Below are 72,089 nucleotides of genomic sequence, written 5' to 3' on the forward strand. Positions count from 1 at the left end.
TGACCACGAGCCCTTGGTGTCGCTGTTGGGTCACATGGCAATCGACGCTATGCCGCCAAGAATTCAACGTTTTCGTCTGCTCCTGATGCGATACAGTTTTTCTGTATTATATGTACCAGGCAAATCGCTAACCACTGCTGATACTCTTTCACGTTCGCCGTTAGCTCGTACGAAAGTGGAAAGCTGTTTAACTGTCTCAGAGGTAACCGCTTACTCGAAAGCTTGTTTACTGGGTTTAGAAACAGGCGACGATTTCTTGAAAAGCGTAAAAGAAGGTCAAGCAAAAGACGAAGTGTGTCGAAGCTTGCGCACAGTGCAAAAAAGGGTGGCCCAGGAAACAAAATGTTCCCTGTTATCTTCTGCCATACTGGCAGGAACGTGCATGCATTACTTTGGTGAACGGGTTTCTGCTCAAAGGTATGAGGCTTATCATTCCTCAGACCCTTCGCAAGGAAGCGCTAAGCAAACTGCATGACGGTCACCAAGGCATCTCGCGATGCCGCAGTGTGGCTAAAGGTTCTGTCTGGTGGTCGGGACTTAGCACTCAGATAGCGTCATTCGTGAAACAATGCAGCGTTTGCGCGATGCATGCGCCGGAACAGATCGAATCGATGATTGCATCGCCAACGCTCTCTTTTCCTTGGGAGAGAGTAGGGGTCGATCTGTTTCAAATTCGGGGTCGGCAATATCTTGTCGTAGTAAACTATCTTTCGCGATACCCAGAGATCGCCATTCTTCCGCCAACAAAGTCTGCTACCGTGATAAGCCGAATGAAAAGCATTTTCGCGAGACATGGCATCCCCGAGTGTGTGGTGACCGACAATGGTCCCCAATTTGTCAGTGCCGAGTTCGAGAAATTTGCAAAACTGTATGGCTTCCGTCATGTCACCTCGAGTCCGAGGCAACCCCAGGGAAACGGGGAAGTCGAACGTATGGTAAAGACGGTTAAGAATCTCATTCTAAAATCGGACGACCCTTACTTAGCCTTGCTGGCTTATAGGGCCACGCCTGGTGTTTTGAACGTCAGCCCAGCGGAGATACTGATGGGTAGAAGGCTTAGGATGAGAGTCCCAATGCTGCCTTCGCACCGCAATCCGGGACAATGCTGTCTGCAAGAAGCTGCAGCCAAGGACCGTAAAGCCAGAAAGGAGCAAAGCCGCCACTTCGACCGACGTCACCGGTCTAAAAATCTCCCAAAGCTGGAAGCAGGTAATGTGGTGTGGTTGACTGATCTCCGTACCAAAGGTACAGTGCTCGGAGCAGCACCACAGCCGCGTTCATACCGTGTTCAAACGAAAAATGGGGTTGAAGTCCGTCGAAAGAGGAGAATGCTTAACCGTCTCCCAAAAGACCGGGTAGATAGCGGGAACTACGAGTTTCCGGATAGTCAGGAACAGCCCAGCAGGGCCGGATTGGTAACTGGAGTAGACAACCAATTTGACGAAGCTCCGGAAGCTTTGGTGCCTCTAACTCAGACGGAGACTGACGGTGGCAATTCTAAAGCTAGGATTGTAACTACGACCAGATTTGGCAGAGTTGTTCGCAAACCCATAAGGCTGGGCGTGGACGACTGATGCTTGGAGTGACTGTGTTCTGTCTTGTTTTCTTGGGTGTGTTCCAATGTTATTTTGAAGTGCATGCATGTAAAGTTAATAGTGCTTGAAAAGGGAGATGTGCTGTTATCATCTGTTTTGGTTTGGCTTGGCTTGGCTTGGCTGGCAGCTGCGACTGCGATAGTGGATCTGTGGCGCAAGTGTATAAAAGCGGAATGCGAGAATAAACGGGGGTCATTTTTCGTCGCTTGGGAGCGCGGTGTCTGGGCTGCTTTCTCGGACAGCGTTCCGGCGCGGGTGCGGCTGCGCCCCCCCTGCTTGGGCTAACACGACAACCCCCGCCGTAAGGGAAAGGAGAAAGGTGGGAGTGGTCGCGGAAACAAAGAAATAGGTGCCTTAGTAGAGGAGAACGGGTTAATTTTGATCACCTGCAAATATTTAACGTGCGCTGACATCGCACAGCACACGGATGTATCTCCGCTTGGCCTCCATTAAACCAGAGCCGCCCCGCCGCGATGGTGTAGTGGTTAAGATATCCGACTCCTGTGCCCGACCGCCGGCGGCTGCATTTCGATGCAGGCAGAGTGGCGTCCGTGTGCTGTGCGATGTCAGTGCACGCCCAATCCTATCTATGCTGTTTCAAATAGCCTGAGTCGTCTTGAGACGTTAAACCCTACAAATCAGATTTTTCTCTATCTCTTTATTTTAACTCTCATCTGTCCACACGAGAAAGCCAGTTGGTAGGCCTGTACATTTTTTTTTTTCATTCCTACAGTCACACCAAAATTCTTTAGAGCAAGTATTTTTCGCCTACCATCACAGGTTTGCCTCTGGACACAATTATGTCATGCACATATTTTCTCACGAAAGCGCTGACCACATGGAAAGCAACTAAGGAGCATCAGCGGGGTGGGAAACCCATTTGTGCAGCGTTTGAACATGTCGGATCGACACTCCCAAGCTTGACCGAACCCAGATGTAACGTTGTAATTACGCGTCCGACGGAACTCGCAATTTTCACACACATGCGCCCGCTGCCTTCTGACAATACCTATATGCGGACAAATTTTAAATTTCTAAACAAATACTATAGCTTATGTTAAGTAAGCAGTGCAGACACAGATTATGTCCTGCATGCACAGTCTGCTGCTCAACACATTCTTACGCTAACTACACCGACTGCACAAACGTAATAAAATTCCCGGTTATCATGTAAACGTTTCGTACTGTACGACAAAGAGGCACAGCACGAAAGGCACAACCACAAGGGTGATCTGGGTGAGGGGCGAGTCCGGGAACCAGCCGCTCTGTTGCAGCACAGTCACGTATGTCTCGAACAGGTACTCCTGGTACACAATGACCACTATCTCCCACAGAACTTCCAGAACAAGATCCACGAGGCGCTGTCCGTTCCCTGGATAAAATGAAAAAACAGTACATATTAAGCGCGGGCTCATGTTTATAACCTTTCAGCGGAATTTCAAAGATGCATATCAAGGCACGCGTTTCCAGCATTTTAGAACACGCGCTGATTAGAGTTCTGAACTGTGTTATCCTGAGCTCATTCATAAATAAAAGCCTTGGTCTGAACCTCTGAGCACCTGTGAACAAACTATGAACTGCTGAAGTTTATTCAGGTCTACGGCGAGCCAACTCACGGTCGCAAATCAGCTATTTATATGCGAATGACACATTGCATTGTGAAGTCCCCTTACAGAGTCGCATATGTCAGCATGCAACCTTCACCTATAGTAAGTGCACCACTGTATAGTGTCGCTGCTGCAATCAGAAGAGCAGGAGATTCGCTGCAGGTCACGTGGCTCGGTTGATGAGGCCCTTCTCTGAGGCACTAGCGTTCGAGCTGTGCTCCTACTTCAGCCTCTTCGTCTGCTGCGCGATTATGAATAGACAATCGCGCAGCGCCGCTACATAACCTCGCCCCTCCCCCCCCCCCCCCCCTCCCCCCCTCCTCCCCCCCCCCCCCCGTAAATGTGAATAAATGTGAATTTCAAAGTTGGAGAGCACCTTATAACGCACGGGCGCTGTCATGGAACAATTTTTATATTTCGCGGCCTTTCTTCAAACGGCCATTTCATAGATACGTTGATAGAAAAAACTGGTTCTGTTGTTTCCGAACCCCCTTCACAACTTGATGAAACCCTCTTGTCCTTAAAGTGAATAATAAATATTTTGCAAACGTCATCTTAATTAACTAATTGATCCAAATGTAAAAATACTCTGAAGAGCACTACATGACCGAAAATTATATGCCTTTGGTTTCACCGAAGTTCGCTACACCGTATTTTTTTTCATCCTTCAAGTTATTTGAAACACTCATATATGTTCGTGCGTGCGTGCGTGCGTGCGTGTGTGCTGTGTGCCCCGGTGCAGCCGGGCACCCGCCTAATTCCAATGGATACAAGATTTCCCTGGCCTGGTGCTCGGCTCTTCTGAGGTAAAATGCTTGGAAAAAGGGGCCACGGACCAAAAATGTTCGTTCAAGGGAAAAAAAATTACAATTGTCCAACGCTGCTGAACCAAATATTGAGCGAAAGCATTAGCTTCAGGTGACCGAGCGTTCTTCTCTTTTTCTTCTTCCTCAGCCCACATATGAAGCCCCGCTTTAACCCAGCCGTATGAACGTGCCTTAGTTTTAGGGGTAACGTGAATATTAGAGTGCTAGCAGGCTGATTCTGACATAACCGTACCATGTGAAACGAGAGACCCATGTTCGCAGCTCCTGCCAACTGAGCCGCTGCTCCGACCGCACCACGCCGACCGCTTCAGTTGGGAGCCCATCTCTCGCTATTGTGTCACGTGGGGTGTGACGTCACAGCGTCACGTGGGTAAGACGTACGTGGCTACCGCCACGCTACGCTGAAGGCTCGAAACCTAGAGTAGTATTGCTTTCGCAATAAAAGGGCCACACAATGGGCTTTTCTTGCGCGAGGCGCACTTATTGTTGTCCGATGGCGGAACGCATCACTGTCTCATCGGCGCAACTATTTGGGACCTATGACCCCTTTCCCAAGCATTTCACCCCAAAGAGCCAAGCACCAGGCCAGCGCGCGCGTGTGTGTGTGTGTGTGTGTGTGTGTGTGTGTGTGTGTGTGTGTGTGTGTGTGTGTGTGTGTGTGTGTGTGTGTGTGTGTGTGTGTGTGTGTGTGTGTGTGTGTGTGTGTGTGTGTGTGTGTGTGTGTGTGTGTGTGTGTGTGTGTGTGTGTGTGTGTGTGTGTGTGTGTGTGTGTGTGTGTGTGTGTGTGTGTGTATGTGCGCGTGTGTGTGTATGTGTGTGTGTGTGCGTGCGCGTGAGTGTGTGTAAGAGAGACAGGCAGAAAGAGAGAGAGAGAGTCAGGCGGTAAAGTCAACTGACACTCCTTTTCCTGTTCTTGATGTTGGTGGCCTTATGAGAAATGGAGATATTTTCACGTGCTGGGCCAACGTCGGTTCTCAGAGAGAAGGTCTACACGTACTTGCGTGAGGTCGCAGCAGTCGACCTCTTTTCGAGCGTTGTATGGGCGATGTAGACGCGTTTCTCATGTGATCAAATTTTACCCCGGCAATTAGACAACAGCCGGCCTAAACTGCACGCCGCCTGTTGCCTTGCCAGTAAGGTCTACACGTACTTGCGTGAGGTCGCAGCAGTCGACCTCTTTTCGAGCGTTGTATGGGCGATGTAGACGCGTTTCTCATGTGATCAAATTTTACCCCGGCAATTAGACAACAGCCGGCCTAAACTGCACGCCGCCTGTTGCCTTGCCAGTTTAAACCGTACTCATCCTCTATTTTCCATCTTCCGCCTTCCTCGTTCTTAATCTGCCTCTCCCTCTTCCACCTTTAATTCTCGCCTTCCTGAAATGAATTCCTTCGCTCCCTCCATACCCCCAAAGCCACTGAGTCCCCTCTCACCCCCTGTTCCTCGTCAATATCCCTTAAATTTCCACTTTTCTACTCTGCCGCTTGTCACGCTGCGCTCTGCCACGGCTGAGAGGCGATCGGCTACGCCCACTTCTACGGCGACGACGTGAAATCTGAAAAGGGCACCCAACAGCCACGCACTGAACAAAGAAAATGCACGGACGACTCATGACATTTATACCGCGTATAAGCGTAAGCTTTTACACTAAGCCACATGAATATGTCCTCGTCTATGTAAAGACATGTTAAAGAGCAACTCCGGAGCAAACGCCTGAGAAAGCGCTTCCTTGTTGTATCCAAACGGCCGCCGTGCGCCGCTTTCGCTTCACGCCTTCCCTTCTCACTGGCCACCACGCTTTAGCCCTCTCTCTTCCCCGTTCCTACCTATCTCAAAATCGCACCCGTCGCCCGCGCTCTCCTCCGCTTCCTTTCCTATTTTAATAAAAAGAATAATTTTCATTCGACCATCATGTCGTACATGATGACAGGAGGCCCGGAGTAAAAGCTGCCTGCTGAGAGCCCCCTACGCTTTCTTGGCAGCAGAGAATGAACATCAGAATGAACACTTGTCGAGGAAAAGAAAGCACAAGGGCAATACAAGTGATCATGCAGTAGCAATCCGAGGTGAAAGGTACACCATAAATAGAGAGAAAGAAAAAATCCAAAGCGTGTAGAAATGGCAGTTTTTTGACATCCTTAGATTATGGGACAATGGAGTAAGCAAAACAAAAGAAATAGCACTATCACAAAATATGCATTTAAATGGAGCAAGGGTGTGCTCGCGCATGAGCAACAAGGCTAGACAAGAAATATAAGAGCAACAAGAAAAGGCTATGTGTGCGACATGAACAGTTCCGCTAAACGTTCGTACGAGATAGCACTCAAATTTATATCCTGTTCTAGAAGTGCGTTTAAGTAATCGAGGCAGCCTATTTTTTATCGTATGTAGACCATAGGAAGTTTGATATCTTCAACTTTCCATTGTCTTCTTGTTGGCTATATCGGAGTTCGGGTTTCTAATCCGCCTACTGTTTGAAGAAGACGTGTGTGATTAGATCATTCTTGCTGAAGAGCTCGACAGAAACGATATGAAAACATGTTTGGTATGGAAATAATTTTATACTTCAAAAATGTTCAATGGTGTGAAGTGACCGCGGCACGTTTTCGAGAAGGCGCACAAAGCACTTTTGTATTACATGCAACTTATGCAAGTTTTTTCTGATTTGTGGAACCCCAGACCAAACCATAGTAACTAAGTCGAGAATTAAATATGTTTGAAAGATAAATAAAGAGCATCGCAGATTTTGGGAGTACCAGACGATTACGGTAGAGAAGCGGTAGAATTTGATATAATATTCTGGTTATGTTCAATATGTGTGTGTCCCAAGATATGCTTTCAAAAAATATAACACCTAATGTTTTGAACTCTGCTACTACTTGTAAGGAACTGGACCTTAAAGATATAGCTTTGCTTAAGTGAACTGGCTTGTTTTTAGAACGATATTTAACCACTTTCGTCTTTTTAGTATTAATTTTAATGCATTTCTTATGTCCCATTCATCTAATTGCTCTAGCACGCGGTTTGATTTATCTGCTAGCTCATCTAAGTCATCCTCAGATATAAATGCACTTGTGTCATCCGCATAAATAACAAATTCTGTAAGTGATGCAGCATAAACAATGTCATTAATGTAAATGTTAAAAGGAAACGAGCTTAGGGGAACACCAGAAAAGACAGGCTGAATTTCAGATGTGTACCCCTGTAATGTAACTTGCTGACTGCGAAACTGTAGATATGATTTGATCAAGGAGACTGCGTGCCCACAAAAGTCGCATTGTTCAAGCTTACGGAGTAGCAAGTTGTGGTTTATTAGATCGAACGCTTTCATAAAATAAATATAGATTCCAAGATTGCTGAAGCTCCTTCAATATGTTTTTGGTCTAGTAAAGCAGATTCAGTGGATAAGTTTTTTCTGAAGCCATATATTACCATCTCGTAAATATATTTTATTAGATTCAAAAGAAAGAAATTGTTCATATATAATTTTTACAAGTAATTTGGAAAATGTTGGTAGTATTGATATTGGCCTGTAAATATTCACTTCATTTCTATCCCTTTTTTTTTGTAAAAGACTGAAACACGTGCACATGCATACCACTAGGAAAGACCCAATTTGAGATACATAGATTCATAATGTGCGTAACACAAGACAAAACAGGGTCAAAAATAAACCGGATTGGCTTCATTTGCGTCCCGTTTACATCACAAGCCGTAGTGCAGTTTATTGCATGAAGTACCTCAGCTTCATCAACAGGTTTAAGAAATATTGACTTAAGTCGTCATCAATAGGAACAGCGCTGGAGACACAAAATGCTTATTAAATGTTTCTGCTAAATCCTGCCCGGAAATTTCAACACCATTTATTTTAATCGAGGATATGACATTTTGGGCAGCGTTAGGCGATAATAAATTATTCATCTCTTTCCATATGAGCGGCCATTAGTTAAAGCAGATTCGTTGGCATAACATTCATCGTTGTGTTGTTTCCAGCATTGATGTACTTTTATATTTTGTGCCCACCATGCGAAGGTCATGTAAAAGATCGAAGTATCAATAAATAAAAATATAAATTTCTTCTCTTCTTTAGTTCTTTGTCGAGGCGATTTCGATAATTTTTGAATACCCTGAAGTCGTTGGTTTCTCTTGTTCTAACAAAATTGTGATAGAGCCTATTTTTGAAACGTAATTTCTTATTAAGCTTGGGAGTCAGCCGTGGTTTACGAAAGATCCGGTTCTGCTTCACAGTTTTCATAGGAATATTTGCTTTGTATATTGGCTTTAAAATGCGCACGAACTCATCGTAAGCTTTGTTTGGATCACTCAGTGAAAAGAGGCATTCCAAAATAGTATTTTCTTTTTTATGCCGAAACGTGGATATGTTATAATCAGTTATAGCTTGGAAACAGTATGTATGTCTGTTGCGCTTCGCGTAAAGGTTTTAAAAGCAGAATACAGGCATGTGGTCGCTTATGTCATGTGCAATGACAACAAATTTAGCTAGGTTACGGTCAACGTTAGTAATGAAAAGAACACGTAATGACATTGACCTAGTCGTAACACGTGTTGGGTGCTCGATTACATTAGGAAGTCCATTTGAATGCATTAATTCTTCTAAAGTCGTCTTATCCGCGTCTATACTCAAAATATTAATATTTAGATCTCCGCCCAATACAAGCATTAGGCATTCATCACAAGCAAAAGAAAACAAGGATTCTAAGAAATTAAAAAACATTTCAATTTTTGACTATGGGGGGTGACAACACACAACGAAAAGAGTAAAATCAAGTAACAGAGATAATACTTCGTAGTCAGGAGCACACTCTGTGAACGATGGTAGTAGGTCAGACTGCCAGTTCTTCCTGACCAATATACAAACGCCACCACCTGGTCCACTATCACGGTTTAGATAAAAGGTCTGATACTCTGGAAGACGGAAAACATTGAAATCACTCGTACACCACGTTTCTGTGATCACGATAATGTCGAATGGCGTACCAATATTATTAAAGAGGCATGTGAGTTTGCATCTTTATTTCTAACAGATCGAGCATGAAGATGTACACACTTAAATGTTTTTCTACACTCTGCACCTAAATAGCCTACAAGTTGGTTCGGATTTATGAAGGATGCATTGCTAATGTTTGCCATGACGAAGCACAAAGTGAAAATTACGAAGCAAAGGTATACCGTGCGCGAACCTAAGACAGTTCGTCAAGCATGCTGATTTGAGACACAACAATCGCCGCCGCGCCGTTGGTTTTCCGAAAAGAATTTTTCCATTGGAGTGCCAGACAAATTAGTAGCCCGTAGTATTCACCCATTCTTTGACTACCGCAAGTAGAGAACGGCTACGCGTAGTCAGATTTTCGAACAGGTCATTGTTGGCATCGAAATATTGTGTCGGTTCGACCACCACAAGTCCCTGATGGTGTGCTTCGTGAAGCCACAGATAATGCCAGGTTTTTTGTCACGGCTAGCTGGCAAATGGTGAATTGCTGCCACATCAGCATCACATTCTCTCCCCTTCACCGCTTATCTTCTTCCAGCTGCGAGGTCTAAACAGAACATACGCTGACGGGGGACAGTTGTTTGTTTCTGCAGTGGGACCTCTGACGCATTAAAATAGGTTAGAGGAAGTCAAAAGCCTAGTAACTGTCTTTTCTCGTTACACACGTCAACTGCGCCATGCGTAGGGAAAGAGGTAAGAGTGGAAGAAGGCAGAAATAGGTGCTGTAGTGGCGGGCTCAAGGAATAGTCTCCACTACCTAGGATCTTTATGTGATTGACGAGATTAACCACAGACACACTCGTCGTCGAGTCTACCGCCAGCATTCAGTCCTGCTGCCACAAAGAACTAACTGTGCGTACTTGGCAGGCGTGCTCAGACTGTCGTCTTCTTTTGTGCCGAGACCACGATGGCATGGCACTGGGCCCCTGCTCTAGCGATGAAGCCATGAGCGAAGGTGAATGGCGAAAAGCGGACGCGTGGGTGCGATATGCCCAGGCTGACATGTAGCGCTGCACCGAGTGCCGAGAATATGGCAGACATCCAGAAGAGCTCCCCCATGAAGGCTGGTATGGAAAGCAAGGCCCGAAGTGCTCTTGGAAGGGGTTCAGTATCGTCCGCTTCCGTCATCTTGACGGCAAAAAAGGATCCGACGACGAAAAGACTGCTTCCGAAAGGGGCACCACACGAAGCCGTATCTGTATATTGATTCGGCCGTGGCATGAACATCATGGTGGCGGTTCCAAGTAGCGGCCCGAGGCTGCGTTTTAAAAGAAGTAACTAGCACAGGTTGGCAGAGTCGTCATCATCCAGCTACTGGAAGCGGTTCTTAGCCCATATGGCCACGGCCAAAGTAGCAGCGTAGAAGGCCACGAGAACCACAATCGCCGGTGTGTTCCGTGGACCATCCGTTGTGGAGGTCACTGCTGGACCCGCCGCTGAGCCAGCCGGGAAGAGGATAGCGAACCACCGGCATTCAGTCCTGCTGCCATGAAGAACGAACTATGCCTGCTTTGCAGGCGTGCTGAGTCTGTCGTCTTCTATTTCGGCGGCACAATGATGGCATATCACATGCTTATCGGGATGGAAAGATCGCGAGGGACGGGACATAAGGAGCGAAAGAGTGGAAGAGACCCCAAACTCCCTCTTCTAGTCTTTATACGTACTGGCATCGCACAGCACACGGGCGCCTTTAGCACTTCGACTCCACAGAAAAGCGGCCACAGGGCCAGGTTCGAACCGGCATACTACTTCTCAGTGGTCGAGTGCCCTAAACATTGGTCCGCCGAGGCTGGCTTTAAGATAGCTTTGACATCTGAAATAACAGGTTTGATAGAAGAGGAAGAAAGCCAGTCTCATCTCGTGGCAGAGGGCAGAGTTCAAGGATGGAGTCAACGGTTCAGCAATCCCGATTGTACATTTCATCCTGGACATCCCTGGACATTTTCTCAGTCATAAAGTGTGCAAGCAAGTGTAGCGGGCGTCCGTTTTTTCTGCGTGTTCACTTTACTAATGGCCATTCGATCCTCTTATTTTTACGGCCAAGGGGGTGAGGTTCTTCTTTGTGTGAGTGTCCGTGCGCGCGAGGGGCCCGAGCCAGTGTTGCCAATTCCGAGGAAGCGACCTTGGCTCGGACTCAAGACAGCTCCCACCCCGACGTTTCTTGGAAGAGGACATTTGCACGTGTGCGTACTTTCTCTCTGTTTCTGTGTTTTCGGGGCGTGTTTGTGTTTCAACTTTCAAGTGCGAGACTGTCAACTTTGACAAAGAGCAGAGCACCCTCTTTGTGCTAAGAGAGGAGCGCGGAAATACGGGCGAAACAGACAGTGTTACCGAGCGTGTGCGTGAGCGGTTCGTTGTGCGAAATCATGCCTATTATTTTGCCCTTTATATTGCGTGTATTTATATATTAAACTTCATTAACTGTAACTTGTAGTCCTTGCTTTCCTTTTGTACATTCATTTCCGCGTTACCAACTCTAAAGCTAACAAGTGGGAACCGTCCGCGTCGCCCTTCCTTTATGATCTGCAGTGGCTAGTCTGGCACTGCCCTGGGCTTTTACCACTGTACGCATGGCTCCTTCAATCCTCCTTCTTTCCCGGCGTCTGATACGTACTCAAATCGCTTTTCCGTACAATTATATTTGATTCGCTTTTAAACTAATTCTGAAGAAGTTTACTTAGAAACTTTGCTAATCCCCTGACGTAATTATGTTCGATTCTACCTTGCGTATTCTCATATAGCTGTCGGGGCACTACGGCCTCCCACTTCACCACCTACTGAGCCCTATAAAGACCGCTTCGCGCTTTTTGCCATATCTGGTATAATATTCAACAAGCATGTAGACTTTCTAACCTAATAAACTCTCAGCTTGCTTTCTGCTCGCGGTTCAGGTGCCCCTCTATTTTACGACTGCAAACTTAAACACGTAACACTAATGAAATTCGTTTTGGAAGCGATAGCTTCACTACGCGAGGTAACGCGAAAGGCACCGTGTGCTTCCGATGACCTACAAACAGCTTCGAAGTTGGAACTTACGGCATATCCACTTTGGGTAGCTATGTTCCAACCAAAGGTCAAAGTCAAGGGTCAAAGGTCAACTGACATGGGAAGTAAGTTGACGCGTGAGCAGACGCGTGGCGCGACACGTGATCGCTGACGTCAATCTCGAGTGTAATAGAGGCGCGCCTCGGCCGGAGCAGCGCCATGGAGGAAGAGCAACTGAGCCGCCGTGCTCGTTACGGTCGTCGGTTGGCTGCATCTGACGATCCGGAGGACATTGCGTTGCGAGCTGAAAGTTTTCGAAAAGGGGGCTAAAGCCAAAAGAATGGCTGAAACCCCAGAACAACGTGAGGAGCCTCCTGCGAAGAGCCGCCGCGACGATGCAGCAAAGCGTGAGCGAAGAGCAGCACAGATGGCCGCCAGCGGCGGAAAGACTTCTGCTCGTTGCCAGGGACTTCAATAAGGATCCGAAGCGGCATCACTACACAGTGGCGAGCGTGTATAGTCTTGGTATTACAGCGAGAAAATTTGCAGTCGAAACTAAGAATAAGTCAAGTTCTAACCAAGACGAACTTCTTTACGGATCATAGCCATAACCAAAGAAAAACCTTCTGCTGAATACCGTGTGTAACATGTATGCTTCACCTATCACTTCACCGAAGGCCTTGTTCGCCGAAGGCCTTGTTTGTTTTTCATGTTTCAGCCCACTTTACTTGATTATAAGGTCACATGTGCCATCTGTCTTTAAAAGCCCCTGTTTTTTCAATAAACGTTTCAGTTGCCAGTACCGCCCTGTGTTGTCTCTAGCCTCCGTCCTGTGTCTGCTGCGGTTTTATTTTCCTTATTTAACCGAAACTAAACCCCAACCAATTTGTTCTCGTATGGCGCTTAGCAGTTTCGTCTTCCATACTCATTCGGATTGATAGCTCGAATGGTCGGATCTAGCGTGTTAATCTTTTCTGTGCGTCGGGTTTCTCATCACCCGCAACTCGCTTAGCTTTGTTGCTGCAAGCCTCAGCAGGAACGCGAGCATTGAACGTGGCCGCCAATTGCGAAAGCGAATACTTTCACAAACAGGGACTAATTCTAAGCCATGGTTGATGGAATATGCTGCAAAAACTTATTACTTTTACTTTGTCTATTAACTAAGGCTCGCTAATAGTTTAATTAACAGAGTGAGGTGGTTAGTTCCAAAAGCGAGTTTGAACTCGCGAGCTATCCATAGGTCCAATGGCATATCAGGAATTAAAACTGATTTGCTGAAGCCCTGCAGCGTGAGAAATTAGACGCCTTTTCCCGAAAAAAAAACAAACACAAAGCTGTTCGCATTAGACGCGCGGTAATCTCGGTGTAAAATGCTGATGAAGTGCTGCAGAGAAAGCAGTGTAAAATTCGAACACCCTGACCTATACTGTGCTTTCAAAAATAAACACCATGCAGTTGGCAATGGCTGCTTTTTCCCGTGCACCGAGTCGTGAATGTAAACAGTATGTATGTACCGTCTTTGCCAAAAGTAACCAGGCTACACGTTTTGCTTCTCGCTTGTATTGTAAAGCCACATGGCTTTCCAGACGATAACTTGTTAATAAGTGAGTACAGGAGCTCGCCTTTACTTTGCACATACCTGCCGCTTCAGAAGTGGTAGAAATTCTCTACTACCTTACTGAGAAGCGAAACTAGCAGCCTGGTTACCTTTGGCAAAGCCGACTTGCGTAGACAGTGCATGCAGTTTGTATAGTGCAAGTCACAGCTACTGACGCATGTCATCATCGAACGTCTCGTTCCTATGCAATAACGAGAGTTTGATCTGACGATGCTTACAAGGCGGGGAAATGGTGTCCGTGTCAAGCGCCTCTGCGGTTCCTCTCCGCTTCTCGGAGGGAGTACCGTCGACTGGCTTCTCGGAGGCGCTGGCATCATGGTCCTGGCCGCTGGCGTCGGTTTCCACCGCTGTGGCATCATGATAAGCCGAGCCGGCACTCCAATCGCTGCGGACAAATCATGTTTAGTGCAAGTGAGTTTTATCACCTTCGTTATCAGGTCACCTGCGTTCATTGCAAAATAAAGGTCGAACTCTTTCATTGACCTCCAATCTGCCCGATCCTGCGCCAGTTGTGGCCATTGTATTCCCACATATTTCCCTATCTCAATCATCTGTCCAACTGTCTCTATGCTCACAGCCTCTGATGGAATTCATTGGTTACCTTGTGAGACCGTCTACTGTATTCCCTCCACAGTCCATCCATGCATATTTCCTTTTCTGTTGGCCGCTCAAGAGGGACAAAAATGACAGGCTAACGTGTGCGGCTTCGCAAAAAGAAAAAAGAAAACTTAAAAGCGGAAGAAACACTCGTTCGACATGCCGTAACTCACGTACCAGCCGGTTAGGATGACGCTGAGGACAACGGCTGCGCTGAGCAGAATCGCTGGCATGGCGCATCGAGAACCAACCGTCTTCTTCTTTTCTGGCGCCTAATCTCGCCTCGATTTCTTTCACAGCGATACCCCCTGCAATGCCTACGTGTCCTCGCGTGTAGGTGGGACGCTAAATAACCCTGCCTGCCCGTTAACCCATGGTGGCTCGGGTAAGGGTGGAAAGCATTATAAAAAACATACCTAGTATTCTATGTTCAGGGCTTCAACGAGGAGAAGCGGAGAGTGAGAGACAGAAGATAAGGATACCGAAATGTAGGTGAGTTGAATGAAAAAGAAAAAAATATTTTTAATGTAGCTAAACTGATTTAGCTCGTGTTAGCAGTAATCAAAGCCGATCGCACTTACAGTGGCTTATCTCGGTTATGCCAGGATATACGGAGAAGTACGTTTCCGTGGCTCAGCTTGTTGCGGTCATTCTATGTTCAGCAATTAGAGACATTGAGTATCTTTTATCCATTTTGCTTGACAGAGACCAAGACTGCCCGTCAGCCGTCTCCGCTGCTCTTCTTACGCTCATTCTCTGTTTTCTGAGTAGCCAAGCGCCAGCGCGACAACCTCAGGATCGGAAGAGTTAACCTTCTCTTGTCTATGCCGCCGTTTAGCAGCGGCTGGAGTCTCCTTCTCTGCATCCATGTCAAACGTTGTAATACAACCGCCTAATTAATATCCGCCATTTATACACAATGTCACGTACGCGGTTCGGGCATTTGAGCGGCGAGGCGGCGACGAAGTGTGCGGTGCACCTGTAGGGTCTCTCTTGTTACCACAGTATCGGCGCATGCGCACAACAGGCCTCTTCCCGTCACAGTGAAATTGACGACTGGTAGTCCAGTGTAACTCTCGCTACAAAATTACTAAGGTCAGTTGTGAGTATACTGTCAAAGATGGAGTTATGGTCAGCCATGATGGTTAATGGTTAGTCATTGTAAGTCATTGAGTACTCGTGGTGTATCGTGCATGTCTTGGCTCAACTTTCAAATTCACTGTTGCTTTACCAAGCTTCCAGGTCTTTTCAAAGGCGAGGAACACACAAACCTATGTTCGTATTTAGCATCTCGTGGAGTAGCGCACAATACCACGGACGATTAAGCAAGCTTTGTCCAAAGGCGAAATAGGCGCGCTACCAGTTTTAGTCGACGCGAAGACCAGTCTTTTTTAAGGTTTGTTGAACCTGCAAGTATACGCTTCTGAATAGCGAGACGGAGAGAGAGGGGAGGGAGGGATGCGTGCACGAACAAAGCAAACCGCGCTGAGAAGGGGCCAATCTTCAGTACAATGTACACAACGGAGCGCGGAAACAGACAAAGCCCGGAGAACTCAGTGAGCGGGGGTCTTAGTGCTTCCGCATTGAAAAGAAATCTTGTTGGCAATTTGTAATTCTCTGCTTCGTATAAATAACTGCTATGGATCGAATCATGTCTCAGCTTTCTCTTTTATTTTCCTGCCTGTTATTACTGTGTAAGTTCGTAACGCAGCTTCCTTGCATCTCCATAACTTCAAGAAGCTCACAGCATCACCAGGCGACACGAAAAAGAATTCTAATTATTTAGCAGTGTGAATATGTATATAATACACAGGAAATAAAAGCAGGTGTAGACATAAAATCCTTTCGATACAAATAATGATGAGACGTCGGCATCAGATGGATCGCATAGAATTAAAAATATTTAGGGTCACAACATGAATTGAGCACCGAAATAAAGGTTAGGTGAGTTCTAGAGTGACGTCACCAGAAAACAATGTCGCTTTCGGCTAACTCCCTCGCCATCATACATGTCACGTTACCTGTGAATCGAATGCAGTTCGAATATAACCGCTCCGCGAAGTTCAAACGATAACTTCAATTTTACGGTCATTAGGGAGTTTTAGAATAGGGGGCCCCAAGCTTTGGGGCCCCCAAGGAGCTTGGGGCGTCGAAATGCGCATGCGCAGAACGTAAGGCGCGCTTGGGGTCTTGGGTTAACGCTTGGGGCGGCCCCTATTTTTCCAAAATAGCGTTCGCCCCAAGCCGCCGTTGGGTCGCTTGGGTTACGGCAACATGGCAGCGCTCGGCCAAGCGGCGGCCGCTCGCCTCGGCACACATTCGTCGTCACCGCTCCATGGTGTCACGCGTTCATGGAAAACGAAAGGCCAACGAAGCTTATGCTATGTCTCGTGATGCCCGCACAACCAAATTTTAGCGATAAAACGTGCTATATTTTCAGATTGCTTCCGGATTTACCGAGCTGTTAGGCTTAGCGAGTTCGCCTCCTTTGGTTGCCATGGGGACGAGACGGCGGAAAGCGCGGAAGGTTCAAATGAGGTTTCCCGGTCTCGACCTGGATTGACAATTGGCCGATTTCGTCTTGTCTGACGAAAACGGTTTATATAACCGGTAGTCTTAAGATAGTTTTTGCACAATAATAGTACTTTTTGATGAATAATATAACGTTGTTTGCTTTTATATATTAAAATGCTTTTCCTTGGCTACCGTCGTGGCGCTGCAATCGACGAACGCAAGCCCGGCTCCGCTGCGTCGGGAAAACCCCTATTCTAAAACTCGCCGCTCGGCTAGCACGTTGCGCTGCCGCGCGCTATTTCCTTGGGGGCCCCAAGCCTTGGGTCCCCCTATTCTAAAACTCCCTATTGTCGTGACCGTGCGTCACGCGTGGGGAACTCTCAAGAGAGGCACAGAAACAACACCCTCCAAGGGGTGCGCCGTGATGCTACGCTGTGGTGTCGAACCATTTACGCAAGTGGCACCAAGAACGAAAGACAACCGGTTCACAATATTCACACGATCACGCCTTGAACGACAGGTGCGCGCTGTTGTAACGCAATCCGAGCCGGAATGTGGCACGCAGCGAGGGCTACAGTCGAAGACGAGTCGTTGCGAGGCGGAAGCGCAAGCCTCTCAGCTAAATTATCATCCGACCGGACGCAGAGGCCGAGCGCCACCGCGCACGCACGGTCGTCCACCGTCAATTGGAAGAAGGACAGAAAAATTAGAGGCGCTATTTCTGGACTCGAAGGTGTGTGCGTACTTCGTTCAGCTTGCCCGTTCGTTGCACGGAGCGTGCGTGGCGAGGGCGTACGCTGGCCGCCGGCTATGTTTAGCTCGCCCATGCATTATGAATGCTCCACACACCGCGCGGGTCGCGACGAGCACACTACGTAGCGCACGCGTGGCGTACACAGCGCCTATGTTTGGTGCGTATTGACGTATGCACCTACAGACTGCGGGCACTCCTTGTGGGCTCGTTTACCGTTTTCGAGGCAAGTGCGGCTCAGTGGGAACGCGACGAGTGTGTGGCGTGGTGTTTAGTGACGTAGGTATATGACGGGAACGCATTTCGACTTGCCACATGGGTGTGTACGCGTGATACGAGGACGTCGTAGATCCGTTGTCAAATATAGCCACACTCTACGTAATGGTGCCTGCTCAAGACAAGGTTGCAGGGGAAACGTCTACTTGCTTCGCCATTTCATTCAATAATTCATTTATTCTCATTTATAGTGAAAGTCATGCGAACTCCGTACCGCCACGCTTGGAATGAAATGCTTTTACAATAGTAAGGACAGTTCGCGGAAAGCTTTTGCATGCAAACGCTCGGTACCAGATGGGCGTGTGATGCCGCGAGGTCGTCAAACGGCCTGACCTATGACGTCACTCACGTTTCGTGCGGTGTTGGCTGCGATGTCTGGAGCAAGCGACAGCCGCCCCAAAAGCGCGCGGACTGGAAGCCTTAGTGACGGTAAGCCTTGCGCGCACGTCAAGCGGTTCCCATTTGGTTGTTACTAGACTGGAGTCTGTTTTCGTTTCCCATCCTCGAATGAGCCTTAAGCTGCGAGGTTGATTCGTTGCAAGGAAGATTGGTGCATTGCGCCCTGGCTGGCGAGCTACCAGAACTTCAGGTAACAGAGGTATTGATTGACTGATTGATCGATCAATTATTTGGCTCGTTTCTTCGTGACCTATATTAACTGACGAAGACAGGAGTCTGCAATAATATAAATGAAACATTACAGTCAGAATGTAAACACGGCCGGCAAATTGGTGGAGTGTTTAAGAAGGTGGAAGAAAAAAAGTGTTTTGAAAATGGTTCGGACAAGCTGAATACGCAAAAAATATTATTTCCAAGGATGAACGTGCAAGCAAAGCTCGTCGAAAATTCCAACGTTCTGCTTGGCCGACGAGAAGTTCTGGTCATGGCGCTAGCTGCTCCGCGTGCAATGGCAATGGCAGGAGACCTTCGCCGTCTCCGGTTGAGACTCTAACATTCTAACATGGCCGCTCGTGTTTATTGATCTAGGCATCCCGCAAAAAATGGGGTGGCAAGTATAAACGAATGACTGATGATATCAAATGAGTATCAATAGCGAAAAAACGTCAACAACTGGAGCATGAATGAAATGCAGAAATACAATTTATTTCATGAGGTTCAACCGCAGGTAATTGCAAGAAATAAATTTGTTGCTTGTTAGTATCAGCCAAACTTGCTTGTTAGTATCAGAGCGAACAGCTTTCCGCCTGAACGCATTCCCGAACTGCCACCTTTCTACTTGGACGAAAGTGATAGAGACTTTTCATGCAAAGTTCGCCAACCAACTCTTCTCGAGCGAAAAACTCAAAATCCGTGCCTTCGTTGGCCTTGAGTGTAGACGAGCTTCCTACCGGATACCGGGCGTAATACGATTTCCGGTAAACTTCCGGCGTAGGAAGTCGATAAGCAATGGCCCCGTATTCTCTGCTCTCAACACACTCTCATTTGCATGAGTAAAAAAGGGTTATTGAGTCTTCAAATTTCTTGCGCGTGTACACCCATACAACTATATGACAAACTTCTCTTTAGCTTTTGCTGCTACAGCTGTGTGTGGAGGACACCCATGACGTCCTGTCATACAAGTAGGTGTTGATGTGATTTTAGGGGTTTAGGTAAAGGGGTTGCTTTTAAATGTGCATTTTGCTGGAGTAGGAGAGGGCTGGTTGTTTTTCTTGTGCAGTATTTATCAGACAGGCAGTGCGACAACGCACTACACGTCGTGTTAACGTTTATATTTGATAACGTTCACATAACGTTTACGGAACTGCATGGGTGGTATCCTTAGCCTGGTATTCCAATGGCTTCGATTGGTGCATAGCGCTAAAAAGACAAGGACACAGCGAGACACACAGGACGGGCGCCCGTCCTGTGTGTCTCGCTGTGTCCTTGTCTTTTTAGCGCTATGCACCAATCGAACCATCACCAACTCGCCCACGCTTCCACTCTTCCAATGGCTTGGGCTGCCTCCCGAGCCTTGGTAAGCAGCTTTCGAGACGCGAGGGATTACAGACCGAGGCGAAGATATGCTTGCAGTTCCGCTATAATTAGACAGGATGAATCACAAAAATATTTTCAGTAAGTGCATTAGGTTCTGCTAATAAGGATAAGCTCTCCAAGAGATGGGAGTTCCAATTCACAACAATGCAAACACGGGGGCCAGTTGGTTGATCATACTGTGGAATACTGCGCTACTTGATAGACAGAGACAAGTGGAAGACGACACCCGAATGAAGCTCAAACTTACAAGTATTTATTTTTATCGACAAAACACGTACATATATACATACAGCATTCTTGTCAAATCACAAACACATCATTCATGCGTGTGATCACGCACGTTATCACTTCGACCACAACTCCGCATCTGCACAGCTATCATATCTAGCTCCTCTTTTGTGAGAGCCACAGAAGATGTACTAACGCACGTATCTTTTTCTGCTGACTCAATTAAGAAGGCTTCTACATAGAAGCTAAAGAGAAATCGTAGAAGCCTTCTTAATTGAAGAAAGAAAGAAAGAAAGAAAGAAAGAAAGAAAGAAAGAAAGAAAGAAAGAAAGAAAGAAAGAAAGAAAGAAAGAAAGAAAGAAAGAAAGAAAGAAACGGCTTTCTAAAGCCTTTAGTTGACCTGATTTGGGAAAAACCCGTGAATCACACTGGAGCGCGCGTCACCTGCGCTCCGGAAGCCGACCTCCTTTTAAGTGCGACTCGAGCGGTTAGAGCATACGCGGTGCAACGCCCGCTTATAGTTTTAGAGCCGTTATGTGACAATGTCGTTGCACTGTCCCATGAGAGCCAGAAATATGTTCAGTGTGCATACAGAAAAGAAAAAGATGAGTCTGTTATGCAAATACCAAATAGTACAAACGGGGATTTACCGGAATTACCGTCTGTTTTGTTAGGCATTCGGTAAAAAGCATTTCTGAACCAAAGAAAAGTACTGAGCACTTCAAATGAACAACGTCACATCCTTGAGAAGCTAACGAAAAGAAATACAACATTGCTACCCAACGTGAAAAGCTGGACACTGATTACATAGTTTCAAGTAAGTGCGGCATCGAAGTCTATGTTCGCCAGAAAGACGGTGACAACGCTATCACCATCTGCCATGAAATTGATTGAGATAAGCTCGCTTAGATCCATCGATCCCCCGATTTCAACCATGGCCCCAATATTCGCCATGGCTAACCAAGTTACGTACGAATACTCCAATTTTTTAAAGTTCTTCCATCTGAATGTGCAGTCCGCGAAAAATAAGGTTGCTCGGCTTGAAACATTATTCGCGGAATTCCAGTCCCAGTTCGATTTTGTGATGTTAACGGAAACATGGTACGTTGACAATTCAAAAACCTTCAATTTGAATTTATATCAGTAACTTTCAACTAAACAGAACTGCTGGTCGCGAGGGTGGAGTTGCAATAACGGTAAAAAAGCATTTTTCATGTGAAATTTTGTCGTCCTACTCATGCATCCACCCGGATTACGAAATTCTGTCATTATATTGGACAAACTATTATTCTATTCTTTACCGTGCCCCACCTGGAGATGTTCGCAATTTCTTTGCTTTGTTGGAATGTTTTTGGCCTTAGTTGGTAATATGTACAGTTTTGTACTTGGCGGTGACTTTAATGTCAACATGCTAGACGATACTCCAGCTAAGAAAGAAATGGAACACCTTATTCAGTCCTTTGGATGCACAAATGTTACTAGCTCTCCTACCCGTATTACCATCACAGCTGTGACGCTCCTTGATCTATTTATAACAAGCAGATACACACCGTCTTGCAAAGCCGGTGTAATATGCACTGATATTAGCGACCGTAATGTCATATACTTGTGCGTTGACAACAACAACGCACGTCCTAAGAGCGCACCTGTTTTTTGCCAAGAAATAACACCAAAAAATTTAGAACGTTTTAGACACGCTTTTTTTTTAGAACTTTTTAAAAAAGACTGTTTCGATTGGAGGAATATCCTGGCAGGAACAAACCCGGATTCTGTATATAACGTATTCTTCAGTAATTTCGTGAGATTATATAATTCTACATTTCCTCAGAAGCCCCTAAGACCGTAAAAAAAAAAAAAAAAAAAAAAAATCCGTAAGCCATGTAACACCAAGTCTGCTCACCAGAATTCTAGCGAAAGATAGAATGTACAAAAAGTTCCTAAAAACATGTGACTCCGATATTTAAAGCATACAAAACCTTACGTAACGAATTAAAGACATCGCGATTTCTTTGCTAAGCCAACATTGAGGTCAGACATAACGTGGAAAACGTCAAACATGGTACTCAAGCCTTGCAACCCAACCCAAGTTATAAAACTTATTCATCAAAATGAAGAATACTCTGGAAAGAAGTTGGCAGATGCATTTAATGACTGCTTTGTTGAAATGAAAAGAAATGATTATGATTTAAAGGCTTTGGATTACATAAACTGTACCGTAGATCAGACCTGTTTCTTATTCAGGTAGGCGCGCTATACTTTGGTACAGAGACGAATTACAAAAAACGAGACAATACTGGTACGTTTATTGTAACTCTTCCTTGTGCCAAAGCACAGCGCGCCTACTTGAAGCTGAAAAACCAACTAGCCACCATTACAGCTTTGCCTGTTTCTTAAGTCCTGTAAGAGAGGCTGAAGTAGTGTCAGTATTTCTGGCATTAAATAACAGCGGTAGTAGCGATGCTGACGGTATTAAGATTAAAGCTGTGAAACATGTCCTTGAGATAATTGTACCATATATCACACATATTACATATTTGTCTAACGAATGGCCTGTTTTCTCAGAAGATGCAGACTGCGAAGGTAATAGTTGTCTACAAAAAGGAAGATAAGAATGTGTTTCCAAACTATTGGCCATTGTGAATATCGCCTGTTTTTTTTTTTTTTTTGTTCTTTTTTTCAAAGGGTTTGAAAAAATGATTTTAGCCCGGATTTATAACTTCTGTAATAAGCATATTATAATAACCCCTTCGCAGTTCGGATTTTGGAAACATCGGGCTACGGAACTTGCTTATTAGAACAATAAGAATTGATTCTAAACCCTTACGAGGACTGTAGATTTTTTAACGACCTTTGATCACCTTAACCACATTACTACTAACAAAGATTCAAGTATATAGTTTTAGAGGAATATCTCTGTTACGAGAGTTATCTTAAACATCGGCAGTAGTATGTGAAATTAAACAGTCACCAATCAGACGTCAAAGCTATCTTACCTGGTATGCCCCAAGGCAGATCCCATTCCTTTTTCATATATCAGTGAATGCCAACACACATAGTCAAAGAGACAAAAATTGTAATACATGCAGACAACACCTCCATACTTTTTTCCGGCTCATGCGCCTCAACCATAATCGCAAAAGCAAACACAACGCTTACGCAATTTGAAAAGTGGACAAGGTTTAACGCTCTCAAGATGAATACCTCAAAAACTAAAGCCATTATTTTCCGCCCCAAGAACAAGGACATCCAAAATAATGATGGTATAATCCTTGGTAGCTTTAAAATAGAGGTCGTTAGCTCCTTTAAAAATACGAAGTGTTTTTTCAATTAGAAAAGGACATGGGACGAGCACACAAATTACATGCCATCTAAACTACCCCGTGTCATGGCATCAGTTTGCGCTCACAAGCACATTCTCCCTGTAAATGTGAAAATGCTTCTCTATCGTTGTTCTGATCACATCTAAATTACTCTCACTTGGAATGGGAAATACATATTTCACTAATCTCCGAAAACTACTGACCCAGAAAAAAAGTATGCTTAGAATGCAGCGTATGACCACCCATCAAAACGGCTTTTTAAGAAAGGGGACATAATCCCTATTAATTATTTTGTAGTGAACTATGCGAGGATATTACGAAGACGAGGATGAACTAGGCGAGAATATCACGAAGACGACGATAAGAACGACGAAGTGCCGCTGCGCTGCTCGAGCTCGCTTATGGAGGCCTAGACTGGCTGTGCTCTTGTGTGGTTCGCCGTGAAACTTAGAGAGGCCTATTATCCCTGTTAAAACACAGTAAAAAACCCCATTCACTTGGTGGATGTCAGGATTTCCTGCCGCCCTGGAGCTCCTCAGCCGCACACTCCCGACACCAGCAATGACCGACGCTACCACCCCTAGTCCAACCGGCCCCTCATACCCTGTGTTCTGCGCTGGAGCTTTGCGTCGGTTAGCCTTCATTATAAGGAATTTGATCTATTAGAAAAGTCGTTAGTTAGGCCTTGACTTTGAATTGGCTTTGAATTTTCTTCTTCATCTTCTTCCCAATTCCCTGCCATTCCACCGGTTGTGTTGTGCGCGAGCTTTTCGGAAGGAGTCTTCGTTGTTTTCTTCTGATCAATAAACATTCAGTTGCTAGTCCAGCCTTGTCCTGCCCTCTTCTTTCCTATGTCTCGTCCTTTGGCTGGTTAAGTATGAACCCTTACCAACGTGCCCAGTCGTCAACCTTGTTGATCCTCCAATCTTCAGCGGAACCGGCGACCATGACGTGGAAGACTGGCTGGCCTCATATGAGCGGGTCAGTGTTCACAGCCACTGGGACAACCAAAAATTCAATAGCGTCATATTCTACCTAACGGGCGTTGCAAACCTATGGTTCCGCAACCACGAGGCCGATATCACATCGTGGTCTACTTTCAAGACTAGTTTTGCCGATATCTTCGGCCGGCCTGCAGTGCGCAAGCTGCGCACTGAGCAATGCCTGCGCGGCCGTGCACAGCTTCCTGGCGAGAATTTTACCAGATATATTGAAGATGTCGTAGACCTTTGTAAGCGTGTGGACGCTTCAATGTCAGAGAGTACCAAGATTGATCACATTATGCAAGGAATTGACGACGCGTTCCAGATGCTTCTGGCTAGAAATGCAGCCACCGTCTTCGACGTTATCAACCCATGCCACAACTTTGACGAATGACGCAAGCGCCGTAACATCACTCGTTCTCCGCTCTTACACCCGGCGCCGCTTGCAGCTTTAACGCCTGACGCAGACTAGTCGTCCTTGCTGCCACAAATAAAGCAGTTCGTTCGAGAAGTTGCCCGTCAACTATCCCTCGTTCGCCAACATCCTGACGCTCCCACTCCTTTAGTGCCAAAGTTGCAGCAAGTCATCCGCGAACAAGTTGCGGAAGCACTCCTCACGCTTCCTGAAGCTCCTTCTGTTGCTCCTTTGACATACGTCGGAGCACCAGTCCAGTATAGCCAACCTGCTGTTCCAGCCCCTTTGACCTACGCGGCTGTGGCTTCGCGGCCACCGCCTGAGCCGTCACCACCCACGCAGCCTGTCCTACGCCCTGCACCGCTTCCTCAAACGGCTCCGCTTCATCATCCCACTCCGCGCTATTGCAACCCTTGATGTACTTCAGATAATCGCCTAATTTGCTACAACTGTGGTTTCGCTGGACATGTGGCCCGTCGCTGTCGTCGCCGCATGGCCGAGCCTCCCGAACCTGCGTCTTCTGATTATTCCCCACCGCTGCTTCGTTCTGCCCATTCCCCACGTGCGTACGCCACAGCACAGCGTTCGTGTACAACCCGTCGTTCTCCTTCTCCGCGTCGCCGGTCACTGTCACCAATGCGCCGGCGACCACCACCTGCTGACGAGGGAAACAGCTCCGCGGTTCCTGAGGCAAGAACTGCGTGCTCTGCGAAAAGCTCAAAGCCTCATATTTTGCCCACTGTGAGCACTGTGTGGCGCTTCATCTTCCACACGGCTGAACGTGCTGCTTCATCTTCATCCTGCTCCCTCTTGTAGATACCCATCGTCATCGCGGAGTGTGTTTGGCTGCAGTGTGCGACCAAGGCTTCAGGTCTGCAATAAAGCCTGATCCCCCAAGTCCGACCTTCGTGTTACCTTACACGTGGTGGAGGTGCGCCTTGATTTCCCCGCTGCTTCGTCACCTGCATCCACCTGGAGCTTCGTTCTGGCCGCCGTTTGACACCGACCACCATCGTCATGACTCAAGAGGGCCACTCCGCTACTTCGGCTTCTACCAACTCGACTCCAGCTCCCCTTGCCACTTGGACTGTCAGCAGCCGTCAGCGCGACCCGCAGATGTTCGCCGGTCTCCGAGGCGACGACGCTGATGACTGGCTCGACAGCTACAACCGGGTCAGTGCTTTCAACCGGTGGGACGATTCGCTTAAACTGATTAATGTGTCCTTTTATTTGACGGATGTGGCCAAAACGTGGTTCCTAAATCATGAATCGACGATTCCGGACTGGGCTACCTTTAAACAAAAGTTACGGCAGATTTTCTGCGCTCCTACTGTTCGGACGGAGTCCGCCAAGAAGAAGCTAGAAGCCCGACTTCAGCGGCCCAATGTGACCTTCACCTCTTATATAGAAGATGCACTTTCACTTTGTCGGCGCATCAATGACACAATGCCAGAGGCCGAGCGGGTTCGGCACGTCCTTAAAGGTATTGGGCCACTCGCCTACAACGCCCTGGCCGTGCAGAACCCTACCACAATCGATGCCATCATATCCACTTGTCAACGCCTTGACGAACTACAGTCAATACGCCTGCAGCCTGATTCCACTTCATTTGTTTTCACTGCCAACGCTGACCTCCGTGCACTTATTCGCGAATTAATTCGTGAAGAGCTCTCGGCTCAAGGTAATTTGTGCCGCCCTGCATCTGAGCCACATCCTTCAAGTGCCGGCCTGCGTAGCATTGTCAAAGAAGAGCTGGCCTCAATGACCTATTCGCCCCCAACATCGGTCGCTCTCACCATCTGTCAGGTACCAACGTACGCCCAGGTCACGACCTTACCGCCTGCAGTTGGAGCGCCTACGCCACCGGCGCCTACCACTGCTCATGTCGCTGCATTGGCACCACCTGCCGCGGCGCCGACATACTACCCCAACTGGCGCCCAGCCCGCCCTGTTTGTTATTACTGCGGGTACCGAGGCCATATTTCCCGCTTCTGTCGTCGCAGGCTCCAGAATGAACGCCGCGGCTACGACACATTTGAAGCAGACTACCCTCCTCGCTTTTCCGGCTCTAACCCCCGTTCATTCCCTGATTATCCGCAACGTTCATCACCCCCGCCAGAAAGCCCCGCTCCGCCTGCTGGTTACAGGCCTTCAAGACGCCGTTCTCCTTCGCCTTTTCGCCGCTCAACCTCGCCTCTCCGTCAAGCTTCTCTGACGACCCCCCGCCTATCGGAAAACTGACCACTGCAGTTTTAGGAGGGAAAACTGCACTCTTCGGCCATCCCAAAAATCCTCCGGAACGTCCCTGGAACATTATTTTAGTATGGGTTGAAGGTTTATCTGTTGAGGCTTTGGTTGACACGGGCGCCGCTGTTTCTGTGATACACACTGACTTGTGCTCCCCCAAGTGCTCCCCCAAGTCCGACCTTCGTGTTACCTTACACCACGAACGTTATAGTGATCTCTATCGATGGTCTTTCCGTATATGCGCTGGTCGATACGGTTGCTGCAGTGTCAGTGATTCATGAGCGACTCTGCCGATTACGAAAAGTTACGACGTCATTTCACGGTTTGTCGCTCCGCACTGCTAATGAAAAGAGGATCGCACCTTTAGCAGCATGTACAGCGCGTGTCGTCATTGAAGGTATTTTGTACCGTGTCGAGTTCATAGTTTTGTCTTCTTGTTCCCACTACGTGATTCTCGGATGGAATTTCTTGTCCAAAAATAATGCCGTGATCGATTGCGCCCGAGCTGTAGTGGAATTTTCTCCACTGTGCGACGCACTGCCCGACGACAACCGTTCAGTGTGTCCTCAAAAGCTCACCATCGCTGAAGACGTCGACGTACCACCAGAGGCTTGTGCCCTTGTGCCTCTTTTGTGTCTTGCTATGTCAGACGTTAGTGTTTTATTTACGCCGTCTGCATCCTTCATCCACCGCAAGCACCTGCCGCTGCTGTCTGCTGTTCTCCATGTTGACGGTGGATTCACAAAGCTACTCATCTACAATCTGTCTCCGCGCCCAATTACTCTGCTACGTGGGGAATCTCCCGGTTCTATTCAACCAGCCCACCTTCTCTCTGACCTGGACGCCTCCGAGACCTACCGTAGTAACTACATCGATGCTCTGCAGTCCGATTCGACGCCTGATTCGTTGCCAGATGACTTCTTCCGAAACGCCATAGATGACGCCCTTCCTTCCACCTGCCGGACGCAGCTTGTGGCCCTTTTACAGACATTTCGCTTCACCTTCGACGCCGCCCACACACCTCTCGGCCGCACTTCCACAGTCGCGCATCACATTCAGACCGGCTCTAACGCGCCTTTTCGACAGCGCCCCTATCGTGTGTCAGCGGCAGAGCGTCGCGTGATCAATGAGCAAGTTGAGGACATGCTACAACGTGATGTAATCCATCCATCTCAAAGCCCCTGGTCTTCACCAGTGGTGCTAGTGAAAAAGAAAGATGGTTCGTTTCGCTTTTGTGTCGATTACCGGCGCCTGAACAAAATTACCCACAAGGATAATTACCCCCTTCCGCGTATAGACGACGCTCTTGATTGCCTCCAAGGTGCCGAGTACTTTTCGCCTCTTGATTTACGTTCCGGTTACTGGCAAGTACCAATGGCCGCCTGTGACAGAGAGAAGACCGCATTTGTGACCCCGGATGGCCTCTATGAATTTAATGTGATGCCCTTCAGTTTGTGCAACGCGCCCGCCACATTCGAGAGGATGATGGATAACATCTTGGGGAAGTTCAAGTGGCACATCTGCCTCTGCTACCTGGACGACATTGTTGTATTTTCCATCGACTTCGCCACGTACCTATAGAGTGCTTGCGGGAAGTTTTGGTTTATCTTACTGACGCCGGCCTACAACTGAATCTCAAGAAGTGTCACTTCGGTGCCCAGGAGTTGATCATTTTGGGGCACATCGTCTCTAAGGAAGTTGTTCGCCCTGATCCGGCCAAGCTGCGCGCAGTGGCGGAGTTTCCTAAGCCGGTCTCGCTAAAGCAACTTCGAAGCTTCATAGGTCTATGCTCCTATTTTCGGCGCTTCGTGCGGAATTTCGCTTCTATAATTGCACCCCTTACGAAGCTACTCGGGGGAAACAGTGGCTTAACTGCGTGGTCGGTCGAGTGCGACGAAGCGTTCACCGCATTGCGCCGTCATTTGACTTCGCGCTGCTCGAGCTCGCTTGTGGAGGCCTAGACTGGCTGTGTTCTTGTGTGGTTCGCCGTGCAACTTAGAGGGGGCTATTATTCCTGTTAAAACACAGTAAAAACCCCCTTTCAACTTGTATGTATACCGTCTACTTTCTAAATACAAAACCGAAAAAATAGCACTGCATTCACTGCACAACAGGCGTCATTTTGCAAAAAGCATTATGCAAAAAAAATCATAAAAAAACAAGGAGCAACGATATATGACACATTCATTCATACAGAACAGGTTATGGTAAACAGATGCTTAGGCACAGTCTACCACACTTTCTTAACCTCTGCCAAAGGCACGAAATGATTGTTGAGGGAGCTGAACAAAAAAAAAGTTGCCAAACTTTGTTTCAAAGATATTTCACCGGGTGTAAGTTTTCGTTTTTATGTTTAATTTGTATGTGTTAAAGAGTGTTGTAGTTGTGTTAAAACTGAATTTTTGTTCATGCTTGCTATGTTCCTTTGTGGTAATGCTGGTTTTTTCTCTTTTTTTTTATTTACTTTTTAATGCTGTTCTAGTATGCTGATATACTGTCTCCCTTTCTTTTTCTTTTTCGGTAAATTATGTAACTTTAAGCTACAATACCAGCTTTTTCTTTCTGCCTCCTTCATCCTTGTGATGGAAAATGAAGGTTTTTATTATTATTATTATTATTATTATTATTATTATTATTATTATTATTATTATTATTATTATTATTATTATTATTATTATTATTATTATTATTATTATTATTATTATTATTATTATTATTTCGTGACACTAACGATCAAGCAAAGTAAAATGATTATACAACTGAGAAGGTTTCTGGGAACCAAACTTTTCTCATGTATTCATGCCTGGCTGATATGGAAACTCGCACTTGGGACGATGGACGAGGGGCAAAGGCAGAGGGTCCTTTGGAGCTCAGGTATTTTTGGCGCGTTAATATGAACAGTGATGAGAGCAAGATCTCTACTGACCAAGTCAAATGTTTCATTTTTCTGCACTTTGAGAAAAGACCAGCTGAGGAACACAATGAAAAAGTGTGATGAACTTTTTTTTTTTGCTGTTTCGTGTTTTGCAGCCTGAAGTTAAAGGTCTCCTGAAAGGGGTCACAAAGAAGGGTAAACAACGCCATAATACATTGATAGTTATTGAACCACCCATCATTCTCCCGCAATAATTTTCGACCTAGCTTCTGCAACACCAGAGATATCGGCGATTAAAAATGACCCTTCCAATTTTCCCTCTCAACTCGTACGCCGAAGGGAGCCATAAAAAAACTAAGAATACAAGCAAATTCAAAGCTCCGCCCAGACATACGTCACTTCGACGAACTTCCGGTTGCCGCGCGCTCGCTCGCTGGCGTACTCGCGCCAACCCGTCCTCGCTCGCACACGCCTGAGGAGTTCGCCAGTTCGCGCAGCGACGGTTAGTGTAACCGCGAACCGGTGGTTATCCTATGTTACAGGCCGGACCAAACCATGGTTGCACCACTAACCGCGGTTACCGCAAACCGAGCTTGACGACCTCGGTTTGCGTCGTTAACCGAGGTTAAGACGGCGTCTGTTGACGGAAGCTACTCGTCGGCGCCCGAGTGCGCGAAACGTACGAGCGGGTCTGCTTCACAAAGTTATCCATTTGCCCACTGTATCACGTTTAAAGATCGATGTATAGAGTATGGTGCCGCCCGACGTCTTCGATTACGGCCGACAGCGCAGCGACTGCGTACTGAAGCCTTGTCTTGCCTACAGTATCGTTTGAACGGCTCGTTGCTGAGCAGAACGTCAAAAAATACGCGGCCTTAGCTATGAAAGTACACGAGTTTGCAACGCTTGCAGCACGGGATGCCGCGAGCAGGCTGAGGTACGTTACACAATTACCGCGGGGGTGGAACGTGCGAGCGCGGCGAACGACGGCGCCGTGCGTGACCGTCCCTAGTCGTCGCTAGGCCTACATTGTTTCGCTTCGAAGCCGCGGCGGTCGACGCTTTGGAACATGATCAACGCTGTCGTAAATCGTCTACTTATGAAACTGCCTTATAGTGATTCCTATCCTGTCATAGTAAAATAATTCTAGGGTTAACTCTGCCGACGCATTAATCGCAGAGCTAGTACGAGGGAGCAGATCGGATCAGCCGGAATGCACCAGCGGCAGCTGGCTTGAGCAGAAACTAGCTTGTAGCACGGCTATCGCTCTTACCAGCAATTTGCTGCTGGTCAGCGATCCTCACGAGGGCTTCATACTTGATATTCGGCTCAGTATTCCAGACTCCAACAAATTTTAGCACGCTTTATTTCGGACATCGATGCTAACGATCCGCCGTGTCGTTCGCGAACGGTATGCGGGAGGAGGGGCCACAGCGGCGGTGTTTACGGCGGTCGAGGAGGTGCTGCCACCATCGTGCGGTGCTTGACCGTGCTGTTGACGCCTCGTCGGACGACACTCCGATACTCCTGAAACCACGTTATATAAATAAGATATTTGTAAATGCAGCTTCGTTCTGCCGATCCCTGCGTCGCTTCGGTTGTTGCACTTAATGGGCAATGGCCACCTAACCGATAAGGGCGGCGAGCTGTGTAACAGCCCGCACAGAGTTCGAGCAGCGCACGAGCAGACGACTTTCGCAGCTACCGGAAGTGTGTCCGTGACGTCATGGTTGCAGTGACCGCCGCGAATGGCCGCTTCTGGCAAGCCTTGCCAGTCAACTGACCCGTGACGTCACGGGACAAGGAAATAGTTCCATGCGACACCGCCAAGCGACATTCTCTCTGCCCGCGAATTTCAAAAAACGCTGTTTTTAAAAATAATAAATCACTGGCTTTGTTCCAAGGAGTTATACTTTGCGTTAATGCTTTGAGTTAATACTTTGCGTTAACACAGAACATGTTTATCAGTGACTTCTTGGGGGCCGTTTCCGTGGACCTATAAGTCTGAGCGCACTACCGTTTTCCGCATTGCGCAAATGAATGGCAGGAAATAAAACTCCCTGTGCAGCTCGTGCAAAGGAGAAAACCAAATTAAGTCATCTTCAGCTGACTGATGCTATCTATGCGAACAGTTGTTGTGGATCATCATCGTCATCAGCCTGACTATACCCACTGCAGGGCGAAGGCCTCTCCCATATTTCTCCACTTAACCCGGTTCTGTGCTAGCTGCATCCACTTGACCCCTGCGAACTTCTAACCTCATCCGCCCCCTGCTACGCTTTTCTTCCTTTGGAATCCAGTTTGATACCCTAACGAGCATCGGTTATCCTATCTTCACACTACATGTCCTGCCCATGCCCATTTTTTCTTCTTAATTTCCACTAGAATGTCGGTAACTAGAGTTATTTCTCTGACCCACTCTGCACGTTTCCTATCTCTTAATGTTACCCCTACCATTTTTTGGTCAATAGCCCTCTGCGTTGTCCTCAACTTACGTCCCTTATGTCCTCTTGGTTAGCCTCCACGTTTCAGCCCCATAGGTGAGTATAGGTAAGATGCAACTATTGTATACTTCCTCTTGAGCGATATCGGTAAGCTGCTACTCTTAATGTGCGAGTTCTTGCCAGATGCGCTTCATCCCACTTTTATTCTTCTTGTTATTTCCCTTTTATGGTCCAGACCTGCGGTTACTATACTGTCCTAAGTAGACATATTCGCCTACTACTTCTCTCCATAACGTAAACTGCTGTTCCTTCCCGAGGCTGTTGAGCATTACCTTAGTCTTCTGCATATTGATTTTCAGGCCTACCTTTCTGCTTTTCCTGTCCAGGTCATCAACCCTCTTTGTAGTTCGTCTGCTGAGTTACTCAGCAAGGCAATGTCATCATCAAATTGCAAATTACTGAGGTACTCTCCATCTACCCTTATCCCTAACTGGTCCCATTCCAAGTATTTGAATACTTCTTCTATATAAGCTGTGAATAGTACTGGGGAGATCGTGTCTCCTTGCTTAACACCTTTCTTTGGGAATTTTGTTACTTTCCTTATGCAGATCGTTGCTGTGCAGCCCCTGTATGTATCTTCCAGCAAATTCACGCACGGCTCGTCTACCCCCTGATTTCGCAACGCCTGCATCACCGCCGAGGTTTCAACTGAGTCAAATGCTTTTTCGTAATTAATGAATGTTATGTATAAGGGCTGGTTATATTCTGAGTATTTTTATTGCGTAAGCAATACTACGCCAAGTTTCAGCCAATCGAGTAAACCCGGCCGGTAGCTACGTTTGACCTTTACAGCGACCGCAGATGGGGCCCCTCTTCAAGTCGTCGGGTAAACCCGGTCGGTAGCCACGCAGAAGAAGAAGGAAAGAAAGAACAGAAAGAGAAGCTACGTCGGCTTTGCTTACGCAAACTACCAGGTTTAACTAAAGCTAAACCCCAGCTAATTGTTTCTATCACCTGGTCGATGATATGGATGTGATCGATAGTAGAGTACCTTTTCCGAAAACCTGCTTGATCTTTTGCTTCGTTGCAGTCTAAAGTTGTCTTAATTCTATTAGCTATTACCTTGGTAAATACCTTATACATAACAGACACTAAGCTGATTGGTCTGTAATTTTTCAACTCCTTATCGTCCCCTTTCGTATGAACTAAGATAATGTTTGTGTCCTTCCACGGTTCTGGTACCATCGATGACACCAGGCACTACGTATACAGGGGGACCAGATTTTTTTCTAGCACGATATCCCCCCCCCCCATCCTTCAACAAATCTGTAGTTATCTGATCCTCTCCAGCTGCTTTTCCCATTTTCATAGATTCTATTGCTTTCTTGACCTCGTCCTTCGTCATTGGTGGAACGTCTAACTGTTTTTCCCTACCGCCAGTCTCATTACGCTCCTGACTACTTTGGCTACTGTAGAAGTCTGTATAGAACTCCTCGGCTACTTTGACTATCTTGTCCATATTCATGATAACATTTCCCGCCTTGTCCCTTAGCACATAATCTGATTTTTGCCTATTCCCAATTTCTTCTTCATCGCTTTAAGGCTTTTCCGTTCTTTATAGTATGCTCAATTCTCTCCATGTTATACTTCCTTATATCGGCCACTTTGCGCTTATTGATTAGCTTTGATATCTCTGCCAATTCTATCTGGTCTGTTGGATAGAAAGCTTTCATACTCTGGCGCTTCTTGATCAAATCTTTCGTCTCTTTAGACATCTTATCGGTATCCTCTCTAACTATTCTACCGCCAACTTCTACAACTCACTAATGCCTTTCCGCATTGCAAATTCTACGTCTTCATAGAAGCTTTCAACTGCCTGGTCACCATAACTACATGTAGGTACGTACAAGGCCTGTACAATCTGCAGTTTATACCGCTTATAAAGCCTAATTACGAGGCCTGCCACCCTCTCATCAATGCTACAGAATTCATCTATATTACTAGCTATATACTTATTGACAATACATGCCTCATTTAGCCTCCTAACCTCACTAAGCCCTATGAATTCCCATTTCATACCCTCTAGTTCCTATAGCAGCACTGCTAAGCTAGCTTCACTAGCTAGGGTTCTAGCGTTAAACGTTTTCAGGGTCAGTTTCCAATGGCGGCCTGTCCAGTGGAGCCAGAGATTCTCAGCACCCCCCGCTGCGTCGCAGGTCTGACCGCCGCCGTGGTCAGTTGCTCCGCAGCCCCTGGTGACTGAGGGCCGGGGTTTTACAGACTAATCATGGGAGGTAGCGGCAAATTACTGCACCACGGTGGCCAACGCCTCTTGTGATAAGGGAATGCATTGCCGGAGGTGTTCACGGGCATCAGGCCGCTGTTACGACCGTGCATCATCCGCACTTGCGCGCTCTATTGTTCGCCTGTGGGCATGGATAAGTGCTGTGAATATGTGGTGTTGGTACAATGGCTCTAAGTGAGCCTGTTTCCAGGAATCCTGTTTTGTAAGCCTGTTTTGCTTTGTGGACACCCTGCAAATGCCAAATTGACCCTGTCAAGAGAACGTCTAGAAAAACACAAAGAAATGTCCCCCTGCGGGAAATAGCCGGAAGTGCTTTCGTTCAATTGTTCACCCTTCCCGTCGAGAAGCGCTATGGTCAAGTAAGGAATGCCTATTGTCCAAAGGAGGCGACAGAGTGACACGTCCGCTGACGTACAGGACAAGAAAGGAGCAAGGTGATTACGGCCATTAGAGGATTTCCCGGGAATGCAGGAAAGATTTGCAATTGCCGGAAAGGGACAATGCTGGGAGCAGTAAGTGGCGCGCACGTGCACTTGGGTTTCTGAGAAGTAAATCCACTTGCCGGAACCAGCCTATCGACTCTTGGCTGAAGAATAGAAATGTACCTTCTCGCCGTTCCCAAGCTTTTCCCGCCAACAAGTGACCAGGCCCAACGAAACAATGCCGGGCCAGTCAGTGCTTCAGACCATCAGTGCAGTGATGTGTTCGATTGGATGCCGATATCTGAGGGGCGTGCCCTGGATTTGGTTGGTCAGCATCTTCAGAGAGGGGCTGGACATAGGGGGTTTTAAGGACGTTGCAGAGCACGAAATGGCTCTGAGCCCTGGGTAAACGGCTCATCCAGTCGCTTCTCGCTATGAACTCTTAACGCTTGCCATTTTGCTGATGTACCCTTCTTTTTCGTGTAAATAATCATGTAAATAAGTTTTCTCAAAGTGCCATTAAACCTGCTTGTATATATTTTACCAACTTCGAAGATTCAGTCCTTCTTCAACCCCGAGTCTCTGCACGCTACCAAGTGAAGGCCGGGTCGACTTAGCCCCAGCGTCACGACAACTGGTGACCAGCGTTGGGATCTGGATCTACAAGCCACAACATCTGGTGATTGGAGGTGGATCAGAATCTGCAAGCCACAACATCTGGTGATCGGACGTGGCATCTCAAGCAACAAGCAGGAGCAACAATCGGCCAACAAGAGAGCAGCTCGGAACATCGATCGCATGTGTGGGTGAGTGCTTGGCTTTTCTTCTGATGTGGACCAGGTTCTAGAACAGGGTTAGTTTTTAGAACTGGTAAAGAGTGTATAAACGCCTTTAGGTTTGGTAGTTTGCACAGTTGTTTTGGAAGTAGCCGACACTCGGAGCGATCATGGACCTACAAAAGCTACAGAAACCGGAACTGTTGCTATTGTGTGAGGAATTGGGAATTGATACAGGTGGTTTGGCACGAAAACCCTTGATTATAAAGGCAATCACTGATCTGGGAACCGATGATGAGGAGCTCAGTGAAGCATGGAACCTCATCGGTCAAAAAAAGGAACAGCTCAGACAGCAGAAAGAGCGGGAAAAAGAGGAAAAGGCGCGTGAACTTGAGAGGGAAAAAGAGGAAAAGAAGCGTGAAATTGAAAGAGAAGCAAAAAAGCTGGAGCTAGAAATTGAGCTCCGGAAATTAGAACTAGAGTTGAGCAAGAGGTCAGGCAATTGTCCCCAGCTAGCGGTACCTCTTCTCAACAAGGAGGCAGATTTCAAGATGTCAAAGTGCATGCAGCCATATGTGATATAAGGGGATATCGGTCTGTATCTGGCTAACTTTGAGCGAACCTGCGAAAAACTGTCCTTCCAGCGAGACACTTGGTCTCAGAGATTATTGACGGTTCTGCCCTGCGAGGCAGCGGAGGTTGTCGCGCGGCTAAGCAAGGAGGACGCGGACAACTACGAGAAGGTCAAAGCTTGCCTTCTGAGAAAGTATAGGCTTAGCGCCGAGGCGTTCAGACAACGTTTTCGGAACGCTACTAAGTCCAGGGACGAGAGTTACCCTGAATTCCTGTACAATTTAAGAGTCAATTTGGGCGAGTGGCTAAAGAGCACAGATTCCTACAGTGATAGGGACGCTGTAGTCGAGCGAATTCTTTTGGAGCAGTTTTATAACTGCCTCCCAGAAAAAGAAAGAAATTGGTTACAGGACTGAGGCGAAATTAAGTCGGCAACTGAAGCTGCCGAACTTATTGAGGAGTATGCTTCGCGCCGACAATTCAGCAACCCAGCAGTGGATAGACCCCGCAATCCCAAGTTGAGTGTGAATAACCGTCAGGAAAGGCACTTTGCTAGAGTTGGAAACGAAGAAATGAAGGTTTCTTCAGGCAAATTCCCTAGAAAGGACGGCAGTGAGAAAAGTGGGGAAGTGACCAACGCGCAGGTGTAATGAGCAGGGTCACATTGCCGTCAACTGCCGGAAAGAAAAGATTGCTTTCTCGTATGTCAGTGACTGCGATGAAAATATGCAGCTTTTGGAACCTTACATGCATGACCTAGTAGTCAACGGGAAGCCTTGCAAGGTACTGCGCGATTCGGCCGCAACGATGGATGTTGTCCATCCGGCGTATGTGTCGCCTTCCGACTATACAGGACAGTGTGCATGGATCCGCCAGGTAGTGGAGGAACAGAGTGTGTGCTTGCCAATCGCGAACGTGGTCATCGAGGGCCCTTTCGGCGAGTTAACAACCGAGGCTGCCGTTTCAGGAAAGCTCCCTAAGTGTTATCCGTATTTGTTTTCCAACAAATCGGACATGCTACTGCGAAAGAGGGGCATCCTTTTCGGAGACAGAGTTGTGAAAGCCTTAACACGTTCAAAGGCGCGAGAACTAGCTACACTGCTCATACCAGAAAATTCCACAGCGGAGGAAACGGCAGTTAAAACAGTGGTCGATGTGGAAGATAGCGGGTCAGAAAACTTTGAGAGCGAGGCATTTCAGATAAGTCAACATGAAAGTGAGCTTGATAAGACACAGAATGAGGACGTTCTTGAGAGTAACCTCTTGCCGCCAGTGTCTAGTAATCTCACGAGACTTCTAAGTGGAACCCGAGAGGACTTAGCTATGGAGCAAGCCAATGATCCCAAGATACATGAGCTTCTCAAAAAGACGGAGCAGATAGGAGAACTAAAGAAATCTCAGCTGTCCGATCTGGGCGAGATAATAACAGAGTTTGAGGCCTGCTTCGTGGACAGGCCAGGCAGGACTGATTTGACTGAGCACGAGATTGAGCTGACTTCAGACGTGCCAGTGCGATCAAGGTGCTACCGATTCTCTGCAAGGCAAAGAGAAATTCTGGATAGGGAAGTAACTCGCATGCTGGAATTGGGAGTAATGAAACCCTCGGAAAGCGATTATGCTCCGCCTATGATCTTAGTAGAAGCTCCAGGTAAAGACCCTAGGCCTGTGGTAGTTTACCGAAAGCTAAATTCTCTCACCAGGGATCAAGTGTATCCTATTCCGAATATTGAGGAGAGAGTAGAACAGGTCAGTAGAGCGGCATATGTGACTACGCTGGACCTTACTCGAGGATACTGGCAAGTACCGCTCACTGAACGCGCCAGCAGATACGCGGCTTTCGTCACTCCGACGGGCAGCTACCAGCCAACAATGATGAGTTTCGGGCTCAAAAATGCTCCATTTTGTTTTTCCTGACTCATGGATAGGGTTTTAAAGGGGTGTGAAACATTCGCGGTGCCTTATTTAGATGACATTGCGGTTTTTTCCGACTCATGGGCGGACTATATGGTACATCTAAGAGCTGTACTGAGCCTTTTGCGTCAAGCTGGACTAACCGTAAAGGCCAAGAAATGTTGCCTGGCAAGGGCGACCGTGGACTACTTGGGTCACAATGTAGGTCAAGGTTTCAGGAAACCCAGCGAGATTAAGATTTTTGCGGTAGCAGACTACCCGCAGCCGAGCTCGAAGACGGAAATTCGGGCATTCCTGGGTCTGACGGGATACTACAATCACTACATCCCTAACTATTCAGCTTTGGCTAGCCCTCTGACCGACGCTCTCCGCAAGACAGAACCGACAAATGTAGTCTGGGACGAACAAAAGGAAGCCTCCTTCGTAAACCTGAAGGCTGTGCTGATTAGCCGTCCGGTATTGCGAGCTCCAGACTACGACCGAGAATTCACGGTCCAGTGTGATGCAAGTGATCGAGGGCTAGGTGCTGTTCTCTGCCAGAGAGATGACGAGGGTAATGAGCACCCTGTGCTCTACCTGAGCAGAAAACTGAGTTCTAGAGAGAGGGCTTATTGCGCGTCAGAGAAAGAGTGCGCTTGCATTGTATGGGCCATTCAAAAATTGCAGTGCTATCTTGGAGGGGCCAAATTCACCGTAGAGACGGACCATTGTCCCCTGGCTTGGCTGCAAACTGCGACATCGAAGAACAGTCGCCTTCTTAGGTGGAGCTTGATTTTACAGCAGTACAATTTTGAAATAAGATACAAAAAGGGGAAGTTAAATGGGAATGCGGACGCGCTTAGCCGCTCTTTCTAAGCGGTCCGAGATGTTCCTCACCATGTATCCAAATTGATAATCAGGTTTTTTTTTTTCGTGCGCTTGTATATGTGTGACTATGTAAAGCAGCACGTTTGGTTTTCTAGGAATACGTGGGTCCTGAACGTCTTGAGAGTGGGCTTTTCTCGAACAACAATGGCAGTTTTCTTTTAACCTGGTCTCTTCAGACGGGAGCCGAGTGCTTGCTTCGACATGTGGTTGAGTTTCAGACAGCTCGAGCAATTTGGCCTACGACAATCAAGAACACGCGACAAGCAACAGCGAGCTTCAAGCGTTCATGTGCAGGCCATTAAGTCGTCTCTTCATGCAGCAGCTGCGACTGCTGCCCTCCGCGACTCTTCTGGCGGGGGAGGAGGCTGTTACGACCGTGCATCATCCGCACTTGCGCGCTCTATTGTTCGCCTGTGGGCATGGATAAGTGCTGTGGATATGTGGTGTTGGTACAATGGCTCTAAGTGAGCCTGTTTCCAGGAATCCTGTTTTGTAAGCCTTTTTTGCTTTGTGGACACCCTGCAAATGCCAAATTGACCCTGTCAAGAGAACGTCTAGAAAAACACAAAGAAATGTCCCCCTGCGGGAAATAGCCGGAAGTGCTTTCGTTCAATTGTTCACCCTTCCCGTCGAGAAGCGCTATGGTCAAGTAAGGAATGCCTATTGTCCAAAGGAGGCGACAGAGTGACACGTCCGCTGACGTACAGGACAAGAAAGGAGCAAGGTGATTACGGCCATTAGAGGATTTCCCGGGAATGCAGGAAAGATTTGCAATTGCCGGAAAGGGAGAATGCTGGGAGCAGTAAGTGGCGCGCACGTGCACTTGGGTTTCTGAGAAGTAAATCCACTTGCCGGAACCAGCCTATCGATTCTTGGCTGAAGAATAGAAATGTACCTTCTCGCCGTTCCCAAGCTTTTCCCGCCAACAAGTGACCAGGCCCAACGAAACAATGCCGGGCCAGTCAGTGCTTCAGACCATCAGTGCAGTGATGTGTTCGATTGGATGCCGATATCTAAGGGGCGTGCCCTGGATTTGGTTGGTCAGCATCTTCAGAGAGGGGCTGGACATAGGGGGCTTTAAGGACGTTGCAGAGCACGAAATGGCTCTGAGCCCTGGGTAAACGGCTCATCCAGTCGCTTCTCGCTATGAACTCTTAACGCTTGCCGTTTTGCTGATGTACCCTTCTTTTTCGTGTAAATAATCATGTAAATAAGTTTTCTCAAAGTCCCATTAAACCTGCTTGTATATATTTTACCAACTTCGAAGATTCAGTCCTTCTTCAACCCCGAGTCTCTGCACGCTACCAAGTGAAGGCCGGGTCGACTTAGCCCCAGCGTCACGACACCGCTCCCCGAACATGTTTATGCAATTCCATCAACACGCGGACTTTTTTTTTTCTTTTTTTTTTATCCGATGGAGAACCGCACCGGGATTCGAGCCACGGTCCTCTTCCATGCGAGGCGGTAGTTAGTCTAATAGTTTGTTATCTCATTTACCTACGATACGGCGTTAAGGCATCAAGGTATCACGGTAGCACTAAACGCATCAAGTTAGACCTCATTATTTTAGTCGCAGTGGTGTCAGGAGTACTTAAGTGATAGTCCTAAAATCGCCTTATTTTTAACTTCACTGGTCATTCCTATGGACAGAACCTGACAGTAACTATAATTATAAGGCGTTTCCTTTTAAACATCTTAAATATATCTTTCTGATTCGTTATTGAAGACTCGTTTTATGAACAGTTTTGTTCAGGGACCAAAGTGTCTATATTAAAGGGGGATGACTGCACACCGTCCACCAAAGTGCTGACTGCTGCAAACGTGTATTCAATTCGATTTCACTAATTACCATTGGTCGTGATATACATATTATTTATCTAAATATTTTAGTTACCCCTGAATACATTTAACTGCTATCGTCTTTTTAGTGTTCTCTGTGATACAAAAAGGCCCGCCGAAGCTGTGTAGGGGTTACGGCGCTCGACTGCTGTGCCCAAGGGTTCGGAATCGAATTCCTGCCAGAGCGGCCGCGTTTCGGTGGAGGCGAAAAGAGGGCGAAAACAAGTTTCGCCTTATCAAGGGAGCTCCCACAAAAGCCACTTTCTTCTATTCCTCTTTCTGTGCCACTTTGTCACAAGCTGCCTCACGTATAGATCGGAAGTTACGGGATCTCCTGCCTCACATATAGAGCGGAAGTTACGGGATCTCCCCGAGTATGCTTGGTCATGACTTTCCGGGGCAGCGACCGGGCAGCGCGAAATCTTGACGATGGGCCGCAGCGCAGCCAGCCGAGAGTATAAAAAGGCAGACCGCAGCACACCTGCGGCAGTGCAGTCTGTGAGATGCAGTCTTCCAGGCCACTCTCGCAGCCACTCGCTCAAGGAAAATGTCTTTTGTTTTTCAGCGAGCCCGCGATCAACTCATCGTTTCTCCTCATCTTGTACGGCCGCCACTAGCGATCAACTCTTCGACTACGACACCTCTTCGAACAAGAAAGCCGTGAAGATTCCTTTTTGCCACAGGAATCCTTTGGTTATATCCTTTTTGCCACAAGAATTCCTTTTGGTTAATTGAATATTGTTTTCGTCCTTGTGCAAACCTTGATCCGGCTTAGTATTTTACGCTCTGTTTTCTGTGTAACTCTGGCCCCTACTTACTACATCTGGAATACTTGCTTTGTTATTTCATACCTTTCTTTTATCGCAGTGTTTCTTCATTATCGGTTTTTCCATCTTTTCATTTAGCGAGCCGTTTTTTATCACTATCGTGTCGTGGCGTTTTACTTTTGTTGTTGTTGTTGTTGTTTTGTTCTATTATTATGCAGTGTAATTCAGACCATTAGCTATAAGTCCCACTGTTTCAAAAAAAAAGGGCCTTTCTTGAACTTATCCTCAATCACACACCGACACACGTACTTCACGGGTTGACCGGCCTAACTTTTAACAGTGCTCTCAAAACCTCATAGAGAGACGACGGGTAACCGTAAAGACGATCCCGCGCCCCTGTTAAAAAAGGCGAGGGTTTGTGACATACTTCTATATCTAATTCCGCTTGATCTTCATTATTTCAATTCAAATGTGAATCATGGGACTTGATGACGCATATGCCATGGCGGAAACGGAGTTCCAATAAATTGTTCGTTAGCCATGGTATTGTCAGCGCTGCGTTAATAATAATCGGAATAAGCAATGCACCGATGCACTATAGTCACAAAAAAAGTTCAAGATTTGTATATTTATTTTGTATCATTTTACAAACTTCATCCCTTTGTCTTGCGATGTGCTCTTAACACAGAACTAAAATTAGCTTAGGTGAAAATTACATTTATAGTACACACCCGCCGCTAAAGTTATTAGCTTATAAAAAGGTCACATTTTCTATTACTTTTTTTTTCTTTACTTTCACTTCTTGATATCTCGATAATACGCTCTGCCGCCCAGTACAAAACCCGGCTCGGAAGCGTTGAGTAGCGCCCTTGCAATATTTTGGACTTTCGGCGAGTGCGTCACGGGTGAAGGATATTTTAGGCTCGGAGCTTCCGCATGTCTACGACGCCTTCCTGCCGCAAACCTCGCACCACTGCAGATGAGTATTCCGAGCCAGGAAGCCGGCACCGCACGGTCGTGCTTTTTTTTTTTAACACTTCCTCCGGGTTTTGGCAAATGATGGTGAGTTACTTTATAATAGCACGACCGCATGACCCAGTGTATCAAATCATTGTCATATGCCGTTTGGACGCTGGGACCGCATCATCGTTCACTCCTCGATTTCATTGCATCAGCCAACCTTTTTTCATTTATTTCACCACACCTTTCATCCATCATAACATTCCTTTTATGTGCTAAGGCAACAAAAATCTCAAAAAGAAATCATTTTGGAGCAACCCTGACGGAAATAAATACACGGTTTGGAAATGTTTATTGCCCATTTTCCTCGCGTCCTGCTATGTATTTCACGGGTACCGGGGTGGAAAAGCGAACGCAGAATATCGGAGACGCAGTTGAGAATATGAGCCTCTTTATACAATTGTTTACAGCATAGGCAAGGCGGAGAGCAGGACGGCAGCCTGCTTCCGTTCGGAGAGTCTCTTGAGAACTCACCGTCCTGCTTCCCTCCAAAGCGACACGCTCGTGTCCGAAGGAAAGAATTACGGGGTCTCTTAAGATATTTCTTCAGAGGTGAATGGCGAACCCTACTCTCTTATCATTTGCCTCTTTCGCTTGCCTCTTCTCTTTACCCATTTCTCTTTACTTCTTTCTCTTGTCCTCTCATTTTACTCATTGCTAGTCATTCTTAGTCATTTATTATCAATTGCTGTTGTTACAATTACTCATTAGACATAATTGGTCATTTGTAGTCATTACTGGTCATTTCAGTAATTTACTTCATGATAAGTTCAAGGCGCGAAAACACACACGGACACAAGAAAGCTAGCGGGACGGAGCGCCACTCACAACTGCATAGTAATGAGTAGTGAATGAGTAGTATTTACTACTCATTGCTAAGCCGCGCCTCTCGGACTGCGTACACTGGAGCAGCTCGCCGAGGTACGGCAGTCTGGTGGAAGCTTGTCTGGCACAACAGTATGTCGCAGGCTCGCATCTCGGAAGCACTTCGTCGAATCTGTTACTTTAGAAACAGAAGTGGCGGGGTCTCATTACCGTCGCGTATAAAACGAATCGTAGCTCCGTGCTGGTCAAATAATACGAACAAAGTCGTAGCTTCAATGGTTAGGCAATAGCAATAATTTTGTTAGTAACTGCACGAACATACGCAATCCAGACACTGATACATGCGGGATACACTGTTTCACTTGAACGCCTTCTCGTGAATGCTACTGTTTTAATGAACGCTTTTCTCCGAAACTGTAGCTGCCTCTCTCCTTATACCTAATATGCATCGAAAAGTGAAATAAATTTCGCACAGTGCGACACAAAACGCTCAGTAACGCTTTTAAGGCGAAAGCCTTTAATGGCTGTCGTAGACAAAGTGTGTCCCGCTTTTGCGGCCTCATGGTTGGCCGAGGAACACCACGCGGCAGAATGCACCGTCCGAGCTTACACTTGCCGGAGAAAGTGTGATAGATACAGTGCCTTTCATTCCTCTAAACCAATTATAACTATATGTAGCACTGCAACAAATGCCAACAAGAGGCTAACGATGGGAAGCAAATAATAGGATAGGAAGGGTAGGGTTTCGCCATTCGCCTCTTAAGAGACATCTAAGAAACCCTATGATTTTAAATTGGCCACCTTACACATGGAATAAGAACATTTAGAGCAAGGTTCCCGATATAGCTCCCACAGCACTCTTGTTAGTGCAGGTGTCAGCAGAGGGACTACTTTCTAGCGCCACTTCTCACCATCTGGTGCAGTTTGTCTCATGATGCGTGGTGGCACCTTGGTGGCACTTACCTACACAGGAAATAGGGATATCATTCTGAACGAACTTTTGCAGCAACATATATGGTACCACCGAACATTAGACTGATGTTACAAAATTTTTCTCTAAGTTGCAGTAACAATCAGTTCATTTCAGTTGTTCAGTCATGTCCGACTCTTCGTGACCATATAAACCATATCACTCCAACGTTTCCGGTCTCCTACTATCTTTCAAATATCACATAGATGCATTAAAACGTTCCGGCGATGTCAAAAGCAAAAAATAATTTAGATTACATATTATCTCTCAATTATTACATTGATGTGTAATCTAAGAGACGCAGATTTTTGTGAGTTGGTATTGAAGCACAGTACAAAAGAAGACACAAAAAGAATGAGGCCAGACAAGATAACGCTGAGATGTCAAGACTCTGTACGTCACCTGTGTTGTGCTTCAGAATGAGTAAACATTATGCTAACGCTAAATAACATTCTAAATAAAATCTTAATTTTAAATCATAACTGTAAAGACTACAAATTCTAAATATCACCATTATGTTTTACCAGTAGGCGTAAAACAATAGCCTGACCGATAAATTTCACGCATTCTTTCTTAGAACTTTTTCACCGCTTTACAGTAGTGGTATTTTTACCTAACAAAATTCTAAAGATAAGTGTCAAAGCCAAAGCACGGCCCAAAAATTTCATGACAGAACTTTGGATATTTCTCACTCAACCTCTAATATACACTGGTACGTCATATAAGTTTGACGCATGCTATTTATTAAAAGACGAACATGTGCATTTCTTGCATTAGTAGTACTTAATTGTATTGCGTGTCGTCCGCGTTCTCACATTTCAAACTGTTTATTGTTGTCGCTGGTAGATTTTGCGAATTTGGTCTTGCAGGATCAATTTACTACTTTGGCGAAACTTTCACATACATTCTTTAATTATTTTTTAAAAATCTATTTGAATGTAATTTATTATGCTACAGAAATGTTATAAAAGGAAGTAATTAAAACAATGTACGAGGGTAATCCCAAAAGTAAGGTCTCCAAAGGGCTGCGTCAGCAGGGAAACTATTTGCGGGGCTGGTCGCCATAGTGTTGTGTTCATTGTTCCCCGTCTTCCAAACAAGCCATGATCCAGTGCCGAAGGGATTGTCAGTCTTGGCATGAATGGAGCTGCTGTTCGTCGCTATCCCCAGGTAGTAAATTCGCGCAGTTATTAGATTTTTGAACGCATAAGGCGTTACTTCATGAGAAATTGATCGTCAGTTGCAAAAGCGTACGGAGAGTCGTGCATGAATGTTAAAAACGTCCGCAAGTGGTCTAGGGAGTTCGCAGCTGGTCGCACTGAAATTCCTGAAGAAGGAAGAAGCAGGAGACCGTCAATTTCTGTCGAGACAGTCACGAAGGTCAAAGAAATTATGGGCAAGATCACACTCGACGAACTTTATATTTTATTCCCTGGCTTTTCTCGAAACACTACTCATAGGATTTTGACTGGCAAGTTGCAATATCGGAAGGTGCACGCAAGATGGTTTCCGCGAGTGCTCACCATCAACGGCAACTCGTTGACTCTTCCCGCGAATTTCTTCGGCCTGATGGAGATGAAAAGGAGACCTTTCTGAATTCCATTTTTACGGGTGACGAAACCTGCGCATTCCATTTCACACCTGATAGCAAAAAAGGATCACGTGAATGGAAAAGAATGTCTCGCTAAAAGGCGCTTCACCGATGATGACGAAGTGAAAAATGCGGTGAAATGCTTCGTGAACGGCATGGCGGCGAGCTGGTAGGACATGGGCCTACAAAACTTTCCCAGCGTCTGCAAAAATGCATAGACCGCAATTGCGATTATGTGGATAAATAGAAGAATGGTCTGTCTCTTATGTAATTTGTAATATTCTTGGAATAACTTTTTTTTTTTCGATTTATAAAAGAACTGGAGACCTTAATTTTGAGATGACCTTCGTATGTCAAAAAGAACCTGCAATTATGTGTTCCGGATAAGTACCTTGCGTTATCGGCATCATTATCGCAAAGGAGGAATGGCCACATCTATTCAACGACAGCCTCCAGCAATGATCGCCAATTTGAACGATTGCATTCATTGTGTTTATTATTTTTAGTACGGCAGAGGTTAGGGCAAGTTGGGACATATCATTTAGGAAAGGAGACAGCCTGTCGTCATGTTCTTGCTCATGCCGTTTACTTATTAATTTTCCTTCCTGGTTTTGCAACCTTACTCTATAAAACACCACACAAAAATATTATTGCAATAAATGTGCCCAAGCGGCCTATATGTTCGCTTACGCAGATACGCTCGCACTCTTGGTACCGACCTGAATCCAGAAGAAAAGACGGTCTGGTTAGCTGTCGTCCTCGAGGATTAAGTTAAGTGAAGAACTCACAGGGTATCACGTGGCATGTGCCAACTCAGAAGGCGAGCACAAACTTTATCTGGCTAAAGACGCTGGCTCTGCACCGATCTATCTTCCCGATTTAAGGGCAAGCCGACATTGAGAGAAATTTCTAATCCGTGGTTAAGTGTACCTAAGCCTAATGCAGACTTCGCTGATCTCACCTTGCGCCGAGTACAGCAGGCATTTCTAAAGTGCATCCATGACACTGCGCGAATGACACCGGCCACGAGCGCTACTGTTTCAAAAAGGCACCAAACTTGTCCTTGCGACACAGGTAAAATTAACTCCCTAGCTAAAGAAGATCACTTCTGCGTGTCACCATTTACATCTTATTGAGGAATCTTGAGTCCTGAATTGACCAAATCCACTGTGTTTACAAGTAACGTGTAAGCTTTGCTATGAATCTTCACCATTGACCAAATCATACAGGAGGAAGTGTGCAGGGATTTTCGCTGTGTTAGTGCATATGATACAATCACAAAATTGTCGCAGCACAGCCGGCGAAGTGTTCGCGTAACCACAACGCCGGTGAATGTCGCAGAGAAATCACTCATTGTCCCACATCTGTTACAAATAATAAACACTCCTTCAACACGCCTGAGAAGCAAGGTCCTACATGTCCGAGAACCGTGGAGTTTAAAAAAAAAAAAGAGCTATTAGGCCCGAGAGTTTTTCGATTCAGCGGAACGCGTTATGGGGATCCCCCATTTCATGTGCCCCATCACAACAGGACATTTCTAATCAAGCAAAGGAGAGCACGCGTCTAGTGTTTTACTCCAGCCCGCACAGTTTACTCACACTCGACGGTTCACAACCTCCGGAGTCTGACGGGTGCGAGGGGGTAAAAGCGTCCAGATTTACCACGCGCCGGACGCACAACAAGACGAGAACCCCAATCGCAACGATGCATCCGGCGCGAGAAGCTCGTTCGTTTCTCAACGAAATACCATAGACGTGAGAGAACGGAGAAATTTGGAGAAGGAGATGTGATCCCTCCACCTCCGTTGTTTCAGACAGAGACCTCGCATGGGACGGAAGCTAGGCAGTGACGTAGTGCAAGACCCCGCGGAGGCGGGAAGATACAACTTCCTGCTCGCTCTCTCAGCCGGAGCAGCGTGCCGCCGAAGGCACCCCGACAGCCAGATGTTCATTACGTCTGCCTCGCATCGGTGACCGACAAGCTATGGTACCTCAACAACGAAGGGTCATGCAATCTGGGGTGCGACGACGTCAGGACAGGCCCGGATCTCGGCGGATACATCCGAGTCCTGTGCAGGAGACCCCTAGGTTTTCCCCACCTCCGCTCTTCGGACCTCTTATAATGGTGACCGAAGCAATGGCAGATCACACAAGTAAAGCTCCCAGGAAGATTGACGGCGAGCACGTTCATCACTTCTTCATAAGTTACCATGACACTCGTCTTCACACTCCGGAAGTTATTCTGCGTAGCCTTCGATGTGCGACGAAGCCTCTTTCGACTGCCGGTAATATTCTTCATCTGTGCATTGGAAGCTTCAGCGCTCCTATCGGTACACGGCGCCCCGACCTGCGATAACAAGACGCTAACGGACCTGAAAAACATAGTCGACAGAAGTCGAAACTGCCGACCTCGAAGCGGAGCTAGCTCCAAAGGCGAGCTTCATACGCGGACTCTGTGTGCTTCCTGGACCAGCATCGACAGCGACCCCCTCCGAGAACCCCAGAACCTGACCACGGTCCAGTGCAGCTGCCAGGGCCAGCTGTGCCTCTCGATCGGCGACTACCGCTGTACCACCATCCGCCACCGTTTACGCGTGCTGTACAAAAACGGCACCACAGCTGACATCGTGTTGCCGGTGGCCTGCGCGTGTGCCACCGACATAATCCGTTCAGCTGACAAAGGAGAGGAAAGAACCAACTGACCACCCTTATACCAATCGTTGAAAAGAAGCGTTTTTTTCGGTTGCGCCGTCCAGTGCCATCGACCGCGAGCACTGATACTGTTTGGTGACTTGCAGGTGTATCATTTCAAAAAACGTCGCTTATCTTGCAAGGCCGTCCACACCGGAGACATATCGTACCTTCCTTAGCCTCTACCAAAGATATTGCGCGGAGCATTTAGACGCGCCCTCTGGTTGTCATCTAACAGCAATAAGGCAAGTTTTAAGCTGTATTTTATTGACAGTCTGCCTACTCTGTTGTAGCTGGTGCCTTTTATCAACGTGTAATCTAAGTCAGCGTATTGATTGCAGCTACTGTGTATGTAGTACAGATAATTATTGAGTGTCTAGACCTTTACCGCGTACGGCAACAAGATATATCAAAGCTGCGCATATATAAAGGCACAGTATGAATTCAGCCAGGTTTTCGGTTGCTACTGACCAAACTTATGCCTACTACTTGCAACTTCTTTGAATTCCGCCCGCGTTGTGCTACCTCGAGCCGGCGTGTAAATGACATGTGGTTCCTGTAGATCCTCAACCCAAGATCCCTTTTGAAAGGGATCTTCACTGCGTGCAAACGTGAACTGTTCTGCGAATTGGCGAAGAGCCAAACTTGCTGCTCTGTAAATTCGTCCCTTTTGCATGCACACACAAAACATTAATGGAAAGCAGCTTTTTCTACATATGGCGCACGTTAGACACATGCAGTCATAGCAATGTGATTAATGTCACAAACGTTTCTAGGAACTGTGTTTCTAGAAATAGGCTCGTTCTCATAATAATCGACTGCCGCATATCATGTTTGCTTGGAGGTGTTTTGTGTTACATTCCACATGCAACCCACGAGTCAAAAGCCCTCTCAACTTCATAAGGTGCACATAAATCAAGCACTCTGCCTATTTCATGATCTTAGTCATGAAATATACCTGACAGCCTTACATTTGCTGCTCATTGCGTGTGTAAGTCTCTCCGCAACAATTGTGATGGTAGCAGACCAAACCACGTATTTTGTACAAATTTTGTGCTTCTTGTATGTTAATGTGTTTCTTTTATTGTTTGCATGCGCCCAAATGTGTAAAATGAATGGCACACAAATCTGTTGTGCAGCTTACGTCCTTCGAAGCTAATGGAACAAATGGGTTCCACCTTCTTAAGGTGGGGTTAACATCATTGCTTCTCCTTCTTGAGTACATTGTACACATTTTATAGTCAGCTACTCTCGTTTGGTGGCCTTTCATCGGCCATACTTTACCTTCTTTCCGATCAATAAGAAGGAATCGCTAGTCAGCATCACTTATTAACCGGCTTTCTAGTCATTTCTCAACGAGCAGACTTTTTGCTGAAATCCTAGACGCAGGCCCAGCGCCGTCCTTTCTCCACAGCATTGTTCTCCATAATTCATTTCATCTTATTTATATATTTAGCGCTTTGTAGCCGAGAGTAGAACAAGGTTTGTGCATTTTTCGTTGATGAATGTTTCTGAGTGTATGTATGTTTTATTGTGCCATACTATCTCCCGATCTCCTATTCTGTATATAGCGTCTGTAAACATGAATCTGAGCACTAGTCATCCGTCGGACATCCATGGGTTTACTTCACATGTTCTCGTCCTGTAAATATGTACAGCTTGCAGTGTTCAAGCACGAAGGCGCGTGCGACAGTGCTGGCTAGTTATGAGTGTCCACTGTACAAATTTTGTCCAGTGCTCAAAAGTGAGAAAATATAGTTATTAAACTGCTCACTACGCTTCCTCTAGTTTGTGACTACCGTGATCTTTTCTCGAACTCGTAGTACACACACCTCTCAGCATATTCAATGCACATGCGAGAGGGCTAAAACAAGACTAGTCGATACCATCGTCATCACACTATGTCTACTGCCGACTTTGCGTTTATGTCCAGTTTGCATTGCCGCGCGCAAGCTGCAGCCATTTACCCCCGCGGGCTTTCCAATGTAATTCGTTAACCTGTCGCTATCGTCGCCTATCGTAACCCGCTCACTATTGTAATTCACTGCGTTAGCTTAACAGACCAAGGGTTATCTACCGTTCGCATCACATTCTGTGCCTAAGCAAGAGCAGTGCAGTACCAATAAATGAACGATGCACAAAACCCAAGGTCACGTTTCCTCTGGCGACACGGTAAGTCAACTTAACAAGCTCCGTCTAGCTGCAAGATAGCTGCAACACATTCGCTGAAGGGGAAAACAGCTCCGAGATGGCGCTTTAGGAGACTTCGAAGTTTTGTGGCAGCTTCTGTTCTGGATATAACCTAGGAGATTGCGTTTTTTTATATATTCTTGACAGCGTTACAATGCGACTTGATCATAAGGAACGAAGTTGTGCGGGTACGGAAAACATTATCTCGGGCTTTCGGAGGGTCGCGTAGCTGCGAAAATCAATGCACCAACTAGGCGCCGCTTACAAACCTTTACGGCAGTCCGATCAATGAGGAAAGAAATGGGTGGTTCCTTGACGCAGTCCACGAAACTTGAATATATTATGGGACAGGCGGAGCTAATGTATTGATTTGCTGAAAAAAGCAAGGCAACGGCACACTTGCTGCGACATAACTAAAACATGCAATACACAACACGTGAATAGTTTGGAGGAATTTTTTAGCAGTAACAAGCACCATAGTAGACCAAACAGGTGAAATAATAAAACATATTTATTCGTCTTCAATTACGTGACCAGTGTGGTTGCCAAGGATTTACCAGAGCAGTCTTTTTTCACCGGCATTGATACATTGCGGCAGAGTACTGCGAGCTATGTCTGGTACGCGGGATTACGAACAAAGCTTAGCTCTGGTACATAGAAGGACTATCGGTCAGCTAGTCATTTTATTCAAAGTAAAAAATGACAATAAGTAAAAGAAAAACCATCATCACCAACTTCCTCAAGGACAAGCCCTCATTCTTATTTTCCCATGACTGCCATGTACCGACAATATTGCTCGTGCATCCTCAGATAAAAAAGGAAAAAAAAAGAAACAGCATCTTTATCTTCCGCTTCGCGATTCCTCTTCCAAGGGCCGCTTCCGCCTTTCCCGCGCTTGGCCTTCATGACTCATCCTCTTTTGCGTACATATCAGTGTTACCACACGGATAGTGCAATTTTGCGCTGCTGGTTGATACATTTGTCGGCAAAATGCTTATTTTCCTGTCTCACTATTTATAGCTTATTGGAAATTCAAACAAAAAAAATCTTGGGGTCATTTAAGCCCCGCCTAAATGCTACTCAGTTAATCACTTTTCCTTTAATTTTCACCTCTATTATCTCATAAATGCTCACTAGCATACGCTCGTAAGCTGCCACATTATGTGAAATGCGTACGTCCGGATAAAAAGGTAAATCCTGTCATAACGATGCCATACTTGCCTGCTATGCGTGTCTGAACAGGTTGTGCCTGCTTTCTCGTGCTAGCATGAAGGCTAACCTGCGTCCACACTCGGAGTTTGCATGGTTTTCAGAAGTGTCGTTATCTCCCTGACCTCGAGTCGCTGATTGGCGGGAACACTTGAACCGGATGTCAGTTCCACTTCCGACTCATGTGTTTCCACTAATCAAACAATTCGAGGGCAGGGAGATAGCGACACTCAGGAAAACGATGCAAACTCGGAATTTCCTCGCTTCGATTGGCTGACGCCGAGTACTGCCGTGCTCAGCGACATGAACAGCAGCGGGGAACACGACGGCCGCAGTGGAAGACAACGGGTCTTAAGGTTGTGACCCATCCGGCCAAAACAAGGAAAACCCAAAGAAATAAGTGCTACTGCACGGTATTCCGCGCTAACTATTTATATGCCGAAAACATTTTCCAGTTTCTTACGGGCTAACGTTAAAGGTCCCCGCTCTCAGAAAATCCAGCGTTGTCGGTGTCGGCGTTCACGTTGCAAGCGAAAATTTTAGGACGTGCCTCTGACAGGCGGTGGATATCAGGTAACGTGGCCTGACTGATCGTCGATTTATGGGACGTCACGTGATCACGTGACACGGCCGAATCGCGAGGCGCTGTCAACTCCGGCTTCGCCTTTGAGATCGGACGGTTGCATCAGACTACCGCCTTCAGGACCCTTGTATTCTGAGTTAGACGCTTTGCCCCTAAGCCATACCGTCACTAGACAGATATGTGAAATTAATTAAAAGGAAAGGCAGAGAGGTTGCCCGGAATGATAAAAATTTGGCCTGCTACTCTGCACTGGGGTAGGGGAGAAGAAAGATCATGATGGAAAACGATGTAGCAGAAGGCATATGAAAAATATTTATAGGCACGGCAGCTTGCTTTACAAGCGCGAATCAAGTCCGGTGGCGCACAAAAAACGGCAAAGAGCCCGCAGTGCCTGGACACCCTTCCCTTTGTCCTGCCAAGCGCCCAGCAACAGTTCCTCCGACAGAGGCCTCTTGTCCAAACGCTTCAAGGAAGCGGCTACTACATTTCCTTCACACGCATACACTGAGCACACCAATAATATATGCTCCACAGTCTCGGGGATGCCACAAATTGAACATTCCGGGGAGTCCACATGTCCAACTAAATGTAAGTACCTGCGTGTAAAAGCCACTTTTATTAAAGGAAATTTATGTAGCCAGCACGCATGGTGACACGGAATATCACGCGGAACATAAAATTTCGACAACTGAGGATTCGACGGAAATCCGTCCGACGGGGGAAATTCAGCACATTGAAGAAAACGGCACTCGCCGAGGTCACAGAGGAAAAGAAATCATGCAAAGCATTGACGTTTCGGCACCGCTACTGGTGCCTTGTTCACAATGGAAATGAAACGAGTTAGGCCGTTCGTTATGAAGTTGAAGTGTTGCGTACAAAGCGCATGTTCTACATCTCGAGTAGATTTCCCCGCGTCCTGTTCATCGCTTCGCTTGTCATTTGAATGTGTAATGATTCCTTAAATAGGTGAATAGATAAGTTTTTCTCTTTCAAGTATCCGTAAGCAATCCCAGTCAATCAGGTGGCCCGTGTCTTGATTATTATCTGCTAGAGGGAGCCCAAGCTCAAGTTTCGCTGTGTAGAACAGCGCGAAAAACACGACAGGGACGAACGAAGACAACAAGACGAGCGCTGACTTTCAACTGACAAGTTTATTGCATGCCTGCATCCATATATATGAACACGTTCACACAATAAACGAAACAAGAACAACTAAACAAACACCGAAAAGTGTAAGAATGCAATCGAACCATGTGTCATCCAGATTTTCACAACGCATCATTTTCTCGTGTTCATAAATCTTACTTCACGTTCCGGTAAAGCTATAGACGGGCTGCTGATACAAGTTTCCTTTATCCTGTTGATTTCTTTTGCTTCTAAAATCTCCCGTACTGTCTGGTCATTATGCCGATTGATTATTTTTGCTTCCTGTAGAAATGGCTGGCAAGCGTCGCTTTTACAGTCCCTGTTGTCTTCGTTCGTCCCTGTCATGTTTTTCGCGCTGTTCTACACAATGAATTACCAACATGCCCAAGCTTCTGTTTTAATCTCAAGTTTCGCCGCGCGACGGCAGCGCCGCATTCCTGGCGTGGTGGCGAAATGTGAAACGATGGGGCTTCGCCGGAGCAGACGCTCCGCTAGATTCCTGTGCACGCGCGGCGATCGCGTTGCGTCTGGCGCTTATTTGGCGATACAAAAACGCTTCCGCTGATGCGGAACGGATGTACTAAGTAGCATTGTGTCATGGGAAGCCACAATAGTAGGCGAAGCACCAAAATTCGAGGCTCACGTGTGAAACTTTGCAGATTCCTGTGGAAGCGTGTCCGCAAGACCTGTTTTCCAACACCATGACAGCGTTCTGAAAAGTCTCGCGTTCTTTGTGGAAACGAAAAGAGCCAATTTCCCCTTTCTTCGTAAACTTAAAAATGTTGACAGTTGACAAAGACGGCTTGGAGAGCCATCAAAAAAGTACAGTGGTATAAAAAGTGAAGAGAATGGAAGATTATCCTGCTCGTCGCTCCCCGCGTGTCTAGTTTTGCCGATTTTTTGTGCTCTCTCCCTGCTTTGTGAGTGCTCTCAGAGCAACCAAATCAACAGATGTGGCGTCCGCAATCGAGACTGATGTGTGAATGTGCCCTAAGTGTCCACAGCTGCCTTTTCATTTTTAGATTGACCAAGAAAATACCTAGGAACGAGGCCTTTCTTTTTTTTCGGGGGTGGGGGCGGCGTTGGAAAACATGCCTTGCTAGACGCTTTTACAGATTTTCGCAAATTGGCCAATAAGTGAACCAATTATTATTATTATTATTATTATTATTATTATTATTATTATTATTATTATTATTATATTATTATTATTATTATTATTATTATTAACGAAGATTTGTCGGAAGTGCAGTACAAAAGTGATCCTAGCTATGGCTCGACTAACACTACTCGCACGGAGCATCCCTCGCGTCACAAGGTTCGTGAGTGCAAACCAAATATTATCATAAATGAAGCGCAACCATTTAATAAGAACCGAAATAAAACACTGTGTAGTACAAGCTTGGATTTCACCTGCCTTCCGAGCCAGCGAGCCCGTTATATCGCGTGTAGCGCACGGAGCACGCATGTGCTTATGAGATTGCTAGCGTTCTTGTCTTTGATGAAACACCTCCTTCGGACTATATAGTTATTCTTCTACTGCGAAATTTCCTTTGCTAACGTCGTAATAATAAAAAAACAAATCCGTACATACATCGCATGCTACAGGCCAAAACGATGGTCAACGAGCGGGGCCACTTTATTCCACAGTACTGATGATACTTTAGCAGTTTTTAAAGATATTATGTACGACAATATAATTACATAGCGGACTTACCTCGAGATGCATTCCTACCTTTTTGCTAACGTGGGACGCATTCACAATCAATATTTGCTCATCCCCGTCTGTCGTCTGCTCAACAGTGAAGACGTGAATAAAAAGTTTCCCGCTTATATTAAAGTATCCTCCATGGAAGTACGCGTCAGGTTGCCCAATCAAGACGGAATGCGGGTTGCATGTCGCGGTGCGCCTGCGGGGGCGCGTCAATGCGCGTGCTCGTGCGAGAGAAAGCGCACGGCGCACGCCGTGAAGGCAGCGAGCGAGCCGGTGGCGTCCAGTGTGTGCTTTTCTGTCCGCGCGACAAAGCAGCGCGAGACGTCTGCACGTGCGCGGAATCGAGCGAGCGAAAGGAGAAAACTTGCACGGGATGCCTAGGTGGTGCCGCCGCGTTTATCCCCAGTTTCTATTTTTCTGTCAGAGATGGCGCTCCCTGTCAGGAGCAGCAGCGCCGCTCGACGGTGCTTTGGAAGCCTATAAGTCACTTTTTATTCTTTACGTCACTCTAGTGTTCCTTCAATCGTCTTTTGAAATCGCCAGTCTCGCCTATGCAGGAAGCGCTGCGATCTTCCACAATAGCCACTTCCACAAACAACCTCAGACCGCATACATAATCAACAAATTTTCACGTGGCTGTTTCGATCTGCGAAAGCATTTAATTGATCTTGTTTGTCATGTGCTGTAAAAATCTGAAAAGGTCTTGCTTATCATAATAAAAGGTTCGCGCCTCAGCTACTTGTGGGAAAGCAATCGCACTTATATTTCCCAAAGTTTCCATCTTTTTGCGCACTTTCTATAAATATTGCATGATAATGATCAAATTTTGTATACCTTAATACATCCTTTTGGCGTGGTATTGCTATCACTTTTATACCTTTGTTTCTTTCGTTAATTGACAACTCTACTGTTCTCATTGACGGAATGGTATCCAAAGTGGAGCCTGTGAGAAGCTTGTATAAAAATATAATAATTCGTGGTCTTCGTTGTCTGATCCCTTGGCATGGATTCACAGCTATTGCTCAGTTGCTACAGCGTTCCACTGTCGAGCCCGAGGTATCGTGGGCATAAAGCACAGGATCCGTGATCACAAAGTACACACAAAGGAAAGGGGCACGGGGCAAAGTTATCCTGACATATGTGACATGATGCAATATTTGGCTGATTTGGTTTATGAGGTTTAACGTCCCAGAGCGACCCAGGCTATCAGACGTCGTAGTCGAGGGCTCCGGAAATTTCGACCACCTGGGGAGTTTTAACCTGCACTGCTATCGCACGGCACCTAGCTTTTCGCCTCCATCGAAAACCGGCCGCCGGGATTCGATCCCACCTCCTTGTGCATGAGTAGCCGAGCCCCCTAACCACTGCATTATGCCCGATGCAATATGCCCAATGTAAAGGCATGGAGCTTGGAGCAACGTGCCGCAGCCTCATTAAAAACAAAGTGAGTGTCCAAACAAAATTAGATCACGACAAGGATGGGGAGCGCGCTCGTTTACTGAGAGAGAATCTTGAAATACTGTTGTCTGCCAGTGCCGCAAAACACCACAACTTTCTTAAACGCTGTAGAACTGGCAAATGTATACTACTGAAAAAGCGGGAACTTACTGACGCATGTCGGTGAGAAGCAGCGAGGTGAACAACCTGTTGCAAACGAGCAATGAAAGCTGCTGCCCATCAACTCATGCATGAAAACTTGCGAAACGATCTCCTTCTGAGGTTTGAATACAATGCATAAGCACAATGTAAAGGCGGAACCGAAGAGATTGTAATTATTATTCCATTTATTTCCATCAACAGTGGGGGAGGTGAGGCACAAAAGCTGCATCAGCAGCTTGATCAGTCCTCGCCCCTACAAAGTAGCAGAAGTACATGTCGCACAACCCGACATACATTACCTCGAAGAATAGAACAAAAAAGTAGAAGGTACAGCTTCTACAAAAATGGTATTAAACACACATATAGATTCACGATTATGAAGGTATGTACACTAAACTCATTTCCTTCCATGTGAAAAAGTGAATATAAGCCTCCAAGTAGAAGGTAAAATAATAATGCCTTATTAGACAAGCAAGCATGGCTTATTCGTTTACAGGAAAGAAAAGGCGCAACATGTCACTCACGGAAGGCAAGAAGCGCCTCCCGGCGGCGTTGGAGCGCACTCGTTCCAGCTTGGTCCTCATAGCTGACGGCAGATGGATGACGTCATATCCTTGGCGTCACCCTAATGGAGTGACTAAACTATTTTAGTCTTTGGTACCTTCAAATTGCGCGCCAATCGCAGTATCTGTCACTCATGGAATCCCGCTATCATCTTCACGGTAGACAAGAGGAATTATGAAGAGCGTTTCACGACCCGGGGCGTGGCCAAACTCTTCTTGGCTTCCATGTCGAGCTCGTCTAAGTTCAGCGGCGTTCTATAATTCATTTACAGGAAAGAAAAGGCGCAGCATCTATCACTCGGGATGGATGGATGGATGGATGGATGGATGGATGGATGGATGGATGGATGGATGGATGGATGGATGGATGGATGGATGGATGGATGGATGGATGGATGGAATATAGGAGCATTCCCTTTGAAACGGGGTGGTAGCAGTAGCTATCATCCTCATTTTTCTTCCTATATCTTAATTATTGTTGTAGATTGGTTAATTATACCATTATTAAATTTTTGTTTCTACATTACTAACATTATGTCACTTTACTGCTTTTAAGCCACCAATCTTCCAGTCGTTTTATTGCGAAAGCAATACTACTTTCACTTTCACCTCCTCGCGTGGCGAGGCCGCGGTAGCTACCATTGACCTTTAGCTTGACCTCTGCTATGACGTCATACCATCTGCCGCAAAAACCAGGGGCCCAACTTGTGCCGTCGCGAGACGAGGCAGCGCGTGGTGGCTGCTGCCTAACTCCTGCGCCCGCCGCGCGCGGCGCGCCTAGCGGTGTGACGTCAAAGCTGCAAGAGCAGGGCTCCAACTTGTGCCGTTGCGAGGCGAGGCAGCGCATTCATTCATTCATTCATTCATTCATTCATTCATTCATTCATTCATTCATTCATAAACCTTTATTCATGAGGATGACCTGAGGCCTAGAGGGGAAGGGGGTGGGTTAGGTGAGGTTGAGGGCGCCAGACTCCGACATGAAGTCTAGCAGGGCACTAAGCTTGCGCTTGGCATTGGTATTGGGGGCTGTCCAGTCTTCGTAGCTCTGAATGTGGTGAGCAGATGTGTAGCGTGCGCGGAGGCCAGCCGTGCCAGGACAGGTCCATACCAAGTGCTGCGGGTCAACGGAGTCAGCAGGGCAGTTGGGGCAGCTGATCTTGGTTCGGCGCCATTGACTCAGGATGTCCGGTGTGTACGCTGCACCGGCTCGCGCCTTGTGAGTTAGAACTTGGGCTGGACGAGAGAGGCCGGAAGGGATCGGAGGATTAATACCGGGGACAAGGTACCGCAACAAACCCCTCCGCTCATGTTTAAGCCGCGTGATGACAGAGTCCGGTATGATGAAGGAGACGGGAGAACAGTAAGGGTGGTCCGAGTTGGACGGGCCCACATCAAGGCTATGCCGGCGGTCTTCCTCTAGCTGCGCGCCAGCGGCCTCGTGGACCATTCTGTTCCCAGTTCCTTGTGCGTGATGTCCAGGTGTCCAATGTATTCGTACCGAGACTTGTGAGGTCTCTCGCAGGTATCGGCAGCGCTCTTTGATGCTGTGTTGTACCGAGGTCTTGTAAGAACGGGCTTTCAGGGTTTTTATAGCCTCTTGACTGTCGGTGTAGATGTGGATGAAACGATCTGTTCCTTTGGTGCAGTGTTGAAGGGCCCCGTCGATGGCTGTTAATCGAGTTCAGTTGCGGACCAGTACCTGTGACCACTGTGGCTAGTGGCGTGCAGCTGTGAACCCTCTTGGTAGTAAGCAGTGGTTGCAAACGTGATGCCGGTGTCATCGTCATGATATAGGGCGGCGTCGGTATAAATGCGGAGACCGATGTGCTGGTCTTGTGTATCAATTATGTGGCGTTGTCGGTGATCTCTTCCTGGTCCTTTGGTGTTGGTTGGAATGGGTTTTGGATCTGTTACCAATGTTTCTGTCCATGGTGCTGTAAGGTGGTCCAATATGGGCCAGTGTAGGTTAGCTTCGTCAAAGATTCGAGTGAGGAGGCGATGCCCGTTGGGCGTGTGACGCAGGCGAGTTTCATGATTGGCTCGGTGCGTGGCAATAAGTGCATCCACTGGTGGGAGCTGAGCGAATCTGTGGAGCTCCGTGATGCGCGTGTGTACGGGTAGACCAGTTATAACCCTCAAGGCAGAGTTATAAAGTAAGCCAAGTGTCTTGTAATTGGCTGCGGTCAAGTCAAAGTAAGGGGCACCGTAGCGGAGCTTAGCGAGCAGAATAGCGACGGTGAGGCGACGCGCTACCTCCGTCCCTGCGCCCCCACTCTTGCTGCTGAGCCGTTTGATTAAGTGGAGCGTTGGCCTCCATTGAGATTTTAGCTGAAGGATCCAATCCTTAGCAGTACCATGCTGATTAATGGGAACGCCAAGTATCCGGAGATAACCTTCGGGGGGTTGTGCGATGTTTTGACTGCCGAAGTGAAGGTTGACGTCCACGCTGCCAGGCGGTGGATGTATGACCAGAAATTTAGTTTTTTCTGGGGATGGACGCATGCCTGTAGAATGAAGTTCAATCTCGATTGTATCTAGTGCTAGTTGCAGCGTCTCCGTTCGTTCTCGAGCCGTATTACGGTACGTGGTCCAGAGCGTGATGTCGTCCGCATATATTGTGAACCATAGGCCATCGATTTTGTCTAGTTGCCATGCGATTTTCGCCATGACGATGTTAAATAAGGTGGGGGAAATGACTGAGCCCTGAGGCACACCCGTGCGGTTTGTAAAATGTTGTGCCGTGTGATTGGTATCGATTTGAATTTCATAGGTTCTATTACTCAGGAAGGACTTCACAAAGTTGATGACGCGGGCTCCAACTCCAGTGTGGATTAGCGCGTCGACAATGGCTTGATGGCTGATGGTATCGAACGCCTTGTGTAAATTGACAGCTACGAGTATGTCAGGACGGCCTTTGCACCATCGGCGTACTCTGTTCAGGTTGGTGTGTAGAAGATAAAGGATGTCCTGTGTTCCTAGCTGAGGGCGGAAGCCAGTCTGGAACGGGTGAAAGTAATTTGAGGTCTCAAGGTAATGTGTAAGTCGATTGGTGACCATGCGTTTCATTAGCTTACAGACGGTTGATGTTAGAGAGATCGGTCGCAAGTTGGCAAGTTGCGTGGGGTGTTTTCCAGGCTTGGGAATGGGGACGACTACCGAGGGTTTCCAATGTGGTGGTAGGCAGCCCGTATCCCAGTGCTGGTTGATGAGGTCAAGCAATTTTTCCTTAGTAGGTGTGCTGGAGCTCCGGAGCATGCTCCAAGTGATGCCATCTTTGCCGGGAGCGCTGTTCTTTTTAACTTGTGAAAGAGCATATTCGAATTCAAATGTGTTAAAGGGGGCGTTAATGCCAGTAGAGTCTGTGGATGGAACAGGTGCATAGGTGTCAGATGGGGGTGGTGAGGCGGTTTGCGGAAAGAAAGTGCGGGCTGCCTCCTGTTCAAGCTCGGTAGCAGTCTGACTAGTGCGGAGGAGAAGGGTTTCTCCGGTATTTGCGGATTTGCTCTTGCCGTTCATGGCCCGGAATACTCTCCACAGCTTGCTGGTGTTGGTCCTATAGGATAAAGTGCTACAAAAGTCAAGCCATCGACTTCTGCTAAGGCGTTTGCTATAGCGGCGTGCCTCAGCAGTGAGGCGACGAAGTTTTAGAAGCTTTTTGTATTCTCTTCCAGATTGGAGATAATCGAGTTCGGCTTGTTTTCTGCTTTCCCATAGATTAAGCAGGTGAGGGTCGGTCACAGGAACGTCTTCTGTTACTTGTGTGATTGCAGTTGCTGAATCACGGGCGCGTTGAAGGAGTGTTTCGACTGGCAGTTCGGCGAGATGATCGTCTAAAGCCTGTCGGAAGTTTTTCCAATTGATGGTACGACTATTTCGTTTGCGGCGGCGTAGATTGGACTGGAGCTGTATCCATATAGGGTAATGGTCACTGCCCATTGTTTCAGGGCCACATCGCCTTGGATAATGTTGTTGGAGTGCCAGGTCAGATCCGGAGACGTATCATGTTGACCAGGATGCATGCCTCGTCGTGTCGGATAATCGGTGTCATTGCCAAGGTATAGTCCCGCTACCTCTGTGGATGTGATGTGCAGACGCGTTCCGAGAAGACTGGAGCGTCTGTAACCCCATGTTTGATGCTGCGCGTTGAAGTCCCCGTCAATGAGCATCTCGTCTTTAGGATGAGCGTCGCGAAGTTTCCGTATCCAGTCAAAACTGACTTCGTGAGGCTTTGCGTGGGGTCTGACGTATGCGCTGACAACTACAAGATGTTTGCGGTTGTATCGCACTCGCGCTGCTACGATTTCTTGGTGCGGTGAGCAGAACGCGGATGTGTCAAGTTGGGCAGCGCGTGGTGGCTGCTGCCTAACCCCTGCGCCCGCCGTGCGCGGCGCGCCTAGCGGTGTGACGTCACGCCATCTGCTGAAAAACCGGGCGCGCGGCACGCGTTCCTATATCGTCCAACGCCACGTCGTGCAAGGTTTGCCTTGGCTATGATACCAATGCCAGACGGACATTGAAGCCACATTCTACAGGGCTCTTCCTGGACATCGTATTCAATGAGGTTCAATGTCCCCACCATGCCATTCACAGGAATGTGTCTTTCATTTGCAAAACAAAATGGCCGAATCTTCAAATTGCCCCTTAAACCTACATTTAAAGCACCGGTTCGAGTACAGCCTTACACACCTAGAGTAAGACCGACCTCGCTTAGTGTTCAGCCGAGCGCACTTGGAACTGGAGGTTTGACACATCCTCATGCACGTAGTAGAGGTGGGTTCAACAAGATTGTCGGCACTTCGGTTGCTACTTCTGTAGGCGGCGTAGCCTTGCAGTCTATAGGAGGTGAACCCACCAGGGGCAGTACAGCTACTAAGAGTGTTTCTAACGTGCTCTCTACTGGTGTAAAGAATGCCGTTGCAGCCGGTGCCGGAGCAGCAGTTATGCATTCTGCATTAACCTCGCCTACAACCAAGTATATCATTGCAGCCACAGCAATTCTCGCATCGCTACTAGTTGTACACAGAAAAACCAGGTAATATTACTGCATAACCACAGGTCCAATCACAAGCATCACCACCAGCAACACTACCAGCTGAACTAAGCGTAGCTACGGTGTTGTTTTCGCAACCACCAGGCTTCACCAAGCTAAGCCTTCACCCAAATTTTTTTGCTAGCTTCCACCGCTTATTCACCCGACCACTGGTATTTCTAAACCCCAAAGCTTCAGGAATAGTGACTGCGCCTGCATCGACTTCCGGATGGATACCATTACATTCAAGTATAGTATGGTCAATTGTTTCACTGGAGCTACCACATACAGCACATTCAAGGCAAGGCAGCATGGATGGGATGGAATATAGGAGCGTCCCCTTTGAAACGGGGTGGTAGCAGTAGCTATCATGCTCATTTTTCTCCATATATCTTAATTATTGATTTAGAATGGTTAACTAAACCATCTTTCTATTTATTAAATTTTGCTCCTACATTACTAACGTTATCTCACTTCTCTGCTTTTAAGCCACCAATCTTCCAGTCGTTTTTTGCTAGCTTCCACCGCTGGTTTATTCACCCGGCCACTGGTATCTCTAAACCCCAGAGCTTCAGGAACAGTGATTGCGTCTGCATCAACTTCCGGACGGATACCATTACATTCGAGTATAATATGGTCAATTGTTTCACTGGAGTTTCTACATATAGCACATGCGTCATCTCCATTGTTAAATTTCTTTTTGTAGCTTAGTGTTCTAAGGCACCCTGACCTAGCTTCAAAAAGTAGGGCACTGCCTCTTGAGTTATCAAAGAAATCTTCCTTCCTGATCTGCATTTTCCACTTACGGTATAATTCCACACTCTGTTTCTTTTCCATCGAATTTATCCAATTTTCACCTTCTGTGTTTTTCACCTATTGCTTAATGCTCTTTATTTCTCCGTCTTTGTGACTAGCATATTTACTAGATAGTTTCCTAGTTTTTTTTCTCCATTGTGAGTCCATGCTTTTTAAGTACAGGTATTTAAATACTTTAGCTGCCCATCTGTTACTGTCCAATTTCCTCAGGCGTTCCTCCTATAATATTTTACTCTGAGCTTCCCGTACTTCGAAAGATGCCCAGCCCATATCTCCCTGTACCGCCTCATTTGTAGTTTTGCCGTGGGCACCTAGTGCTAATCGTCCAACGGATCTCTGATTTATTTCTAATGTCGACTGTACCTCTGATTTTAGGCATGAAACCGCATTTCCGAAAGTAAGTCAGGGCACCAAAATTCCTTTCCAAATACCCCTATTACCCTCATACCTATTGTATCCCCACAATGCTTCATTATCCCGGCATTCCTTCTCCCTTTTGCCTTAAGTGATTGCTCATGCTTTCCAATGTATGCCAATCCTTCGTTTACCCATACCCCCAGATATTTATATTCAGCTACTCTAGGTATCTCATGGCCTTGTATTTTAAGACCGTGATAAGTTGAGCCGTTGAAAATTATCAGCCCCGACTTAAATGCGCTGAAACTGAAGCCTAGAGCGTCCCCTTCGTCTCCGCAATACTTAACTAGAGTTTACAATTCTTCCAGACTCTCAGCTAGCAGCACAATATCGTCTGCATACATCAAACCGGGGAGGCGCTGCTCTACCGCCTTTCCACCTAATCTATATGACAGGTTAAAACCTAGGTTACTGTCTTGTATCCTCCGTTCCAGGTTTATCATATAAAGCATGAACAGCAGCAGTGATAGAGGATAGCCTTGTCTTAATCCTTTGCATACTTGGACATCTTCCGTACTTCTTATCCCTTCCCACGTAATTTCTACTTTGTTATCCCGGTATATTATCTGTAGGAACTCTATTATCTCATAACCGATACCATGGCCGCTCGATGAAAGCACACTGGGTGCGGCCTGCTGCGTCGCGCCGCCGTCAATGGGCAAGCGCGTCCTTGGGGAGTTTACAGTTGCGCCCGCTATTTCTGCTGAGGGCGCCACTGTTCGGGGACATGTCGCTGCCGGGGTCGCCGGCTCTGAGCGCGCGGTTTGCTTCCTTTCTGGACGCGTTCGCCTCGTGTCTGTGTGGTAAACGCAAACTTTTTTACGTGCGCGTGTGCAAGCACGTTTACGTTGAGACGGGATGCGTGTTTTTTTTTTTTTAAGGCAAAAGCCGTTCTAGGCTCATGGAGCGAAAATCTGTGCGCAAAAGCTGTGCCTTTAATCTTTGCGTCGCATCTGTGCACTGGTGTGTCTGTCGCAAAAGCGGATGTGCAAAGAGGGAGATTAAGAATGAAAATGATTGTTGGTGATAGGTAATCAATAAAAGTTATAGACATTGATGGAAGTAATGACTGATGCTAATGACTAATAATGGGTAATAATGACTAAAATGATTTGTAATGACCAGTATATCAAACTATGGCATGTAATGACCGCAATTGATTAGAAAGGAGCACAAGTGCTTATCGATGTGTGCTAATGACTGTAATAGCTAGGCATGACTCATCATTACTGCTAATGACTACGAAATGACCAATATGTGAAAGGATGACATGTAATGAGCACTGCTGATTCTAAATGAGTAACCTGCTTAATTATGAGTGGTAAGGGCTACAATGACTACGCAGGCAGACTCATGATGACTGAGAAACGACCAATATATCAAACGACGACTTGAAATGACGAACTGTGGCAAACGATGAAAGGCAAATGATAGGACAAGGGTAGGCTTTCGCCGTCCTCCGCTTAAGAGACATCTAAGAGACCCTCAAATTTTATCTGCTGAGATCGCTTCAGACAAAGGCAGTAGCGAGGAGTGGAAATGCACTCGCTTCCTCTGAAATGAAAGCGGCGCTGAGGTTAAAAGTCCAGATGCTGAAGCATAATGCCCTATCAGCTGCTATTGAATTTGCTACAAGGGACAGCAGATTGAACTTCTTGGTAATTAATTATAGGTTAACAGTACAAACAACGTGACGGGAACACAGGAGAAGAGGACGGCACAACCGCGCTAGTTGTGTCGTCCTCTTTTCCTGTGTTCCCGTCAGGTTGTTTAACCTATTTAGTTACCAGGAAGCTGGCCAGTGAACTAATATTTTTAACGATGTGTTGTGAAGCAGATGAACACGATGAGGTAGCACCAGAAGCTTTTCTCGCAGGTTATGTTGCGAGGACATATCAGAAAACGGTACGAAGCGTTTTTTTTATATAAGCATACAATTTGTTCTAAATTTTGCCGCGCTAGTCTGAGGGCCGTGTAAGTAAAGGAGCCTGTGCATACAACAATTGTTTATACTCTTGAGACTGTTTGAGCCGATGCGATAAACTGAAAAACCCCGTTCCAGAGAAAATCCGGCGCCCGCACTGTCGGCGGAAAGTCGGAAAAATACCTCTCTGGTAAGAGGCACGTTCGTTGGTGACATGGCCAGACACCTTTGGCGCAATGAGAACACATGACATGTTCAATGTGGCAGGAGCTGCCAAATCAGAGAGAGAGTCAATAAGATGTAAGGGTGAAATGGGAATTATTGAAAGTGGGACCCTTAGATCCCATGTTAGGCACACTAAACTCATATAGGGCACGTTCGAACGGCTTCAGTAAAAAGGGGCTTTATATAGCTATGTGTAGGATGCTATTTCATATAATGAGGCGGCTTAAGGCTGCATTCTAATAATATGCGACAGAGGCAGCAATTACGGGATACGGTGAATAAGCAGGTAGCAAAGAGCGGGTACTCTAACGAGGCTCTGTTGCTTAATTTATGGGATATTTGGTAATGGTTTTGAGGCGACATGTCAGTCATGCAAAAGCCTGTTGCAGGAAATATGAGTCAACTGAACCAGTTACAGGTTGATGAAAACCAAGGACAATGGAGGCTTGATATACCCCGCAAAGGAAGTAATCAAGCTATTGTCAGCTTACGAGCACCTTCATTAACAGGATGACGAAGTCTGAAGATGTCCGGCGAAGTAGCAAGCTGTGTAAACTTTTGATTTCATCATTGTTTTCTCACTGTACACAGTACCTGCAGCTAATCTATGAAAACAGTGATCGTGCCCATGCTGAGGCGCTGTGCAAGATATGGTTAAGTTGCGGCACTCGCTGATAGCGAGCTGGGCTGGAAATGTCAACTCAACAGTGGAGCGACATTTATGGCTATGGCATAAACCTCTCTCATGAAAGGTTTTCCATCTGCGATTGGTAATTTTCTACCTTTTTTTGTGTGGCCATTTAATAAGCGTACTCGGCTGCTTACTGAATCTCGGCTGCAGTTGCGCTCTGAAGCGTGAACATTCTTGTGATCGCAGCTAAGAGTTTCACAACAGGAACACTCGATGCGCGTTTTTCCATTGAAAATTACAAACCAGCAAAAATTGTACAGGTTTGCGAGCAGCCAATATAAATGGTAATAAAAGCTTTCGGCGCATATACGTAGCACCTTGAGGCAGACTGGCTCTATGAAGCGCGCTTAGTTCGGTCATGCAAAATGCGAGAAGCCATGACGGATAGCCTTCTGGCGTAAAAACGTTTAAGGTCTCCAACTGAGTCGAAGATTCCAGGTTATCATGTAGATATAACCTAACAAACATCTTCATATTTCCAACATAACATTTGTCAGAATGAGATAGGAAGTTTGGTTACATGTCGCATTTTCACAGAGATTGCTCACAGTAGGACAATATATTTTTATTGGATAGCGCTGTCAGCTTAGAACAGGTTTACATAAATTTGTGTATAAAAGCTGTATGCAGGAATAAGTAAATGGTATGAAAATGACCCACGAAATTCGAGACATAGTTAAGTGGTTATGCATTAGGCTACCATGGCAGCTGAACAGCTTCGAATTGTTAACAGCCGGGTGACATTTTCGTGTGACAAACAACTTGATCCGAATGCAACATCACGGTAATGCGAGCTCTCCAATCGAGTGGCCTTAACCCATATCCTCCTTGCTTGACCCACCGTCACATTAAGTTTTTCGGGGTACACTCCAGTATGCATTGTTGTCGAGCAAGCGCTAGGTGCTGACATGGTCACACTAGACATGACAGTATATACTTATTCGTGTTGCCTAATTGTGTGAAGCGGAGTTCTTATATCCTTAAAATAAAAGGCTTCTACACCGCCGACGCCCGCCTCCCTTAAAGCGCTGCCAGGCGCAGCTCTCCGCGCGCGGCTGTCCCCGAACGGTGGCGCCGCGGCGGTGGCGACGGGAAGTAGGCGCCTCCCGCCGGTTTCGGGCGACGTAGCAGGCCGCACCTAGTGCGCTTCCATCAAGCGGCCGTGCCGATACCTTCTTCTTTTAATATGTTGCACAGGAGTTCCCTGTTTACGTTGTCGTACGCCCCGTTTATGTCCAGGAAGGCCAAATACAAAGGTCTATTTTCCACTCTAGATATTTCGATGCATTGGGTAAGCACGAACAGGCTATCATCTAAGCGCCTACCATTTCTAAAGCCGTTCTGAAGTTCTCCGAGTATCTTGGTACTTTCTACCCATGCTTGCATCTTTAATTTCACCGCCTGCATGGCTAACCTGTACATAACAGATGTTATGGTAATCGGCCTGTAGGATTTTATGTGCATCCTGTTTCCTTTCCCTTTATAAATCAAATTCATTTTACTCTGCCGCCAGTTGTCCGAAATTGGCTTATTCGTTATGACTGTTTCCAGAGCTTTTAACAACGTTTCCTTACAGCAAGGCAAGAAGCGCCGCCCGGCGGCGTTGGAGTGCACTCGTTCCCGTTTGGTCCTCATAGCTATAGTGCTCTGGATGATTGGGCCACGGCCGCTCAATGGAGGCGCACTTGGTGCGGCCCGTCGCGTCGCGCCTCAATGGCTGGGGAAGCGCGTATTGGGAGAAGTTGCAGTTGCCGCCGTCATTCTCCGCGGGGGCGCCACCACTCCAGGCCTTGCGCCTGCATCCGGAAGTTGATGCAGGCGCAATCACTGTTCCTGAAGCTCTGGGGTTTAGAGATAACAGTGGCCGGGTGAATAAACTGGCGGTGGAAACTAGCAAAAAACGGCTGGAAGATTGGTGGCTTAAAAGCAGAGAAGTGACATAACGTTAGTAATGTAGGAGCAAAATTTAATAAATAGAATGATGGTTTAGTTAACCATTCTAAATCAATAATTAAGATATATGGAGAAAAATGAGCATGATAGCTACTGCTACCACCCCGTTTCAAAGGGGACGCTCCTATATTCCATCCATCCATCCATCCATCCAAAGCGCCGCCGGCACTATTTCTAGGGACCCTACCGGCACGGACGAGCAGACGACGCGGAAGGAGCGCGCTGGCTGGGTTGGCGCGTGTTATCGTTTTGACTACTCAGCATAACCGCGTGGTTCTGAACAGCGTCCTAAGCGTATGCAGCACCACGCCAGGCAACTGCTGTGTGCCGCTCTGCACCACGAAAGCAAGAAAATATCGGTTACCATGAGTTCCCGTGCGATTCACAACGTCGAGCAGCATGGCTGGAAAACATATCTCGGGAGGTCTAGGATGGAAAAGGAAGCCTGTGGGAGCCGAGTGACAAGTCACTGATATACTCACTGCACTTCACAGATGACGATTACAGGAAGAACATAAAACTGAAGATCCTGCTTCCTTCAGCTGTCCCTTCCGTGTTTCCGAACTGCCCAAATTACAAGTTAAGTTACTCACGCGGGCTCATGTTGAGCCAAACAACCTTGAAAAAATTAATTTGCGCAGGTCAATAGCTTTATTTTCCCCACTTGTTATAGCTACACTTCATTTCCTCCTGGACAACCCCCGTGTCATCCTGAAGCATGTGTGTTTCAATATAGCTGCGCCACGATCACTTTTATGACGATGATATCAAAATGGTATGCCTTGCCCTACATCGCATAAGTGAAGCCATGGAGACACCAAGAGGAGCCGCTCTATTTGTCAGATGACAAGCGACTCTCTTGGTTAGAGTTGGGCTTTGCCATATCGAAGACATTCAGGTCCAAGGAGGCACGTCGAAGCAAAGGCTAACCAAACAAACGTACGAAGCAACAATCATGACAACCAGATCCACAGTGGCGCCAATTAAGTACCTTCTTGATCACATCAAGTATCTTACAACAATGTCTTCTGTGTGCCTTACTAGTGCATTGCATTTAACCGAATCTTATTTTCAGCTTCCGATACGTCCCAAAGCAGGTTCTCAAAGCGGGTCTATAGTATCGCTTTTTAGCAGCCTAAGGCAATTCAAAGGCGGGAACGACAAAGTTGATGCAAGGGCTGCCGTTTTCACCTCGGAGAAAATACTGAAGGTGCAACAACGAAAAAAAATATAGATCGACTGAGATTACACACATTTTGCCATGCTTTGCGCAGGTTCGCAACTTGCAAGCATCAGTATGAAAATGCACCTATCAACAATACGCAGCTATAAAACTTGGCATTCGTGATTATGAAAGTCGTACCTTGCCAACTGCTATATCACGTCTGCTGCGAGAGAGTTTTCGGGTCAGCTTGGATTCATTCATGTGTGGTGTGAACCAGCAGCTGATATAGAGTTAGCACCGATTGCATTCTTGGCTGGTTACCTTGCATGTCCATTTGAAGAGAAAGTATGAATAGTTTTACAGAATCTCATGAAACATTTTTATTTATTCTGTTTTCAGTGCCTGCCCGTGTTTTTATTATTTATATATTACCAAAGTTTAAATAACTTCTAGTGCTTACTTTAGAGTGTCAATAATTTTATTTTATTAGTCCCCGTCCATTTATTAACTTTGGCATTGTGATTCCTGCAAAACCCTGGACTTATCAAAATTCTTGATGATGGACGCCTAAGGTATCTGAAAATCACCATGCACATTTGTTAGCAAGGTGATGAAGTGCCTGCAGGTCATAAGAAGCAGCAAGCTATGCAACATGTTAATTTCATCCCGTCTTCCCTATTTTGTGCAATTTCCGGAGTTGATTTGCGAGAGAGAAGACCGCAGTCGTACTAAGGACCTAACCAAACTAATGCGACCACTGCTGACCAAATGGACAGGCAACATCAATCAGTCAGTGTAAAAAATCACGCTGGCACATAAACCTTTTTCGAGAAAAGTTATTCGCATGTAAAATAAGCTTGCGTGTCTTTTGTGCATCACGCGGCTTCATAATCAAACGAGAAAAAAATTGCCTGAGCCTGCGGGCGTGTCGTTGAACTGGCTGTCTTGTGTTGTTTCTTTTGCAACAGTTTTTGTTAGCTAGTATGTTTTGTTCGTGATACCCACTTGAATATTATTTCCAGTGAAAACGGAGGAACAGGCTGAACGATAATATTGAACGCTACGTCCTAAATTGTAAGTTTCCATAAAAGTGCACGCTGAATAATTGGCCCCAAACCATGTACCGATTTCAAGATTGCAATATCTAATACGTTATTACTGTGGTTGAAACGCAACTAAATGGGTGCGCACTCAGCGAAGCACACGACTGCCTCGTTCTCGTTGTAAACGGAAGACCACGAATGACTTGGAAAAGCCTAGTGATGATGACTTGCCGCTATCACCTTATCAATAGCAAACTTGCACATAGCATCACATACTGTGTGAAACGCCGCTCATAATCCTAAATTGAGCAAGCGCCGACCACGCGGACGCCGAAACGAAAGCACAGCCACGGCCGCTGCGCGCAGCTCTCCGCCCGGACTCGTCCCGGAGCGGTGGCGCCGCAGCGGTGGCGATGAGAACTACAAGGTGTTGCACAATTAGACGCGCGCTGTAGAATGCTTCTCCCAGCTAAACCGCGGAATCCTTGCAGTTCAGATTTCACACAGAAATCGCGTTTTGTCGCTAGTATTTTTTAATACTAAATTTGTTTGGGGTACTTGCCTGATTCGATCAGAAGAAGTCAGATGTTCCCATCGCCTGCGGCGGCGGCGACGCCAGACGAACCGCTGCCCCAGCGATGGGACTGGTGGCGCCACCTCGTGCTGCTTACAACAACTCAAACCTTCTGCCAGAAACGTTCGCCCCCTCTTTTCCTGCTACAAAGTTGTTGTAAGCAGCATGAGGTGGCGCCACCAGTCCCATCGCTGGGGCAGCGGTTTGTCTGGCGTCGCCGCCGCCGCAGGCGACGGGAATATTTTACTTCTTCTGATTGAATCAGGCAAGTACCCTAAACAAATTTAGTATTAAAAAATACTAGCGACAAAATGTGATTTCTGTGCGAAATCTGAACTGCAAGGATTCCGCGGTTTAGCTGGGAGAAGCATTCTACAGCGCGCGTCTAATTGTGCAACACC

The sequence above is a fragment of the Amblyomma maculatum genome, chromosome 9, assembly GCF_055883805.1.
Source record: "Amblyomma maculatum isolate TAMU_Amacu chromosome 9, ASM5588380v1, whole genome shotgun sequence".
Classification (NCBI taxonomy): Eukaryota; Metazoa; Arthropoda; class Arachnida; order Ixodida; family Ixodidae; genus Amblyomma; species Amblyomma maculatum.